The sequence below is a fragment of the Sceloporus undulatus genome, chromosome 2, assembly GCF_019175285.1.
Source record: "Sceloporus undulatus isolate JIND9_A2432 ecotype Alabama chromosome 2, SceUnd_v1.1, whole genome shotgun sequence".
Taxonomy (NCBI): domain Eukaryota; kingdom Metazoa; phylum Chordata; class Lepidosauria; order Squamata; family Phrynosomatidae; genus Sceloporus; species Sceloporus undulatus.
Window position 1 is genome coordinate 272,896,338 of NC_056523.1, and position 72,089 is coordinate 272,968,426.

Genomic DNA, 72,089 nt, shown 5'->3' on the forward strand with positions numbered 1-72,089 from the left:
TCCACACAGATGCCTAGTCTCACACTGAAGAAGAAAATATTATGTTGTTAGGTGACATTAGGTGAAGGATGGTGATAGAATACCCATGTAAATTCCACTGTTCCACTCTTGACCCAGTGATTGCCTTCTTGCATGTTGCAAAGAAGAAGAAAAAGATATGCATATTGTTTCTATGTTTTTGCTGATATTGGATGATAAAAAACCTTTTGAAAATTTTGCTTCACAGCAGTGCATTTACAACAATGTGTTGTTCTGATATTTGTTGCACAAGCAAATTAATCAGTTGACTTTAATACAGTTCATAGTGGCTTATTTACCTCTCTGTAGTTACCCTTACTAATGGCAAGATGACAATAATTAGATATTGATGGCAATCTTTGATATCAACAACAGAGAAACAAAGCTTTTTGATAATGAGATTCACAGCTGTAGGCTCAAACAGTGCAAGTGATATATCTAAAGAAAGAAAAGGAGAGAAGTTGAAATACAACAACACATCAGAAACAGGTTTTTACCTTTCAGAATAAGAATATTTTTTACCTTTCAGAATAACAAAAAATATATGTATTTACTTATCATAAAAACTAGATGACCAATACTTCCCTTACATTTTGCAATAATTTTGCTTATACCCATATTAAAAAACTAGAATAAATTGAAGCACAGGTCAGAAAACATTACTGAAGAAGTTGTTGCTATCAGACAAATAAAAGTAAAAGCTAAATTCTGCAAAAATTTGATGCTGTCACTCCTATCATAGCTTCCCTTCATTTAAAAGTAGAATGGTCCACTTATGTACCACTAAAATAGTTAAGTAAAAAATAAAAACAGAGCAGAAGAGAAAAGACCACATAGTGATTTAAAAAAAGGATTTTCAAAAGGATGTAGATCATTTGACAAATGACAAAGAAACCTGTTTCCCAGTCTAAAGAATTAAGGGTGAGGAACCACACCAGTTTCGCTTGGTGCTTAAGTGTATAAATATCCTGAAACATCATCTACCTGGGATACTGCCATGGATTCTTGCAATATATCCCTCTTTATCACCACTGACAATTCCAGATACCTTCCTCCCTAACAATACTGCTACCAATAGTCCTGTGGTCAAATAAATGTGTTAGGCAAGGCTCAGGAGCTTATAGGAATCCTGGGGAACTCACAAGCATGTTCAGAAGGACTGCTCTAGGGAAGGAAAGAATATTTGAAAACATTTGAAAAATGGTCAAAAATATGTTTTTTGAGTGTTGAGATACCCTGGTCAGAAGAATCCTGGACTGACAAGAATCTTCACCATTTGGGACTTATTGTGTACAAAATTACTGCATGCTTGTTTCTGCATGGAATATAATATTTCAATACAGAAACACTCATTCCTGCATTTAAAAAGCTGTGATTCGGAATTTGTTCTGTGTAAAATTGACACATGATTGATTTGCTTAGAAAACAGCATTTTCTGTATAGGACTTAATATTTATGCATTGAGATATTATTTTCCACACAGAAAATGTTGTTTCGTGTACAGAAGATGCTGTTCTTTGCACAAAACAACCACAAGCAACTATTGTTCAGAATGTGTCATGAATTACAAATAGCCTTGAAAAACTGTGTGGTTTTCAAAGATGTTCTTTCAGTGGGAAGAAAACTGTTCAAATACCTTTGAGAAGAAAATTAGTGAAGAATTGCATCTGCAAATTGTTGAGGCCCCTCCAAGCTTCTAATGAATGAAAAGGACCAAATTGATGGAATGGTCTTGGAAAGATTTCTCTCTCTCTTTCTCTTTCTTTCTGTCTCCTTTTTTGGAAAATAAATTGTGCTGACCGAACCTATTTTGAACCCAGGTAAGGAATGCACACGATTTTCTTGAGAAAAGTGATGAAAGCAGCAACACTGTTCTTATCTCCTTAGAGAAGAACCTGATTCAAGTGTTGTTAAGGACATAAAAAATGTCATTATATTGAGTTGAATCACTGGTTAATCCAGCTCAGCATTGCCTACAATGATTGCTAGTGACTTTCCAGGTTCCAGACAACATTTATTCTCAGTTCTACATAGAGATGCCAGGGGTGATGCATTCCAGACCCCATGCAAGCAATTTTACCTGTTTATTCATTTACACCATGTACTACTACCACTCTTCCTTATGAAGGATGGTTGACCTCATAGTTTTCATTCTCATAGTAATCATATTTTTATTATATCTTTATCCTCCTCTTCCTCCTTCTCCTCAGCAACAATAACAATGGAAAGGTTTGAAAAATAAAATAAATAAGTATAATAGATTAATAGATTATGATTAAATCGGTTTTGGGGAATATGTCCCTGTTTTTGGTGTTTAACTGCCAGAAGTAGGATTGTTAACAGGTCACGATAATTATTAACAGGGATTTTTATACCTTATGGATAAATGTAATGAGAGTTAAGAAGAGTTAGTCAGGATAAAATTATAAATAGAAACTTCATTTGTACAGTTTAGGAAGTTAAAGGTATGTTTGTAGGTAGATTTATGTAGATTTCTGTATGGTTTGTTATGTTATGGTCTGTCGTGTAATAATTGTTATTAATGTTTATATATATAATAAAAAAAGAAAAAAGAGAGGTTCACTAAAGATATAGATATATATATATTCAGTCTTAGGCAAAGGTTCTGAGTGCCACACTGTTGAGCTCTAAAACAGGACTACAGAAAATGTAGCCACAGCAGCAGTCATGATATACCTAATTATTTAAGTATGCTAAATACAGATGCTGGTAAAACATCAGAAATAAACTCTCCTTGAACACGGGTACAAAGCCTGAAAAACCCACAAAAAACTTTATTATTTATTTGATATTTCTGTCACTGACAGTATTCAGAGGACAAAGATAGTCTGCTCATTATCCCAAATGGATAACAAATGACTGTTCATAGTTTGGATTATTTCACTGACAGTTACAGTATGTGAAGAAACAAGTAACTTGAATAACAAAGTTTTAGGCCTGTTACAGACTGCCAAAATAAAGCTGCTTCGGGTCTCTTTGGAGGTATGCTGTTTAAATGATGCATGCATCCTAAGAATCCGGAAGCTGCACCAAAGCTGCACTCCAGTGCTTAGGAATGGAGTGTGGCTTTGGCATGACCTCCGGACACGTAGGACCTATGCATCTTTTAAACAGCATACCTTCAAAGAGACCCGAAGCAGCTTTATTTTGGCAGACTGTAACAGGCCGTAGGCTATTACTGCTAGACCACATTGCACACATTCTTTCAGATAAAAGCAGTTCTTACAATAGACCACACCTTTACCTTCACACCAATCATACTGTGTGTGTGCGTCTTTCTTTCTTGATATCTATCTCTATTATCTATCTGTCACTGTCCTATTGTTTTCAGTTCAGCCTTTCAAAGGAGATTAATATGCTTGTAATTTATTTTTCTAATTCATTTTCCAACAATATAGTATCTTAGAATAAATATTAAATCCTTTAACTTGCACTCATAATGAAGTTACTAAGGGGAGGGGGGAGTCTCAAGATACTCAACAGAAGCATCCATCAGCTCCACTGACATATATAAAAGCATTGTCAGAGGACTGAATCTGATTCAAAACAACAACAACAAAAGTTTCATATCCATCAGTGCCATTCACACTGTAGCAGCAAGTTGAGATAAATGGTAAATCTATAACTGGTGAGCTGTATTAAAAGTGATTTTTCATGTTTCAAGTGTCTTCCTAAAATGGCATTGGAACAAGAGACTAAATGCAATCACTAGTGCAGCCAGGGACAATCTGATATGGGAAAATTGTGTTCTTAAACTCCTCCACTGGAGAGTATGACAACTTTTTAGAACAATCAAAACAACTGAAGATATCTAGAGTTCTAGCAGACTTCATATTATCTGAACTAGTTCATCCTAGATATGTATGTGGAAATTTGTTGTAAGCACTCTCTCCTGTTAATGATCTCTCCATTTTATTTCAAAAGTCAATGCCTTGTGCTAATATGATCATTAAAAATGGGTCATGTAAATAAGCTTCTAATCTGCCAGACAAACATTTCTACAAATTGTCATGTTATAGACAAGAAATTGTAATTTTTGTTTAAAAATAATTTATATAGCTTGTATGTGGGACTTTGTGAAATGTTTATATAATGACTACAGTGTCTAGTCACTTTTTAATGGGAAGGAAATAAGAGGATGGAAATGTGAGTAAAGGAAGAGTGGAACTATATATTTTTCTTTACTTAACATGTATTTACAATATTTAGTTATTTCAGTTTGATGCCACTTGAACTATTAAGGTTCTGTCCAAGTGAATCTCTTTGTAGTTTGGTGGTGATTAATCTGTTTTGCTAAACTGGTCTAGTTCATTTCCCTGAACTAAAAGATAGAGTTCTCTGGCAGAGATTTCTAAGCATCTGACCAAAGTAGAGATCCCAGAATTTCATGGGATGAAGTCGTGATAGTTAAACACACATCAAACTGCTTGAGGGACTCACCCTTTTCATCATCATCCAACTACCTTTCTACACTACAGAGAAATGATGGGCTAAAACAATATTTATCTAATGTTGCGGTGGTAGTGATGGTGGGTCTTCAATGGGTTAGATTAGACCTATTAAATTACATGGGCCACAATAACAGAAGTCTCACTAATTCTGGTGGATCCTTTCTAGAAAGAACAAGCATTGGAATTGGACCTATTTGCTCAATGACACCTGCCATCAAGTCAACTTCAACTTATGACAAGCCTATAAATGACAAATTTCCAAGTCACCCTGTCATCAACAACCCTAAGGTTGCAAATTCAGGGCTATGAATTCCTTGATTGAGTCTATCCATCTGGAATGTGCTCTTCCTTTTTTCCTGCTGCCTTGTACCTGAACAAACATTATTGACTTTTCTAATGAGCTAAGGCTAAAGTACTGCAATCCCAGTTTAGTCATCTTGGCTTCTAAGGAGAGTTCATACTTTATTTCTTCTAGGATCCATTTATTTTACATATTTTTAGCAGTCCACAGTATCTATAGACCTCTTCTCTACCACATTTCAAAGGAGTTTATTTCCTTTCCATCAGAAATGTGATGGGAATGTTGTGGATATAGCATATCTCAATTTCAGTAAGGCCTTTGACAAGGTTTCCCATCACATTCTTGCACACAAGTTTGTCAAATGTGGGCTAGACAAGGCAACTGTTACATGAATTTGTAATTGGTTGACCAGCTGAACCAAAGAGTGCTCAACAATGGCTCTTTTTCATCCTGGAGGGAAGTGACCAGTGGGGTGCCACAGGGTTGTGTCTTGGGCCCAGTGCTATTCAACATCTTTACCAATGACATGGATGAAAGAAGAGGGGTATTCTTTGAAGGTGCCAGCTACAGATGCTGGCAAAACTTCAGAAAAAAAAAACACTTCTAGAACACAGCCTCATAGCCCAAAAAACAGACAAAAACAATAGGGGTCATACTTATCAAATTTGCAGATGACACCAAATTAGGAGTGGTTAATACCCCAGAGGACAGGATCAAAATTCAAAATGACTTCAGTAGATCAGAAAGGTGTGCCAAAGCTAATAATATAAAATTCAACATGGAGAAATGTAAGGTACTGCACTTAGGGCAATCAATCAATCAATCAATCAATGCATAGATATAGGATAACTGTGAAAAAGATCTAGGAGTCCTAGTAGACCACAAGTTGAACATGAGTCAACAGTGCAATGCAGTAGCTATAAAGGCCAATGCAATTTTAGGCTGCATCAATAGAAGCATAGTGTCTAGATCAAGGGAAGTAAAAGTGCCATTGTATTCTGTCTGGTCAGGCCCCAACTCAAATACTGTGTCCAGTTCTGGGCCCCAAAATTCAAAAAGGATATTGAGAAACTGGAGTATGTCCCAAGGAGCGCGACTAAAATGGTGAAGGATCTGGAAAACATACCCTATGATGAAGGACAGAGAACTGGGTATGTTTTAGCCTGGAGAAGAGATGAAGAGGTGATATGAAAGCCCTTTTTAAATATTTGAAGGATGTCAAACTGAGGAGGGAACAAGCTTGTTTTCCGCTGCTCCAAAGAACAGGACCCGGAACAATGGATGCAACCTACAGGAAAAGAGATTCCACCTCAACATTAGGAGGAACTTCCTGACAGTAAGGGCTGTTTGACAATGAAACACACTCCCTTGGAGTGTGGTGGAGTCTTCTTCTTTGGAGGTCTTTAAACCAAGGCTGGATGGCCATCTGTCAGGTATGCTTTGATTGAGAATTCCTGTATGGCAGGGGGTTGGACTGGACAGCCCTTGTGGTCTCTTCCAACTCTATGATTCTCTGGTTCAAAGAGCGGGCAGTGCAATCACTGTAGTCCCTGCCTGCCTGCGGCTGGAGTAGCCTCTGTCGCCTCTTTTTGGCCAGTCTGCTTGACACCCATGCAGGGTTTTAAAGGTAATAACCAACACTTTGTATCTTACCCAGAAACTAATTGGCAGTCAGTGGAGTGATTTTAATATTGGTGTAATGTGACCAATCCCAGATGTCCCAGTAATCAATCTAGCTGATGAGTTTTGAACTAACTGAAGTTTCCAAAATTGGTACAGAGGTATCCCAATAAAATCATGACATGCATCTTCATTCTGCAAAATTGTGTCATTTGGTGCTGCTATGGAGAGAGCAACATCTTCAGTTAGCCTCCAGTAGTGACAGGTTCCAGTCCATGTATATGCTAGCAGTCATCTGTTCTGAACATTTCTATGGAAGAGCTGTATCTATTAACATCAGGGAACAGAACCACAATGTATGGCCCTGCACCCCACTTGCAGATGGCAGTTCTTCAATACCTAAACATGACTTGCATGTAACTTATTTTCTGAACATCAGTATAGGTAAATGCATTAAATTATATTGTTGAAGTAAATGTCAAAAAGTATACCTGGAATGGAAGTTTTATTGGATCCATAAGAATCTGACTGGAATGTTTGGAAGAAATTGAAACTGTTCCTGTTATTTAATTGACTTGTTTTTGGTTCTTTCTATCAATCCAACTTTAACTTCTAGTGATCATATGGATAACGACCTCCAACAGCCCCAATTCTTAGCTGTTCGGCTCAGGTCTTGCAAATTCAGAGCTATGGCTTTTTTGTTTGAATAAACCCACCTATATTTTTGTCTTCCTCTTTTACTACTGCCTTCCGCATACCACTATCATCTTTTCCAAGGAACCCTGCTGTCTCATGATATGATCAAAGTATGACACTTTCAAGTTAGTCATTTTCACTTCTTCACCTCTAGTGCAGCTTTTACATTCACACAAAAATGGTGAAAATACTATAGCATGGATGATTTTGGTATTTAAACTTATATATTTAGACTTGGGACTCTTACTTAGTTCCTTCAGAGTTGCCCTGTCAAGTCTCAGTCTTCTGATTTCTTGACTATATTCTCCATTGTGACTGAGTCAAGGTATAGAAAATCTTTAACTATTTCAATATTTTTCATTACCAACTGTAAAGTTATGTAAATCATCTGTGATCATACATTTTGTTCACTTGTTTTAATATTAAACTGTAAACTTGCCTTTGAACTTTCTTCCTTAACTTTCATCAATACATTTTGCAAGACTTTGCTATTTTCCATAAGTAATATCACATTACATATATAGATGGACTCTATTAAGCAGGTCACAGGAATGAATTTGCAGGAACTAAGCAGAGCAGTTGAGAATTGGGAATTTTGGAGATGTCTTATGAGTCATGATCGACTTGAGGGCAGTTAATTGATGTTTCTTTCTCCACTTGTCACTGAATCTGAATCTAATGCTACTTTCCATATCATATATTCTGATAAAATACAATATAGAATACCATTATATCTCTCCTTTTTGTGTCCTGACAGTGACCACTAGTTCAGAATATAGATTATTTATGAGTAGAATCAGGTGTTGTGCTACACCTACTTATTTTAGAGTGAACCATACATTTTCGTGATTAATACAATTAAAGGTTTTCCTGTAATCTATATAAGATAGGTTGATTTTCTTATGAAATTCCTTGATGCAACTAGTGTATATTTACAATATGAACACTAGTGCTTCTTTCTTTTCTGAACCCATTTTGGGCATCTGTCATTCTTTTTTCTATACAGAGTAAAAGTCTTTCTTGTAAAATCTTGAATATTCCTTTGTTTGCATAGGAGATCAGTGGTTTCAACCTCCCAAAGAACTTTTACATCAGTGGCTCCTAAACTATGGAATAACCTTCTGGAAGAGATCTGTCTAATTACCTCCTTGGAGGCTTTCAAAAGGGCAGTTAAGACGGATCTCTTCCGGCAAGCCTAACCACCCAATCTTTTGTAAGGACTTCACCCCACTCTTCTATTTAGGATGATGTAATGTTTTTAAACTGTTTTTAACAATGAATATTATATGTTTTATTCTTGTATACTATTGTTGTTGCTCGACTATAATCCCACCGATTCATCTAGGAGAGGTGGGAAAATGCAAATAAAATTGTTATTATTTATTATTATTATTACTCTAATGTTTATTTCAATCTGTACTGTCCTCTTTCTTGATGATTGTAACATGTTTTGAGCATTTCCAGTCTGTACACCATACCTTTGTTCTCTTAATTTGTTAGCAGACTTTCTGTTAGAATCTGAATGGATTCCATCTCTATAGACTGAAACAGCTCTATTGGTATGGCATCTATTCCTGGTGATTTATTTCTCCCAAGTGCTTTGACAGCTTTTTTCTACTTCACTTTTTTAAAAGGTTCATCTTCCTTGAAAGAAGTGGTTGCATTGAAGCAATCATTTAATTGCTTTTATATTGTTCCTCTGGGTTAGCTCCATCATCTTTTTTATTTTCTCTGCTGTATTCAACTTTTGGTCATATAGCACCCCTACACTTAGATTAAATTTCTCTTTAATTCCTTACATCTTGATTTACTATAGGACTATATGATTTTATCAAAAGTATTTGACTGGGACCCAAAACATGACCCTACTTCCAAATTGACCACAGTATGTTATTCTTTAGCTCAGCATCCATGTTTGAGATGTCTGCAAAGGAGAAACCACATTATGAACTGGAAGGATAGGCTTCCTCTTTGCAGATGTTTGCATACTATTAAGAGAACATGAAGCAGTTCCATTTACCTAAAGCACATACGCATAGGTTTACAGTAACAGTGTTAGTGGCAACAAAAACATCAAAAATATAAATGGGGAATTATACATTGGCTTTTAATTGCATGTATTGGATTAATGTAACAGAGGAAGAAGAAAGAAAAAAGAGGTAATATATAGAGGGAAATTATATAGAAAAATAAACAATTTAATTTTTTAAAAATGATTTAAAATTAAAAAAGCACACACAAACAAAACAAAATCTTCAGTAGTGAAATGGCATGCCAAAATTGCATCTTCACTGTTCTAGAATGCACCCAAAGGATAGCATTTCATGTTTTATAGTCTAGAGGAAAAAGAAATCAATATAAGTTGTCACTTTTTTGGTGTGACAAAAAAGCAAGTGTGTGTCATACATTATACTTGAAGAACTGAGAAAAAGTCTGCTAGTGAAATGACTCCCACTCTCTAGGATGATGTACTACTGATGATCTACCAACCTCAGTCATCCTTGACACTTAGGTAGCATACACCCATCAAAAGGATTTATTTAAACTGACTCTAATAAGCCCCAGAGAAATAAAACTGGAATTAACAGCTTCTCTGGCTGTAAGGGGTACTCTTTAAAACCAGACATTCTCTATTACAAACTTTTGCAATATCCTTAGTGCTATGGTAGATATCCTACAACCTATCACCAAGAAAGCCACAGCCAAGAGTTTGCAAGATTTGAGCACGGCTAAAATTGTTTCTTTCTTTTCTGGAAACTCATGGCTGACCAGCAACTGACAGCTTGTGCACTGGCACCAATCCACAGACCACCAGGTTGAGTTACATTGTTTTAAAGTTCTCTCTTTCATGGAATCACCAGAAGGTGAAGCTAACTTGACAGCAGATAATACAAACAAAAGTCATAGAACAATTACAGGCTGCTGTAGTTGTTTCTAGATACTCCTTCTTTCCACCTTTTAGCAACTTTCAGAAGGGATACGTTTATTGTCTCCTGGTACAATATGTTTGATTTTGCTCCTGAGACGTTAATTAACAAAGCCAGCATGATGCATGGAGCATTGGACTATGACTTTGGACCCACTGGTGACCTTGAGTAAGGGCATATGTACACTGTAAAAATAATGCAATTTGACACCAATTTAAGTGCTGTAGCTTCATCCATGGAATCCTGGGACAGTTTATCTTACCAGTCTTTAGTGTTCTCTGCCAAAGAGTGCTGGTGTCTCACAGAACTATAAATTCAGGATGGAACCATGGCAGTTAAAGTGATGTCAAAGCTTCTCTGAACAAATCTTGCCAATAATACCCTCTGATAGATTCACTGTAGGGTTGTCATAACTCAGAAACAACATGAAGGCACACAACAACAAATAGCAAAGTTTAAGATTATCAAGTGATCTGAATAGATTCTATTCAGGATCTTGAATCAAAATGTTATACCATGGGATATACCCAACATGTATATAGGTTACACAGTTGCAATAACCTCTCCAGCATGAATTACAATTTATTTATTGAATTTTTATCCCACTTTCCCCCAATATCTGAGACCCAGAGAGCTCATAATATAGAACCAGCTCTGATAAGAACCTAGTCAGAATAAAATACCAGCCATGAACCAATTTTATTGCATTCTCTATTTGCTGAAATTGTTTTGGTTGGTTTCCTTTGTTAATCTGCAATAGGTAAGTGTAGGTCTTTCTCTGTAGCCACCTTTAAGCCTTGTGCAAACAATATTTCAATTGCTGAAAAATATTGTGTTTATTTAAGCTTCTTTTAAACCAGGACCAACATTAGCCACCTTGGATCCCAACCCAGGAGAAAAGTGGTTATAAATTCAATAAAATAAAGATAAATAAATAAATATTAATGGTTTGATTGACGTAAGAGGGCACATGATTTTTCTTGTTACTTCCACATTACTAAGGAAGTACACAATTTGGTACATTTATAGTCACAATTCTGGGTCATTTAGGTCATTGCATGTAATTTTTGTAGAATATATATATATATATATATATATATATATATATATATATATAATTACTTTAGAATAAAAAAAACCTTTAGTCTACTGAGCTACATTTCTTTCCAACATGCAAATTTGAGCAATCTTACCAGAGTATAAAATAGAGACCATGGGTTGGTATTTTCATTAATTCAAATAATAGGAAGTATCTCTGTTAGGAAGTCACAAAAGCCCTACTGGATCAGCCCAAAGTGCTGTCTAGTCTAGCATTCTCTTTACCACAGTGGCCAACCTAATCCTCTTGAGAAACCCATGGGGTGTGTAAGTTAAATAGTCTATTCCTAATCTTTTTTTTATCAGGAACTATTTCCTCTGATCATGGAGAGAAAATATAAGCACCATACATTAAAAAGTGATGTCTCCAACCAAGTGTCAAAATCTGGGATGAGAACCACATGGACCTCTAAATTATGTCAATCAACAATGCCCAGCAACCCTAGACAGCATGTCCAGTGGTGAAGAGTCCTGTAAGACCACATAATTTCCAATGCTGAACTGCATGTACACATTCTGAGATGCATAGTCACTTTGGACCCCAACTTTGGAGAAAGGCAGGACATCAATCAAACAAATACATTTAAAAATGCATGCACATCTCAAGGGATTTTAACTCTGGCAGTCACACACCTTAACAAACATGTTCCACCAACTGATAGCAGTTCTCTTATTCAAGGGAATTTTATTTGCTGCAGAAAAAACAACAACATAAGGATTACTCCCTAGGAATAGCATTATTTCAGGAGGCACTTAATTGGAAAATTATATAAATCCTAACAAGAGGTAACAGACAGAAACAAACAAATCCATGACTTATGAATAAAAGAAGCAAAGAATCAGATGAACAAAATATAAAGCTGCACATTAATCTTATCTGTGTGAGGCTATAGCTTGAATGGGTGTATCTGATATTTAAATTAAAGGTAGTTCAGCCAGAGAGCAAAGGACTGGCTGCGTAGAGATAATGTGAGCCATGGCTATAGCCTATCATGTACAATTTATTGATCTAGATGTTTGAAAGTATAGATATATATTTATTATTTTATTGTGTGTTTTTGTGGAGATAGTTAGCGATCCTATACTCTTATGTAGAAGTGTGAAGTGTAAATTAAATAAATAAGGAATAGTAATGATAACCAAGTAGCTAAAGCTAAAGAAAATGGGATCCTAAGAGGATGAAGGGGGGGAGAAAGGCCTTTGAGAAAAAAAGATTGCCCTCCCACAGCAGACACAGGAATTGGCAGATTAATGTCATAACTTTATCAAATACTGGGATCTGCAATGCAGCAGCCAGTGGCACTTGAGGGGACAGATTGCTTATGGGAGTCCAATTAAGCCAAGTGGCCCTAATTGATTGGCTTCTGGCCTCAGAACCCAGGGTATAAGACCCTACAATTCATCCCAACATGATCTATAACAGTGATGGCGAACCTTTTTGGTTCGCCATGCCGGGAGCAGAGATTCCATTGTCCAGGATGCATGCTAGGGGTGGTCTTCTGCCCTCCAGGGGCGGGGCTTCCACCCTCCAAGGGGTTGGGCTTCTGGGGCAGGACTTTTCCCCATGCCTTTTCCTCACTTCCAACTGTCTCTGAAAGAGAGCTAGAAGTTGGAGAAAATTGGGGGAGGGGTGATGGGCGCACTCCTCCTCCTCCTGCCCTTCCTTTGGCCTCCAGCTGTCTCCAGCTGGACACCTCAGGTCTGGCAAAGCCCCACAGGGAGGAGGAGGAAGCCCACGGCCCCTGCTCCTCTCCTCGAGGCTTTGCTAATCCCAAGGTGTTATTCGAAGGACACCTCAGGTTTGGCAAAGCCCCACAGAGAGGAGGAGGAGGAAGCCTACGGCCCCTGCTCCTCTCCTCGGGCTTTGCTAGTCCCAAGGTGTCCTTCGAAGGACACCTCAGGTCTGGCAAAGCCCCACAGGGGGGAGGAGGAGGAGAAAGCCCACAGCCCCTGCTGCTCTCCTCGGAGCTTTGCTAGTCCTGAGATGTCCTTTGAAGGGCACTTCAGGTCTGGCAAACCCCCGCAGGGAAAAGGACTAGGCACGCAACCCAGACCTCTCCTCCCCGAGCCTTTCCTCCACCCAAAAGGACTCCAGAGGGCCTGTTCGGGTGGAAGAAAAGGAAGCCAGAAGAAGAGGACTTGGCACACGACCCAGCCCTCTCCTCCCCGGCCCTTTCCTCTGCCCGAATGGGCTCCGAGGGGCCCATTTGGGTGGAGGAAAGGGAAGCTGGGGGGAAGAGGACTGGACATGCGACCCAGGCCTTTCCTCCCCTGCTTGCCTTTCCTCTGTTCGAATGGGCTCCGCAGGGCTCTTTCAGGCAGAGGAAAGGTAAGCCGGGGGAAGAGGACTGGGCACGCGACTCAGGCCTCTCCTCCCCGGGCCTTTCCTTCACCCGAATGGGCTCCAAGAGGCCCCTTCGGGTGGAGGAAAAGGAAGCTGAGGGGAAGAGGACTGGGCATGCGATCCATGCCTCTTCCCCACCAACCTGTCCCGGACCCCAGCTATCTCTCTGGAGATAGCTGGAACCCGGAAAAGGTCTCTGGGTAGGAGTCACTGGCATGGGCTTGTCGCTCCTCCTGCCTCCAGCTATCTCAGAGAGGCTGGGAGAGAGGTGGGAGGAGGAGCTAGATGAGCGCACCTCTGGCTCCTTCTCCTGAGGGCAGATATAAAAGACTCAAGATTTGATTCTGAGTCACCTAAATACTGTAGACAATGCAGAGAGCTCAAATGGGCATGAAGACTGAAGAAGAAACAATGAGGACTAGAAATGGGAGGCTAAGCATGGTCCTTTCTAGTGCAGTAAGAGGTGGTAATAAATGACTAGGATTTCAGTCATATAACTGATTAAAAGATAAAGCTAATCTCCTGCCAGTCACAAAACCACATAGCAGGTAAGTAAAAGACATGAAGACTATCACATGAATGGAAATGACAAGACAGATACGATGTTGAACAATACCTTTCCAAAGATCTGGCTGAATGCATTTTTGAAGATGAAGGTGTGGTGCAGGAAACATATAAGGGGAATGAAAGGACTTGTTAAGGGACTTCCGGGGTGGGGGGGGGGAGAGAAAACTTGCAAAAGAACAACAACTGTGGTATGGACTACTACTTTATCAGAAGAGAGGACTCAACTGGACATAACTAGATTTTCTTGGATGAAAGCCAATGAGGGTCTGGCAAAGCATCAGGTTCAAATGGCAAAGCTATGTCCGTCATCAGTAAGACATCACTGAGACTTTGTCAGCAAGAGATGTGTAGATTTTGAAAGCAATGGGGGGAAAAACATGAACACTGAAGCCAAGGATTTATATTTTGGGGTTAGGAATTAATCTCTTTTCAATTCACCCTGCCCATCGTAATTAAGAACACCACTAATATGTCTCCTCTGTTCCACCTTTTTTCTCAACTGAAAATAATCTTACATATTTCAATTCTATATTTTCACTGTAGAGAAACAGCAGTTTGAAGACTCAGGATCTATCACATAAATTTTATGGATTCATGCAGTGAACACATGCATTCCTAAACTAGACAAGCTCCATACGGACTGCACTATGGATGAAGACACTTCATGCATCATTACCCTGTCTTGTTCCTACGACTTCCACACTGGCTATCATCTAATGAGCAGCATGTTGCCCTAATGGTCAATCAACAATCTTCCCTGCTCCTAAATTATGTCAGGCCTTGATACATGTCTCAAATAAAAAGAAAGAAAGTAGAGAATTGAGTTATATCCCAACAAAACACAGACAAACAGGCCAATCAAGGATTGCATGGAAATATTTCTTTGGCTCTCTGAACTGTTAATAATAACCCTGCAGCTGTAGTTCTATTTTAACATTATAAATAGAGTTTTCCATGCTAGACACTAACAGGCTGGTGTTAAAAATACTAAAGCGGGGGGGGGGGGTGGGCTCTAAAAATTTGACACATGAATGTCTGTGATGTTTCTGCTTTCTCAAAACAGAGCAAGAGCAGAATCAATTAACTGTGGTCCAGTCTCACATGGGGGTAGAAAAAATTGCAGCATGAACAACTAAAAAAAAAAAAAAGAACAGAGACACAACACAAGTTCTGACTTCATGGTTCTATTCTTACCTTTGTCAATTAGATGCAGTTTCTCCTTCTTCCACACTTGATGAAGCATCATGGCAGACCACATGAGCTTTACCACTGGTCAATTCCTCTGAATAACATATATATTGTGGAGGGCTTATAATATAAACCCCATGACTATTCCTGGCTAGAGGGAATCAAATTCTCATATCATATGTTTTTAAAACAAAATCCTGTCAACATAGAGACTGTTAGAGGCAGCAACCTTAACATGCCTGTACTCAGTCATTGCAAATTTATATTTTCCCTAAGAGTTTAGGTATAGTTAGATCCTTTCTTTCCTGCATAACTTAGGGGTGAAACAGACTGCCCCTTTGTGCTGCCATATGGGCAGCTTTAGAGTGTGGCATTTTGACGTCGCATGCTCTGAAGCCTCCTGGAAGCCAACTATGTGGGCCAGCTTCCAGGCATCTTGGGGGCATTGCTGTTACACACTGTAAGCAGCTTTTCAACATTGGGGAGTTTATTGCACAGGGCTTGGAGGACACAATCGGAGAGGTGTGAAAGGGGGAGGGAATGGAACGGAACAGGGAAAGAATGCATATTATCACACAGGAGAATGCCGACGATGCTGCCAGAAGTCCCCAGTCCATTCCCATTCCTCTGATCTTCAAGAACTGAACAGTTCTTGAAGATCGGCTGCTGTGGGATGGATAGGGAATGGATTGGGGGCATCCGGTGGCACTGGCAGCATTTTCCTGTGCAGTAATATGCGTTCTTTCCCCATTCTGTTCCCTTTCTGCCCCCGTTAATTCTGCTCTGTTCATGTTCTACAAGCCCTGCACAATAAACTCTATTTTACACACTAAAGTTGGCTTTTCCACAGCTGAAAAAGGAGCAGTTGAAAATCCAATCTGTCTTTGGGTGGGGCAGCTTCATGCCACCCCATCCAGGCCATCTATTTTGGGCCATAGCCTGCAATTAGTCTGAGTCTTTCTATCCTCCATTTTGTAGTCTGTAGTACTTTCTTTCGTCATTGCTTGAAACGTTTACTGCAGAATCTATCACCATGAGATGCCATGAACATTTACTATTTATAAGTAAACATTATATGTTCCTTCAAAGAAGATTCTGTTTCTTTCCTCACTGCTTCTTTATCAGTGACTTGGAGGACAAAATTGGGGGCATACTTATCAAATTTGCAGATGACACCAAACTAGTGGGAGTAGCTAATACCCCAGAGGACAGGATCAAAATTCAAGATGACCTGAATAGACTAGAAAGCTGAGCCAAAGCTAACAAAATGAAATTCAACACGGAGAAATGTAAGGTACTGCACTCAGGGCAGAAAAATGAAATGCACAGATATTGGATGGGCGACACCTGGCTGAATGAAACTACGTGTGAAAGGGATCTGGGAGTCCAAGTAGACCACAAGTTGAACATGAGTCAACAGTGTAACGCAGCAGCTAAAAAGGCCAATGCAATTTTAGGCTGCATCAATAAAAGTATAGTGTCTAGATCAAGGGAAGTAATAGTGCCACTGTATTCTGCTCTGGTCAGGCCCCACCTGGAATATTGTGTCCAGTTCTGGGTGCCATAATTCAAAAAGGACATTGAAAAACTGGAGCGTGTCCAAAGGAGAGCGACTAAAATGGTGAAGGGTCTGGAAGCCATGCCCTACGAGGAACGCCTTAGGGAGCTGGGGATGTTTAGCCTGGAGAAGAGAAGGTTAAGAGGTGATATGATAGCCCTGTTTAAATAGTTGAAGGGATGTCATATTGAGGAGAGAGCTGACTTGTTTTCTGCTGCTCCAGAGACTAGGACCCAAAGCAATGGGTGCAAACTGCAGGAAAAGAGATTCCACCTCAACATTAGGAGGAACTTCCTGACAATAAGGGCTGTCCGACAGTGGAACACACTCTCTTGGAGTATAGTGGAGTCTCCTTCCTTAGAGGTCTTTAAGTAGAAGCTGGATGGCCATCTGTCAGGGATGCTTTGATTTGGATTTCCTGCATGGCAGGGGGTTGGACTGGATGGCCCTTGTGGTCTCTTCCAACTCTATTATTCTATGATTCTATGAGTCTAAGTTTGTATTTCGCTTCTAGAACTTGTAGGTGGGTGATGTTGGTATTGGACTGTTCACAAGCACCTTAAACTTGTGAATACTAATTACTGTGCTTATGAGATACTTTACCTCACCTTCCACAACAGAGACAAGAACAAGCTTGTCAATGATGAGGATAAGCTGCCACATACTCTTGTCAAATGCCCTACAGCTGTCTTAAAAGACAACTGTTTATGTTTGTGATTTACTTTTACTTCCTTGTTTTTCAAATTTCTAAAATAAATAAGTGGGTGAGCCTTTCATTTCAATACTTCATTTCATTTCATTTCAATACTTCTTTTTGGTAAGAAGTTTAAGAATTTGGTAAGAATTTCTGTATTCCAGAGAGAGAGAGAGAGAGAGAGAGAGAGAGAGAGAGAGAGAGAGAGAGAGAGAAACTAAACAGCTCTGTCTCTCACACGCACAGAATGATTTCTGCTATCCCATACATTCCTATGTGAAACTGAAGGAAAGTGTGGCCCTCCAGATGCTGGGGAGGGGAGGGGGGGAGGAAGGAAGGAAGGAACTATGTACTTTCATTGTTAATGGTTGATCACATCCCTGACAAATGCTTCAAAAAGTTATCTTTCCCCCAAAGCAAATAAATAAAATTCAGTGAAATAGTTCTGTTCAATGGATCTACTGCAATGTAAGCATGCACACACAGTTCTGTCTTTTATCTCATCTCAAACAGGAAAAACTGGGAGATCTTTGAAACGTTGTTAATTTGTTCTCACCAGGTTACATCTTTATTCCCAGCCTTTCTGGCTCTAAACTATTTTAAAACTGGGATAATCTAGGGTTGTTTTCAAGTTCAGGAAGTCTGAGTTCAAGCAGCCTTGCGTCCAATTTAATTTACCTAATTTCTATGCTTCTTGCCTTTCTGTCTTGCAGGCTTATTCACATAAAGAAGTGATACAAGGATAACTAGCATGGTGTGTGTTAGCAACAGAAAGCATTTGAAAGGAGACAAAATGATACATTGGTAGCAACAGAACTATTTGTCACGTGTAGAGAGTTCTGAAGAGGATGCAAAGAAGAGGCCATGGAAGTAGTAATCTGACAAATTGTCTAACGCATTTGTTACCTGCTGTTCCAATAGCTGCTTCCTGCCACCAGCATTAGTGTTAATGAACAGGGCTGGCCCTGTCATTAGGCAGAATGTAGCAGTTACTTTGGGCTACAGATTTAAGCATTTGAAAAAATAATGATGGTAAGAGATATTTGCATGGCATCTTCCTAATATGGGAAAGGTCTGAACAGATACTTATAGAATGTTTATTGGATTGGTAGTGTCATGAAAGGGCAGAAATGTCTTTTTTAAATATTTAATTTATTTTGTAGCTGTACAGTCATCCCTCCATATTTGCGGCTTTGATATTTGCGGATTTGATTATTCACGGATTTCATTAATATGTTCTCTCTAGCACTGTCTAGGTCCTCCAGTACAACTCTGTGGTCAATTTTAACTAAAAGTTGCACTGAAAGACCATTTGTAACTACTCCAGTGCCATTCTATGGTCAATTTATGTTGGATATTGACCACAGAGTTGCACTGGAGGACCTAGAGATTCCTAGAGAGGTGTCCTCTCAGGTAAAAACAGTGTTTTTGTTATTTGCGGTTTTTCCATATTCATGGGGGTCTTGTTCCCCTAACCCTAGCAAATATGGAGAAAGTTGCTTGCAAGATTTTTTGTTGTTGTTGTTCAAAATAGACTGGTGTGTTTTAAATGTTATGTACTTTTAATTGGATGAGAGGAGGGAAGAATTCTACCCCAGTCAGCAAAATAGTTTTGGTGGTAAGGGTCAAGAATAAAATTATCTCAATATACTTGAAAAATATATATTGTATTGGGCTCAAGAGCATAAATTTAGACAAAGCATCTATAATAGCCATCTACATGACCTGTGAACCCAGTACTGTACAGCTATATCAAGCCAGATATGGACTGCACCAACCAAGAAGATGCTCTATGAACTATTTGTTTCTCTTATTCTTTCACACCCATGATAACATCTCTCCAATTTGTGACATGTTGTCTTAATGGCCAGTCAATAAACTTTCTGGTTCCTAAATCTTCTGTTATCCCAAAAGGTGGGGGTACTCAAGGTTCCCATCAACTATGACAGCATCTCCTTGATAGTTGGGGGAACCTAATAGCTCAACAGTCCTGCAAAAGGTTAGGTAACTTTAAGGGTCTTTTACACTTATGAATACTGCAAAGACACTCCAGTTTCAATGAATAAAAGAGTTTTATTTAGAAATGTGCAAAGGTGAATGCAAATGCATAAATCTAATGCAACTTTGTGAATCATACAGAGCTAACATAAACAAAGATATGATAAGCTGGATAGCAAGAAATCAGGAGTCAGAGGGAGGTGATATTAATAGTCCTGAAGAAGGGGTTCCGAAGAAGATGACTGGGACTCAGTGTCTGGAGGAGACACAGTGAGTGAGAGAGGCCGTCTCTGCACACAGGGTCTCTCTGTATGAGAGCACACTGTATTTGAGGGGGCTATGTCTGGGGCTGATATTTGCATCTGGTTCTATAGCCTTAAGGGGTACTTGGTGTTTTCTTGTAGTATAACAAAAACTTGATGGTCTTCCTAGGGAATTGACAGTAGGATTCTATAACAACTAATGACTTTAACTTTGGAGTAAAAAAAACATTTATTGGATTTTAGAACCCCTCCCCCCTCCATGGTTGGATAGAAAAAGTGATAAAAGAAATATGGTGCTTTAGAATGTTACTGCTTTGCAATGTGACTCACTCAGTCCTATTGCAAGAAGATGTGCAGAAGCCTGGGTGAAGATGGAATTATCAGCAAAACCTATACTATGTTTATAACTATCTAGTTCCTCCACATGTCTTCGGGTCAGCATGCCTTTCCCTTAAGAAACTTCCTAGTTCAAAGGTCATTTTGACCTCTTAAAAACATGCCTGGCTCTAGATATCAATATGTCAGAATATGAAACCCTATATTCACTGTGGGGATTGTAGGACAGGCTAACAATTCCCAAGTCTTGATATGTACCTCAGATCAACAAGAAATGTAATGGTCTGTGTGTGTGTGTGTGTGTGAGAGAGAGAGATAAGCAAATAAACAGTCAACACATTTATAAAAAATCTATGAATTTCACCAAAATGGTAAGAAGTTTAGAAGTAACTCCATGAAAAAAGTGAAAAATGTTATGGAAAAATTCAAATCAGATTTAGGGAAAAACAAAGAAAGGAGATAAAATGGAAATGTAAAAATGGGAAAAGATACTGCTGACGGGGGGAAAAGATCAAAGTTATAGAATAATAGAGTGATAGACTTGTAAGAGACCACAAGGGCCATCCAGTGCAACTACCTGCCATTTGGAATACACAATCAAAGCACTCCAGACATTCCTGCATTCCCAGGAAAATGGCCTTGGATATTCTTAAATCAAGTACAACTTCCTTCTTTCTGCTCATTCACAACAAAGAAATGTGCTCAAAAACCTCTAGCAATAAATTTATCACTGAAAGTCCCATCATTTCTCCTCAGTATTGTATGGCGGGATACAAACCGCCGCTTTGTGGCGCTCCCCCGCTGGCGCCATTTGCTCCGCGCGGGAGCCGCAGCAGCCAAACCGCGCGACTCCCGCGCGGAGCAAAAAAGAAGCTCCATTTCGGAGCTTCTTTCTGCAGTGCCTCTATGACGTCGCGAGGCACCGCAGGCGCATTCGCGACGTCATAGGCGCTGCGACACGTCTGGACGCTATGCGTCCAGTACGTAAAGATGGCGGCGCCCATGTGGAAGGAGCGCCGCCATCTTGTACGTATTGTATATGTACTAGGGTTAGGGGGGTGCGGAAACACCGCCCCTTCCTAACCCTAGTACGTATACAATACGTACTATATGGCGGTGTGTATCCCACCTATAACACACTAATCTCATATAAGATCCAACATATGTAGGAATCCACTTCTAAGATGGCATTTCAAACCATTGTGTTAGCATATCCTATATCACTTTTGTCAGATATGGATTTTCACATTTAATATCTAGCATCAGGCATGTTTCAAAGAGTTTACAACGACCTATGGAACAGCAGAAAGTTGCACATGTTTCAAGGCATGCTGGCCCAAGGACATGTGGGAGACCTAGGTGGTAAAATAAAAGTTAAACAAATTTGCTGCTCACTCCATTCCTCCTCCAGCACTTCACATTTAGAGACAAACCCAGTTTCATTGCAAAAGCAGTTAAAGACCATCTCCTACCTGAGCCCATGCTGTGTTCCTAGTTACCCTTCTTGTTCAACTATGTCAGGGTTGTCCCAGATTCAATCACTGTTTTGTCACTCCAAAGTTGAAGCCATTACCTTATTCAGCCCCTTTTGTCAAGCAGCAAGTACTCTTCAAAGGTATGAAATAGGGTATGAATATGCAGCCCAGACAACCTCATGTGCACACAGTTGGTTCCCAGGCCAGGCCTCTATTAAACAAACCAAAAATCCTCTCTGTAGGTTTCAGATGCTGTCTTAGCCCCACTTCATTTTACATGGACCTATGTTCAAGACAGATAATTATCACCTTTTCTACTATCCAACATCTCACTATTCAGCCTTCCATTCCTTCCTTTCTATTAGCCTTGTATGGTTTTTAAAATTGCCATGGTTTTGTGTGTGCCTTTGTACATTTCTAAATAAAACTTTTATTCACTGAAACTGGAGTCTTTCTGCAGTTAGGACTGGTATACTCAGGGCTGGTACCGCTGGATATGAAAAGGGGGTATGGTGTATGCCTCCCAGCTGCCCACCCAGCAGCTGGCTTCTAGGTACTCAGGCAGTGAAGTGTTTAGATACTGCATGCCTCTGAAGCACCGTAAAGCTGTGGCAGGAAAAGCAGTCTTTTTTCTGGCACTTCTTTTTGGGTTGGCAAAAAGGCAAATTGGGGCTACATCATGCAGCTGCCATGGCCACAATCCAGCTTTCTCAGTGGCATCTTCAAGCCTCCTCTTCACAGTGGTATGTTCCACCCATTAGATCTCCGAAGTTACCCTTCTCTCACAGGCCTCTTCTTGAGCTAATAATTTCCCCTAGACATTAAGGAGATGCTGACACTGTTGGTGGGGACTCCAAATCCCCCCTCCCACCTTTTAGAGTATCAAGGGCAAGCAAGATACATGATGCAGCTCCTTGCAACGACACCATATTACATTAGAAAATTACATGAAATATTATTCTTACTCATTTTAAATGACCTTTTTCAAGAGCCCAAGTGGTACAGTGGTTAAATGCCTGTACTTCAGCCACTCACTCACAAACCATAAAGTTGCGAGTTCAGGACCTGCCAGGGGCTCAAGCTCGACTTAGGCTTGCATCCTTCTGAAGTCACTAAAATGAGTACCCAGATTGTTGGGGCAATTAGCTTACACTTTGTAAACTGCTTAGGGAGTGCTTAAGTGCACTGATAAGCGATATAGGCACGTTACAGACCACCCAAAAGAGCGGTCTGCTGCCGCCCTTGTTTGGTGCATGAAGGAGCCACAGCGGACAAACCGCGCGGCTCCCCCAAGCAGCAAAAAGAAGCCGCAAAAAGCGGCTTCTTTTTCCAGCGCGGTTGTGATGCTGCAAGGCACCAATGGCGCCCTTGTGGCATCACAAAGGCACCAAGACATGCGGATGCTAGGCGTATGTCATGTAAAAATGGCAGAGCCCATGTGTATAGGGCGCCGCCATTTTGACGCCCTCGTCACGTGCGAGGGGCATCTAAAAGCACCGTCCCTCGCACGTGACAATGGCACCTCTATGGGTCCATCTAGAACGTGCCACAGAAATGTACTTGCTATTGCTATATTGCTATTTTTGAAATTATCAAATGTACAAACAAAAGTGGGGGAAATTACAAAAAGAAGAAATTGCATGTAATAGTATAGTAGCCCCATTAGGTTTAATAGTCATGGGAAAACACAGTGCTGCATTAATCAGAAATTTGTGTCCTGAATAAATCATGCACGGAATCAGTACCTTTTGTGACATATATATGTTAGCATTCTTATGCCCCTTATAGGAAAGAAAATAGGATGCAGCACCACATCGGTGAATCCAGGATTTAATGCAGACTCAAGAACCTTAAACTATGAGAATGTGCCTCACATTGTCAGCTCTATAGCCACGGTAACTTTAATAATGTTTGGTGATATAGCAGTGCATCAGCTATTCAGTAAAAGCAGAAATAGCTGCCTAGTCTAATAAATGGGCAGCCCTTTTTTATTCCTTCCTTTAGGCTAAAAGAAGTGAATGGGAATGATCATTTTAATTACACAGAGCCTTGCAGGTCTCCAGTAAAGAATCCTGAATACATAAATAAAAAAATAGTTGATTTCAAAAGTATCTTTAGGGTCTACTTCCATCTTTGATATATGCATATTGGGAATTTTGGAGAAGAAACAAAAATCTGAACATTTTCTTTTCTTTTATAAACTGAACAAAAATAATGCTATATTTAACAGCCAAAGTGCTACTGTAAATTACTTCTGCAATAACTCTAGATTTATCTCTCTTTGTAAGCTCTTTGTAATTTGTACTTTGGCTGTTATCCACACAATATCCAGTCCTATTTTATGCATCTTTTTATGGCACACCATTATAATACACTTGACCTCCTAAACATCCGTCTACGAGTGTTGCCTTCTGTTCACTAAGCAGTTATTTCTGCCATCAGAATTTATTTCTAGCTTTCTACCTATTACTAAAAGAAAATTTATGCATAGATTCCAAGTGCAATGATCAATAAATGAATTGAAATAGAGAGAAAGTACTCGCACACCTATATTTTTGTGTGTATGTACATGTGTGTGTGCGCGCACACACACACACACACACACAGAGGTTTTCTATAAGACAGTGGATTTTATCCTATACAATTTAGCCAGGAACATTAAAAAATAGTTAAGGGTAATACAGCCAGATTGCTATATTAATGGAGACATTTTGAAATCAATGTTTAAAACCTTTGAAATGTTACCTCTTTAAAGGAATTTAGAATCATATTGATTGAAGAAGTATTTGTCTATGTATTGTTCCCTAAGCAGGTCTACTTTAAAAGAAAAAAAAATAAGATACCTATACAGTTATTTTCAAAACCACAAAAGCAAGCGAAGGCGAGCCGACTCAGTAAACAGTTTACTAATCCAGTTACTAATCATTGCTTGAAAATTTACACTGGATTTCTCTTAGTACAGAAACAAAGATATACCTCATGTATGTAAGATGGCAATGCTATAACTACATGTTGCAAAATCAGAAAACAATGGCAGTAAAACCTCAGAGAGGGCACATTGAAGTTCCTTGCACTCTTCAGTTTTGGCCTCCTGACAACTTTTATAAAAGAAAACATGGGAGTCCATGATGGCAGGTTGGTCAACACAACAACTTGCTTGAGATTTTTAAACAGTGTCTGACTTTGTAGCTCATGCATATATTTAATTTTGTTTTGCACTGTCATAATCCTTTTTTTTAATCAGTCCAACATTCTGTATTGTTTGGCCCTTCCTGACCAGTTAGCTCCTTCCTTTTCATGACCCCGCCTACCCCAGTCACTTACTTCCAAACTATTTTGTTCCAGTGCAGCAAACTTCATCCATCCTCCTCTGTATTATAAATAATGAAAAAAGATTTGTCAAATAAGTTGTAATTTATCTTGCCTTCCTTTGTGACTGCCACCCCCCCCTTGTTCTTTGTCCTTCTACTCATTTGAAGAAAAAGCTCATTGTTTCCCAAGATGAAACATAGCATTTATTTTGGAAAGAGAGGAGGTGCACTATAGATATTTTCTTTATCTCCTTTTCCTTTTATTTATAATTCATTAGGTAGAAGCATAATACTTACCTTGTGCTCATCCCTATCTATAAAGCAAAAACAAAAGGGTGTTTGTGCAGAATAGTTTCTTGAAAAATAATATTGCTCTATCAACACCCAGTGGGCAGACATATTTTTCGACATTCCTCTTTTAATTAACTTGTCTTACAAACAAAGGCTACCAGATGAACACAATTTATCCAGTGCATATATTTTCAGCCAGAAGGCAGATAATTATTACTCACTACAGAAATAATGTTCTTCAACTTGTTCATGTAAAACAAACTTTAAATGGCATTTTTATAGCAATAAAAATTGCAAAGTGAAGTGTCATCTTAAGACACAGCAATTACACGCAGGAACTTTTCATTAACCTGAAGGTCAAAGTTCAGGGACTATCACCAGTTCTTGGTAATACAAACCTAAATTGGTTTACACTAAGTGTAATGATCTAATAATCAGGGGAACATGTGAAATGTAGGGCCTCAGCATTCATTATGAGCTGCATTTCTAAGCAGATATTAGTTGTTAAATATAGTATAGATCATGACCACAATCCAAACAGAAGTACATGTTGTTCTCTAGGAACAATAGCTCTGTTCTTAGAAAACATGTTTGCCTTGGAACCCAATTCATTTACTAGGACGAAGGGTTTCATCTGCTTGTTAACTGACTTCATGTTTCACCTTGGATCTGTGGCAAAATATCATTCGGCCTCATGTTCTGAAACCTTCAGTATCTCTCCTCTATTGACTACAGTAAAGAAATTAACAAATACCAATGCTTTTATTTTCAATTTCCTGGAGGAACTGCATGCAGTTCAAAAGGCTATGAGTGCTTTTAGAGATACAGCCACAAAGGCTTTCAGAGATATAAGCTGAAATATTTTAAGAAAGATAAATGATCCAGGAAAATAAAAAGAAACAGTATTTGAGGCTTCAAAATATAATTCTGATGAATTTCCAAAGAAGCCATTAAAACTGCAAAGCTGATTAGAGCAGAGGTGATTTTTTTATGTCAGCTTCCAAACACAGACAAGAGCCGATGTGGTGTAGTGGTTTGAGCACTGGACTATTCCTTTGGGGACCAGGGTTGAAATCACTGCTGAACCATGAAAACCAATTGGGTGATCTTGAGAAAGTCACACACTCTCAACCTCAGAGAAAGGCAAGGCAATTCCCCTCTGAATGAATCTTGCCAAGAAAACCCTGTGATAGGTTCTCCTTAGGTTTACCATAAGTTGGAAATCACTTCAATGCACACAAAAACATCAACAATCCAAATAAATGCCAAGCCCTGCCACAACATCCCACCTAACAGACAGGCCGATAGAGGAAAGGTTGTACACTCTCCAGAACATCTAAGTTTTATGATTGCAGTGTCCCATACTTGAGAGCTCCTGAGCATAGATCCGAAGATCAACTTGTGCACCTAGAATTGGAAACTCAAATTCTGACTGGTTCCTTGTCAGCTAAGTGAGCTCCATGTCTGGTGTCACTGAAGGCCAAAGGAAAAACAACTGGGCCCAGGATGAGAAGAAATCTTATGACTGGCGATAAACTAATTGATACTGGCCACAGTGACATGGTGAGAAAGCATGTTGAGCTGTCTCTTTTGCTGAACCCAGGTTGTGGAGCTCCCTTTCTTGGAAGGTCTGACTGACTCACTCCCTAAGGTTTTTCCTGGCAGAGAAAGAGCTTTTTATTTAAGGAGGTTTTAGTATGTTGCAGTAGACCTAAATACCTTAAAAGCAACAGATCCTGACTGATCTTACTTGTCAGATAGATCTTTTGCAATGGTCTCGGGTGGCCAGACTTCATCCTCTGTTCCCCTATCTGTTGGAATTCCTCAGGGTTCTGTTTTGGGTCCCCTCTTGTTCTCTCTATACACACTGTCTCTTAGTAAACTTATCAGGTCTTTTGGTTTCTCTTATCATCTGTACGCCAATGATACCCAGCTGTACCTTTCCACCCCTGACCTTTTGCCAGGGCTTGAGCAGCAAGTTTCATCTTGTCTGACAGCTGTTTCCCACTGGATGCGCCATCATCACTTGAAGCTCAGCATGTCCAAGACGGAGCTTTTTGTCTTCCCTCCTAAGCCCACCCTTCAATATTCCTTTTATGTCTCTGTCAACAACATCTCTATTCAGCCAGTCCAGGAAGCCGCAGTCTTGGTTTCATTTTCGACTCCTCTCTGTCATTTATCCCTCAGATTCAGGCCACAGCCAAGGTCTGTAGATTTTTCCTCTATAATATTTCCAAAATCCATCCATACCTCTCTGCTTCTACTGCAAAGACTTTGGTCCATGCCCTAGTTGTCTCTCGACTTGACTACTGCAACCTTCTCTTGGCAGGGCTTCCTCTCTCTCACCTCCACCCATTGATTTCTGTTCAGCACTCAGCTGCTCGTATTATCTCACTCGCTCGCCAGTATGACCATGTCTCCCCCCTATTGTCATCCCTTCACTGGCTCCCCTTTTCCTTCTGCATTCAGTACAAGCTTCTCCTGCTCACTTTTAAAGCTCTGCTTTTAACTTGTGCTTTTTTTTAAAAAAAATAAGTTTAATTTTGTTTAACATTTGTTTTGTTTAACTTTTGTTTTGTTTTGTTTCAAATGCTGCCATTAACCCCATGCTGGAAACAGGCAGGATATAAATTAAATAAATTTAATTTAATTGATAATTAATTAAATTAATTATCCTACCCCTTTTAGAGCTCGATTCTGCCCAAAATTGAGATGCCACATGAGGTTTTTTGGCCACTGTGTTTTTTGCATGTTGACTTCATGTTTTGTGCAAAACCTTGTGCTAATGCCTTCACTCAAACTCTCACTTCGTTGCATTTCAAGCACAAATGCAAGTATACCTTTAAACATATTTATTTTATAGCATTTAAACAGTATACAGAAAAATATACAAAAGAAACTATTTGTTTGTTTCAAGCTCTAAATTGAATTGTGCTCTTCATGTAGGTTTCCAGGCTTTTTCTCAGTACTAACTAGATAATTAGATTTCTGAGCTAGTCACAACTCCCATTAAAGAGAGCTGCCACTTATTTCTATTTGGAAATGTGAATGATATATCTACATTATATAATAGAAAGGGGATGGATGACATGAACAAAATTATATTACAATGAAGAGAATATTGTTTTACCTGGGAAGTACAGTTTTATAAGTGAACTGTTAGATAATAATCAAAGCACATATAATAGCTTCTGATGGTTTGGTTCCCCCTCCCTTAGCACAGGGGTGGGGTGGAGTTATGAAAAGTCTGTGCCAGGTAGAAGAATCCAGAAAGATTTTCCATGGAGTGTTGGCAGAGGGGGTTTTCTACACTTTCTGCTCCATCTTTCTAGTGCAGATAAAAATTCAGTTAGGATGTACAATTTTGAGTCGGGAAATGGCTGGTTGAAAAGAAAGGTTCAGGGAAACTGCTACTCCACAGAAACATTCAAACTGGCACTTATCTTTAAAAAAAGTTGAAGTCAATTTTAGAAACATCTCACATGTAGGAGTTAGGGACACAAGAAGCTAATTTATTTTAAATTTTAAATTTAATCCTGGGGCCCGGGACATCTTGGCAAAATCGGGCAGGGACAATCCGAAGGCCCCAAAACTGGGATTGTCCTGGCTAAAAGCGAGATATGACAACCCTAGCCCTAAGTGCAGTACCTTACATTTCTCTGTGTTGAATTTCATTTTATTAGCTTTGGCCCAGCTTTCTAGTCTATTCAGGTCATTTTGAATTTTGATCTTGTCCTCTGGGGTATTTGCTATTCCTCCTAATTTGGTGTCATCTGCAAATTTGATAAGTATGCCCCCAATTCTGTCATCCAAGTCATTGATAAATATGTTGAATAGCCCTGGGCCCAGGACAAAACCTTGTGGAACCCCACTGGTCACTTCTCTCCAGGATGAAAAGGAGCCATTGTTGAGCACCCTTTGGGTTCGGCCAGTCAACCAATTACAAATCCATGTAACAGTTACCTTGTCTAGCCCACATTTTACAAGCTTGTTTGCAAGAATGTCATGGGAAACCTTGTCAAAGGCCTTACTGAAATAAAGATATACTATATCCACAGCATTCCCTTCATCTACCAAGCTGGTCATTTTATTAAAAAAAAGAGATTACTGTATATATTCATGTATAAGTCTAGAAATTTTAGTCAAAAAATTGACTAAAACCTGAGTCGATTTATCCATAAGTCAATGTAAGTACTGTACTTTAACTCTTATTTTAAAAAAAGGAACCATGCCCTGGTGAAAAGTAAGAGCATAATCTGTCATGGAAGCATTGACCCTTTCTCTGTTCTCTCATCCATCCAGCTTTTAGTACGATCACAAACAATTGTGCCTGTTGGAATTTTGTAAGATGTTTAGCATTGTTTTCTTTGCTTCATCCTTTGGATCCTTTGTCACATGCCCCTGTGTTTTACGCTCAACTTATACACAGGTCATATCAATATCCATAATTTTGGCCTCAAAACCTATAAACCTAATAAACCAAAACTTATATGTAAGGTCAACTTATAGTTGTGTATATACAGTAGATTTGTCTGGCATGACCTGTTTCTCTGAAACTCATGTTGGCTTTTTGTGATTATGGAATTGCCTTCTAGATGTTCACAAACTCTCTGTTTAATGATCTGCTCCAGAATCTTTCCTAGTATTGCTGTCAGACTAACTGAACAATAATTGTTTGGATCCTCTTTTTCCCCCCTTTTATAGCTGGGGACAATGTTTGCCCTTCTCCAGTCTGCTGGACGTCTTCTGTTCTCCAGGAATTCTCAAAAATTATTGTCAATTGTAACACACTAAGTTTTATTGATGACAACCCCCTGGGCCTTTTATCCCACCACTGTCACCAATTTATGTGACATCCATCCACAAGTCTCTCCTCTGATGGACAACACCACTGTGTCTACTGTTTGGTAGTGTAGTTTGATTTTAAAACACCAGCCACATATTTCTTAAGTAATAACAAAAGTTTATTGTAAGGCAAGAAAATAAACTTTAACTTGGTTTCAAAGTTGTTATTGTTGACTTCTTACTTTAGACTTGGTTATTTAGGTGGGGTACAAACCACCAGAAAGAGGCGTGTCCCCAGCACCTCTCTTTGCTCTGCAGGAGCACTGCAGCAACCAAATTGCACAGCACTCCTGTGGCGCAAAAAAGAAGCACCGGGAAGGGGCTCCTTTTTTGCAGCACAATTCCGTGCCATAAATTGCCAGCAACGCTGTGGTGACATCACAACTGCGCCACCCCGTTTGGAGGAGGTGCAGCTGCAATGTCACCAGTACACTCTGCATCCGCTGGGTCCTCTGCAGCTGCAGCACCCTTGTCACGTGCAAGGGCTGCCAGGTGTGTGGGCACTCCGCCCACCAGGCAGCCCTCACACATGACGAGGGCACCTCAAAGGCCTGTCTGTTCCAGGCCTTAGGTACAAGTTGTTATTTTACTCTTAATATTAACTCAGCCACAAAGACACTATTATCTTTCTGAATACAAACTGACAAAACTCCTGTTTCAGAGTCTGGCTTGTACCTAACACTGTCCCACTTTGGACTTATCAGACCCTTCCGTGGTCTATCAACAACTCTGTTCCCTCAAGAACTCCCGGAACACACACCCTCTCTCAGGCTTAACTGTTCCCCTACAACTGTCAGAATCTTCACCCTCAGAATTCTCAATCCTAACCAAACAAACCAACTGTCACATGGAATCTTTCAATTCTTCAGCCAGCCCCTGATTGGCTGAGCTCTAGCTGCCTTCTCATTGGTCAACTTGAGGTTCTATTCACCACACCAATGTGTCTGATATTACATTTGCCAATTATTTTAATACTTTTGGATGTAGGTCATACTCTTGGATGTAAGCTTCAACTTGTTTGCCCTCATCCAGTCCATTACAGACAGCAGACACTGGTTCAGTTTAGAGATAGCTTCCTTGGTATCAGATGGCGAGAGAGAGAGCTGAGTGTCATCCACATACTGGTGACACCACACCCCAAAACTCTGGATGATGATGATGATGATGATGATGATGATGATGGTGATGATACATTTTATTTATATCCCACTTCTCCCTATGGATTGAGGCAGGTTACAATGACACAAAATAACAATAAAACACATAGTACATATTAAACCAACACGACATATTCCTCTCCCCCCAACCTCCCTACCTAACTTAAAAACATAACAAAAACAAAACAACAACAATATAAAATACTGGTTAAAATTACTCAAAAGTAAGCATACTTGAGACGAGACATCTTCTTGGGACAGACAGAAGCTATCTATATCAGTGGAAGGGGAGGTTAGTCTGGAAAGGCCCTCAGGAAGAGATCCATCTTGATGGCCTTTTTAAAGGTTTCAAGAGTGGTAATATGATGGATCTCCTCCAGCAGTTCGTTCCATAGTTTAGAAGCAGCAGGTGGGAAGGCCCAGTGACCTAGCCAAGGGGAGGGGGGTCTGTGGGGTCCAGACCCCCTTCTGTTAATTAATGTTAAAAATAATATCAACCAAACCTAATCTAATTACAAAATATATGGTGGCACTTAGTCTGGACCTCCCTTTCCAAAATCCTTGCTATGTCCCTGGAAGGCCCTTTGGATAACTGCAACCAACCTAGTCCTCCTTGGCTGCAGTAGGTTCTTTGCAAAGGATCTGAGTGAGCGGGGTGGATTATACGGAGGAAGGCGCTCCCACAAGTAAAATGGACCCAGGATGACCTCTCCCAGAAGTTTCATGTAAATGTTAAATAACAAAGAGGACAGAACAGAACCCTTCAGGACCCCATAGGTCAATGGCCAAGGAGTCAAACAGGAGCCCCCAACCCCACCTTCTGTGTTTGTCCCTTCAAGCAAGACTGGAACCACTGCATAACAGTATCCCTAAGACCCATCTCAAAGAGACAGCCCAGAAGGGTACCATGACTGATGGTATTGAAAGTTGCTGGAAGATCCAGGAGAACCAACAGGAACACACTCCCCTGTCCAGTTCCCTTCGTAGGTCATCCACCAGGGCAACCAAGGCTGTCTCTGTCCCATAGCCAGGCCTGAAGCCAGATTGAAATGGATCCAAATAATCTGTTTCATCCAGAAACCCCTGGAGCTCAGAGGCCACAACCCACTCCAGAACCTTGCCCAAGAATGGAATGTTAGAGACTGGCCAATAGTTATCTAGAATGGTGGGATCCAGGGAAGCCTTTTTCAGTAACAGCCTAAACACAGCCTCCTTTAGACAGGATGGAAATCTGCCTTGCTGCAGCGAGGCATTTACCAGTCTCCTTACCCACTCAGCCAGTCCACCTCTAGCTGTTTCCAAGAGCCAAGAAGGGCAAGGAACCAATATGCATGTAGTGGCCCTTACTTCTCCAAAGATCCTGTCCACATCGTCAGGCTGTACAGACTGAAACCTATCCAATGAAACAGGACAAACAAGTGCCAAGATTACATCCACTTGACCTGTTTAGCATCCAAGTCAGAGTGGATCTGAGCTATTTTGTCTGCAAAGAGTCTTGCAAATTCTTCACAGCAAGCTGTTGAGTGGTTTTTATTTTTCTCTTGTGGGCCAGAGTGTAAATGACCCCTGACCATTCAGGACAGCTCTGCTGGGTGATACTGTGCAGATATTTCACACCAGGACGATTGGCAGAGCCTTGAGGGAGGGTGGAGCTTTGATACCCTCCATGATAGAGACCAGAATTTTTAAGATAAGCAAGGTCCAATGGACCAAGCTGAGGCATGTGATGGGGGGCGGAGTCAGTATATAAGGACAGTACACCCCCATCCTGCCTCTTTTCCACCCTTCCACCCTAAATGCAGTATGAACTTTGTTGGTCACTTCAGGACCGGGTAGAAATTTTCTCCCCTTTTCCCGGGGCTTTTTGCCTACCTCATACTGTATGCTGGGATTGGTAATTGGCTTTGGGTGGCTGTTAAATAAATTTCACTGGCCCATATGGGGTTAAAGAACTGTTTGGTACGCACCATTGGCACCCCTTTGTGGTGAAAGGTTAGGCTCTTGATCAGCTTTACACGTTAAGGGGCGTGGAGTTGTGAGAGAACCTGCCTTTGGGGTAGACATGGGGTTTTGCTCAACCTTACAAATTTGTGGGGGTTTGGGGGAGTGTGCCTTATGTTTACCTTCCTAGGACTGAGCTGAGGATGCAATCTGAATCATCGGATTTACCTCGGGGTTCGGTGTTTGTGCCCAAAGGGAATGCTGAAGAGGAAGTCTAGGACTGACACCTGGCTTCAGCTGGACCCGCACCAGGCTTTTCACTTCAATCAATTTGCTCAGAGTTTGAAGTTAAGGTTGAAGTTCACAAGTGCTTAGCTTTAAACAGATTATAGGTCAAATAAATGGCCCTTTATTCATTCAATTTATGTGTCTGGTCTCATTATTTCATGGTTGGGTATCAATATGGTGGCAGAGAATATAGTTTCTTCACTGCCACAGTTGCCATGGCATAGACCTTCCAATGGCCTCTAGCTCATGTTCGGTCGGACTTGCTCCAAGTCTTCTGCCATCATCGCTCTAGTCTACATCCCACTTGTTTCATTACCGCCTGCTCTCTAGTAAACCAGAGAGCTCGTTTGGCTCCACTTTGTGGGAGGGGATGCAATCGTCCCCCCCCCCTTTTTTATGAAAGAATTAAAGTATGGTACTTTACATTCACCTGTGGGTAAGTTGACCCAGCTTCTCGGCCTTTTTGGCTAAGATCAAGTGTAGTATCAGGGTTTTTGGTCAATTTTTTCACTAAAATTTCTAGACTTGTACATGAGTATCTACAGAATGTAACTTTATAGGGTTACACTTTGCCTTTAAGGCTACATTATTGTCTTAAACTATTTGGAGTGTCATCAGATACCACAGTTGTCCTGTCTCTGGCTTTACACACAGCTAGTCCGAAAATCAACAATATAACATAAATGACTGAGTGATTCCACCTCCTAATCAACAGGCCTAGGCTAGGATAAATTTACATCAAATTCAATGGCCAAAATGACATATCATGGTTTAGGTTGGGGTTCTTTTCTTAAATGCATACACATCACACAAAGATAACAATATAAAGCAGGCAAGACTCTCTTACTTAAGGGCTACAAACTTCAAGTATAAGAAAAATCAGGTCCAATATTTTTATTGTGGTCCTTGTAAACCTATCAGCTACATTTATAGAGGAAATATTAACTGACTAGAATTAATTGAACAAAATTATCTCTTAATGTAGCCATAAGGGTGAGATGAAAGCGAAAGTCATTGTAACATGTTTTGTAATTCTAGGGGCTAATCCGTTCAACCTAGTTTAAATGGCACAATAAGGATCTTGATAGTCTTTGGGAGAAATAACATTCTGTAACATTATGTTTCAACTCTTTTAAACATAGAAATAAATTCTGTTTATAGGTAGCAGACCAGCAGTTAGGATAGGAGTTCAATGTGGCATTAAGGAAGTTGTAGAATACTGTCTATCATTAGAACTCCAAGCTCTTCTATAAACTATTGTGAGGGTTTGATTGCATCTATGCTTTGTTTTGTCTGAAAATTAACTTTCCTCCTTTAAAGAAAAGGTATATATTGTGACTGTAAAAAAAAAAAAGGCAAATACTGGGCTGTGCAGACTGCCCCTAAGGGGCAGCCTGTAGCTGCCTTCAGGTGCATCAGATTGGGGCTGTGGCAACCTTATGCTGTAGCCCTCATCTGGCCTTTCGAGGGTGCAAAAAGTGGGTCCTTTTGGCAAACTGGAAAGGATGTGACAGCTGTGGAGCCATGGCTTTAAGGCACTCCTTTGGGGCTGCATCACGTGGACATAGTGCCAGAGGAGCTCTGTGATGCTATGCACCATGTGCAGCAGTGCATGGTGTCACGGTGCCCTGAGGGTGGAGTCGAGGCATGTGTTATGCTTCCAAGGCCACTGTGAGGTTTTACATTTGAAGAAAGAAAAGTTTATTGTTCAGACAATAAATCCTTGTTTTTCTTAAAATGTAAAATGTACATTAAATGTAAATTGTACATTAAAATGTTAAAATTCAGACTAAATCAAACTGTATTTAGACATGGTCTGAGTAAGCTGAATGGTTATATTATCTTGTTGTGAAGATTGAGTAACCAAGCTTCTTGAAAAGGATGTATGCAAGATACAATGAAGGGGTAAATGAAAGCCACATATTTTATTGGATACCTTTTCATAGGGATCAAAGAGGGATGAAATCATTCACTAACTTCATTATTTTAAGAGTAATTTTAACAATTTTAATACTGCTGTGGAAAAGTTTTGAAAATGTAGCAGTTCCATCCTATGGAATCTTACTATTTGTAGTTTTGCAAGGTTGTTAGTCTTCTCACACAGAGTGCTGTTACCTCACAAAACTACAAATCCCTGGAATCTGTAGGATGGAGCCATGGCAGTTAGACTGGTGTCTAACTGCATTATTTCTACAGTGCAGATACTCCCTCAGTCAGTGATACAGTTTTTTTGGAAAGATTCTGATCTCCAGGTGGGTTCTATATCATATATGCTGTTGTTATATGCCTTCACACTGTTTCTAACATATGGTGACCCTAAGGTGAAATTATTATGGGTTTTGCTTGGCATGTTCCTTCAGAGGAGGTTTGTTTCCTGATTCCTGATTGTTTAGGATACAAACACAGTAACCAATCCCTGATAAGGCAGTTAACTGGATGACACAACATCAGATAGTAGCACATCTATTTGCCCAACACACCCGGTTTAAAAAATTTTGAGTTGGTTCTTGATAAGAAAGAATAAAAAAGCAGAGAAAATTAGCTTTAAAAAATCAGATATGGAAGAACATGAAATTAAAAAAGCCGTATTTACAAAAAAAAAAAAAGATAAAAAGATAAACAGTATAAAATAAACAAGGGTAATGTCAAGAGTAAGATTTAAAATAAAACAAAACATTGAGTACATTTAATATCATTTAAAAGAAAACAAACCCAAATATTATGTATGCATCTGAGTCATAATTGTATGAGTCTTAGCAACAGAGAACAGTAATTTGCAACAGTTTCTGTTACACATTTTTGTATCTTCTAATAAATAAACCAAATACCATTCAGAGGGCCTTCCAGGGAATTTATTTAAGGGGGTGGGGGAGTGTATAATTTATCTTGATCTCTCATCTTTGTAAAAAATTACAAAACAACAAACAACAAAAATTACAAACATGTTTTTTGTAAGGGATTCCCTGAAAATGACCATGTAGCACAGCAGAAATTATGACATTAAGATGAGCTTTAGTAAAAACCATATGGCATTTAGAGATGGTCAAATTTTCAAAATAGTTAGCACCCTATCAATATTAAACGACAGCCCTAAATTAATTGAAGAGCAGGTGGTGCAAGAGAATATTGCATTTCTATGTCTGTAACCTGGTGAGCAAGAATAAATTTTGCCGTAGAAATGTCTTGTGTGGAAAGGAAGTTGTCAGAGAAAACTATTCTCTATAATTTGTCTCTGAAGAATTTATACCGCCTGCTAGTAAAGTTGTCTTTTTGACAAAGATGCATATAACCTGATTTGGATCTCACATAAAAAAGTTTTAGCCGGTATCTTAGTACCCAATATGAAACAGTACATTCCACTGAAGAACAGCCAGTTTCGGTCTGTAAGACTACTGACAGCACACTGTTTGGTACATAGAGCAATTGTCACAGAAGAGCAGAAAGTATTTGGTCCATGGCTGAAGAAAAACCCAGAATCCATAATGGGATGCCAAACAGCAGTTGTGACATATCCTGGCCTGGAATACCCTGGGTGCAGCAGAAACTGTCCCCCTCCCCCTTTAGTATTTTTTTTAAGGGGGGGACTATGGCTTCTTCTTTTTTACTATTAGATGCTGACTGAATAGCAAAAGTCTGATGGGTTATCAAAATGCCATAGGATTGAAAAACGAAACCTAAGCATGTAAACCATCTAAGCTGTTCAATGTTTTTTCCATTTATGACCCATTTAGTCAGGGAAGAACTCTTGGTAAAAAACATACTTTTGATTTTGCTGAAATTAATTGTTTGCAGGTTTTCTTTACAGTAATCAGCAAGCCATAAACTTTTAAGGGATTGCACTGTAAAATATGTGGTGCTGCTGCTGGTTGTGCTGTTGCTAGTGGTGCTTGGGAATTTACCCCAGTGAGTTGCTCAAAAGTATGTGTTGTGGGCAGGGCTCATTATATTGAGATGGCTCCTAATAGGTCATTCCAAACTAAAAGTTCTCAGAGGTGTAAGAGTCACTTGGGAATTTATAGGTGAATTCTAAGTTATAATTTTCTAGGTCAACTTTTCCAAATACTTGATACATCTGTCCAATAGTTGAGTGGCCAATAAGCTTCCCATTGCTAGAGATTTAAAAGCAAAAGTGTACATTATACTTGCCCTTTACAAGATATGACCAAGATATTATAGCTCTGTCTTAGTTAAAAATGCATAACTATTTTAACATGCCCTGACCACACCCTAATCTTCCTTAACAGCCAGCAGCCACTCTGAGCAATAGAAGTCTGTTCAGCTAGTGACTGGGGCATAGCAGGATGACATTTCCAGCCTCCTGCCACTAATGACCCACAGTGTCATGAGGACTTGCAACTTGTTTGTTGCACTAAAGATCTTTGGCAGATATCAACTTGCTGTGCCCCAGTCACTAGCAAAACAGACCTCTTTCACGCAGAGCAGCTCCCTGGAGTTTAAGATGGGATTTGAGGACATTCATGATTATAGCAATAATGTCATGATCTTAAACATGTAGTATAACTGAATATGAAGCAATTTGGATCTATAATTCTCCGTTACAAATCTGTAATTACAATACAGAATGCCAGCTTACACCTATTAACCCATCCACATCCGGTTGGGAAATTATTGTACACAGAAGCTCTGAAACAGAGTATGCAATTGTGGTCCTCCAGATGCTTTTGGGCTACAACTTCCATAATTCCTCACCTTTATTCTGTTATTTTTCTGTTAGGAGCTGTAAATCAACAACATGCTAGCATTTGTCTCCTACAGATACTGCTATTCCTTGATTTCATAAAACCTGAAGGGAACCATTTTTATGTGGCACTGTCCAGTACATATCTAGCAGACATGTTGCAAGTCATTCGTGGATATCAAGCTGGGTCAACCAGGTGCAGTGCTAGTATCTCACTCCATATCAATTTCTTCACTTTCTGCCCCACAGAACAGTGGGTTTATTTCAATATTCTCCTGGGCTGTTTGCTTCTTTAATATCAAAAATATAACTCTTTTTAAAACAATCTGTTTCCCCACTAAGCTTAGCATTTAACAGGCTTAATTTATAATGTTTTATTTCATTAAAGAATAAAAGACATCTTGACAATGGACTAGTGATATAGATCGTTTAATGCTCAGCTGTACCCATTATCATGAATTAAAAGAATTATATGTGGAATAGTAATCCCATCAGAACACAAGGCTTAATTGAATGGAAGTAGCCTGATAAATTGAGAACTCTGTATGAAGTGATCATTTCTTAGACTATAGCTCAGATGAATTATAGCAGGAAGCATGCATGAGTAATATTTATTATTTTATACTGGGTTATTTTAAGGTTTGTGATATGAAATGTAGGCACAGAGTCTTTAGAACAGCCAAGCCATATAACTCACATTCACACTGATGAGCCCATAGGCAATACATTGATTTATGTTTTCTTTTTGAAACAAGAGTCAAATACAAACCATGAGCATACAAGAAAGAGCAAGAGGGAATCTTCAGGCATACTATGAGATAAAAAGAACTTTTCTCTAGACATGTGCAAAACACTTTCTCAAAAGCCTTGGGGCTACAATAGCATGGTCCATGAATATATACGCTCTTTCAGTCCTGCATGTATTGTTAGCATGGTCAACCCATATTAAGACTGTACCCTATGTGCTACTGGTTGGTTTATTTGCATACATTTGTGGACTCAACTTTTTATAATATATATAATTTGTATCTTATCTTAAGGGTAAAGCATATTTTGAGTATAAAATGTCACTGGCTCATTTTGTTCGATGCCCAGGTAGAGCTGGGATAGATTGGTGCCTGAATAGGGTGTGAGGTTACTACTGATGTGTGAACACAGTTTTGAGCTATGTGGAACAATGGTCTTATTCAGTATTAGCAGGTTCTAGGAGGAGAAGGACCTCCATGGGGAATGATGAAGACATGAAAGAAGGAAATAGGGCATCCAGGTAACAGGAACCCAATAACAGGAAGGCAATAACTGTGGCTGAAGGAACGGTTCTAAATGGGAAACTTACTTGGGGGAAAAACGTGAAAAATATATACTCGACTATAAGTTGACCTCATGTATAAGTCAAGGGCAAGTTTTGCGGTCAGCATTATGGATTTTGCTATGACCCGTGGATAAGCTGAGGGTAAAATTTAGAGGCATATACCAAATGATCTCTAAAGGATGAAGCAAAGCAAAACAATGTCAAAAATCCAGCAGACATAACTCTTTGTATTCACTTTTAAGGCTGGATGGATGAGATACTAGTGGGGTTCAGTGCTTCTAGGACAGATTATACTCTTGCTTTTCACCAGAGGATGGTTCTTTTTTTAAAAAAAAATAAGAGTTAAATTACAGTATTTACACTGATCCATGGATAAGTTGACTCAGATTTTTGGGGGTTAATTTTTATATATGATTATATACATTACATGATAATAAAAGGTGAATGGGCAGAGTGTGTAGGAAACTGAATCAGAATTGTGCTATTGTGCTACTCTGGTTCTTATTTTTTTTAAAAAAATGGTTTTAAAAGCATGCAGGAAAACTGAGAATGCACGCACAGCAGTTTCCTTGGGAACTCTTGGCAATCCTGGTGTCCACCTAGTCCATCTGTTGGAAATAGTTTTGAGGTTTACCTGCTAGAAATCCTCAGAGCATACCCAAGAGAGCAGCAAGTAATGTGTATCCATAGTGTGCCCCCTGTCCTCTCAATATCACAGTGATGTGGAATGAGACATTCACATGCAGAATAGGCAGTTATTAACAGATTTCTTTCCAATAGGGAATGAATTGATTTACCTAACAGCAATACAGCATCATATAGTGTCAAAAGAGCCACAATGTCATGTGATAAACTCTAGGCAAAGACAGGTCTAATGCAGCAGTTGCAGTATAACATTATCATGTAATAAACTCCTGAGTAAGTGAGCAAACATTTATTTATTTATTTATTTCAATCAATCAGTAAATAAACCGCTGAGTGACCATAGAATAGTGAGACTAGACACAGAGAATTGGGTTGAAAAGTCCACTTTAATTAACCTAGAACCTATTGTTGAGACAACAGGCACGAGCCAATGGAATCAAAGCCAGAAAAAAGTGGGGCTGCTCCCAGGAGTGAGTATATAAGAGGGAGGAGCAGGTTTGAACATGGTTAATGTTTATTGTTCCCTGAAGGGTGAAGAGCCATTGAGGCTTCTGTGAGGGGCAATCAGAAAAGGTTTTAGGTACCCAAGAAAGGAATGAAATATCTTTAAATAAACTGATGTGGTGTCCTGCGGGAGACATACTATTTGGTGACTAGTGGAGTCACAGGTAACCAGAAGGGTTATAAGATACAAAAGTTTAATAAAGGTTCTGTGAGAACTTAGTCTGTATGGAAACATATATAAAGCTATAGAGAAACAATTACAAAAAGAAACTAAAAAAACTGTTAAATTATGTAATTAATAAAGTATTTATACACTGTATCCATTGCTGACCAACTCATTAATAATGAGACCAGACACAGAGAACTGGGTTATAAAATGGGCAACTTTATTTAACTCAACTTATTTAAACTTATTTCTTCGAGAACTGCAAAAAACCAGGGGGGAGAACCTTGTGTAGGAACAGCTGGTGGATGGTCTGCTCCAAGACCAATTCCTCAGCTTCCAAAGGGCAAAAACACCTGGGCCCCAAGGGCAATCCATAATTGGGTTGCTCCCCGGCCGGCCCGCATCCGGAAGGCCAACCCAAGACTCCACCACTTAACTCACCACACTTAAGTCAGGGTTTAAACCTCAAGCCAGCCCCAAGGCAAGTCTCTTTCCCTTCACGTTTACTCGCAAGAGCTAAACGTGATTTCCAGAGACCTAGCTTCACCCTTTAGGAGGGTGCCAAGGTGTTCACCGAAACATCTATCTCCCCCCGCCTATGCCACAGATAAGGGGCAAGCGTCAGCTTAGCCCCTATCCCTCACAAGGCTGGCCAAACAGCCAAAACCCCTGCTTGCAGATCTCGAAGAAAGAGCTGGTTCCCCACTTCAAAAACGTGGATGCCATCTGCTCAGTAGAGCTCAGGCTTAAGCAACACAATATCATTGTGAGCCAGGTAGAAACCCAATCCTCCGTTGATAGCCTTGCAGATCTTATTGTTGGCTCTTTTACAGGCCTTATTGTAAAGGCGTGGATCACCTCCACCGCCCCAAACTCGGTGTGGCAGCATAGCCAACCCTAACAGCATAACAAAATGCCATCTCTCATGAATGCACCACATGTCGTGAATGGCTTGACAAACAAGGGCCCTGCCCTTGAACAAAACCAAATCATTGCCTCCCAAATGTATCTCCAAAACAAGAGGGGGCAGAAACTGGCCTTTGCCAAAGACAGGAGCCCGTGCCACCACAGGACACGTTTTTCTTTCCATTCAACGATGGCCTTATCTGGTAGCCCCAGCTGGCTTCCAAAATGGCACCTCCTGGCTTGGCGAGCCACCCAGAACACCATGATGTGTCCACAGATCCACACACGGTGTCTCATCACAGGGTGTACTGCATCTGAAACAGATCATACAAAAACACCATAAATAAGTCAGAGGTTGCAAACATGACTCATAGACTTCAGATTTCATTGACTGATCCTCTGCATATCTAATTGACGTACGCCCAAGGCAGCCACTGTAGATGCAGCCCCTATACGAAAGGATCATGTGGCAAATACACCTCCGTTAAGGCATAAACAATTTAACATTCTTACTGGAACTGAACAAAAGTGGAACCTGGTGATTGCTAGCCCATCCAAATAGCATAACAAAGTGCCAGGGGTATGACCTTTAACTTGTAGAAATTTGTCTAAAGCTCTAACAGGACAGAGCAATTTATCACTAAATGATAGTAGTTGCAGCACCCTACCATTTTTTGCCTGGTCTGATTTGGAGGAATGGATAAAAAGGAGGAAAGACTGTTTGGATAGAGTAACATCTTGAAATAACAGGGCCTTATTGAAGAGATCTTGTCTTGAAGCTACCACTAGCTTGCTTATCCTCAGCACGCCAAAAAAGGCCTTTAGTGCAGCTGCACGGAAAAGCATCGTCTTATAACAGGAAGTTGATAGAGATGGCCAAATAGCACTGAGACCCTTTAAAATATTGGTTGACAGGCTTGTGTGGGTACTTAGTTCTTATAGCTTCCATGTATCATCATTCCAGTAGCTTATGTATCCTAAAATTACATGAAGTATCATGGCTATAGCAAAAGGCTATAGCCGAAAGCCTGTTCTGTCTAGACAAAACTGTTAAACCTTTATCATGTAAGGACACACAAAACTGTAAGAAATGTATAACACACACAGGGTACTGGTCAGCCAACCCTGAGCATCTTTGGACTGTCATAAATTCATTGGCCGCCCCAACATAGGTTTTCTTTGACGCAGGTGTCAATGACAATCCCAAAGCCAGAACTACTTTTCCCTGCCAAGACTCCATATGTCCGTTGACATCAGGAGTAGAGAATCTGCCACCTCTGGAGCTAGTTGCCTGAATCGCTCCATCTGCATACAGGAAATAGAATCAGGAATCTCACTGTCAATTCCAGGGAGGCTGCGAAGAGAATGTTACGTGACAAGCAATGCAATGTGAATGCACATTTTAATCTCATAACCTTATGTGATCTAGAGGTCAGTGAACTCACTACTTGTACAAACACCACGTTGTCACACCAGAGTTGGCCAACTCGCTTGTCCATAAATGTACAACAACTAAAATGGGGAACAATTGCAAGAATGTTAATTCTAAAGTAATATCTGATTCTAATTATTGCACAGGCCACCTGTGGGAATACCATCTTTCCCAAAAGTGGACTACAAAGCCTATTGAACCTGTATTATCAGAAAATATGTAGCTAGGCATCTAGCTTCTTAACCTCTCTCAAAATGGTTATACTATTGAACTTATCTTAGAATATAGATCAAATGGTAGATAGTTTGAATCAACCTTGTCCTATGGTAAAAGTGTGAAATCCTACCAATGACATCACAGAGACATTTTAAGAAGGCCCTACCTGGGGTCACAACCCTAAAGTTGAAATTAAAGTGGCCAATGAGCTCTTGAAATTCCCTTAGTGTTGCCTTCTAAGGGAAGCAAAGCAGTTGACCCTCTACCAGCATTGGTTAACAGTATCTATAATTTTACTTAAGAAGGTAAGCTATTGGCATGGCCTTCTGTATTCTCTGATGAATACACCAACTCTCCAGCTGGTGTTTCAAAACAATGTAGTAATTAGGGATACTGGCCAAAGCTAGATGCCACCATGAACAGGAAATCATCTAAATAATGTATAACCCCTTTTAAGCCCAGTTTGGTCTTAAACACCCATTCCAAAAATGTGCTAAACATTTGAAAAATTGAACAAGACATTCAGCACCCATAGGAAGTGTCAGATCCATATAAAATGTACCAACAAAACTAAAACCTAACAAATCAAATTTGCCTGGGTGAACCGGCAACAGGCGAAAAGCTGAATCTCACATTTTGCCAACTCTGCTTTCAATCCATATTTGCTGACTACCCTCATGGTGGTGCCAAAAGAGATATATTTAACAGTAGCCAATTGGTGTGGAATGGCATCATTAACACAGTCTCTCTTGGGAAAAGAAAGATGATGTCAAAGCTGGAATTTCCCCAGTGTCTTCTTAGGGACTATCCCCAATGGAGGGACCCTCCGGTTCAGAACAGGAGGTTCCTGGAAGAGTTGAATCAACCTATCTTTGGAAACTTACTTGATTGTCATTTATATACCAGGTCTCCCATTTGCCCAACTAATTTTAAGTTAGGAGCCAGAAAGGGGCATGAATTATCACAAAAAGGGATCTTCAAATCTTAAGTAAAACCTTTTAACAACAATGCAGCCTCTCCGATGGGATAACGTTTCAGCCAGATAGAGGGGGTATCAACATCTAATGAGCTAGGTCCCTTTTGTAGCAGGGGTGGCAGGGCCACCTATCTTTCTTGTATCCTGGTCCTTATGTCCCATTTGTCCCCTTATCAGGATGCAATTCTTAAAGAAGTCATTCCCTCCACACAATGAGCATTCATGCTTGAACCTACAGGGCTTTCGGTTACAGACACCCTGTGAGCCAGACTCCCAGCATAACAGTTTCTGTTGCTGGCTTGTTGGTCCTGAACCATGAAAGGAAGACAAAATAGGTGTTTTCTGGACCATATGTCCACTATGCGAGCGCTCTCCTTGTGTAGGCCTAGCAGAAGGGGAAGATGGCACCCCTGTAGCCATAGAAGTTCCAGGTATGGGGTTAGGCTGTGATACAGCCTGCAACTGGCCTGGACCCCATGGTCAAGTGACCAGTGATGAAAGAAACTGTTGCTCAAGTTCCTCACCTGGTGAAATGTCCAAAACATTACCATCCACTGTAGCTCGCTGACCCTCTGGAAGCCTCCTGACACATTGACTGTGAAAAACCCTCATCTTGGGCTTGTAACTGCTCAAGGGGAATAAGATGAGGCAAACTTTGTTAAATAATCTCTTTTGTTCCAACATCACAGCTGACATATACCCAGAAGATGCATTTGGAACATATCCCTCTCAGATTCCAAAGCCTGCAACCTGGATAGCACTGAATCCCAATGAATATCTTTATCACTATCCTCCTCTTTGGGGGTGGGGCCCTTGTCCCCCTATTCCTTTCTTTGGAGCTATTAGCAATTACTTTAACTGAGTAAATGATGGTTCCTATTATAAGGATGCGCTCCAAAAACCAAAGGCCTTATTGAACAGAACAAACTTGAATTGTATAATACATCACCCATCCCAACACTAATGAATGTATATGTTTGTGTCACCAGCCATCTTTGTATTTAATGGCGGACTCCCATCCAAATACCGTCCATACTGGACCCAGCTTAGCATTAAAATTAACTCGAAAATGGCTGATTAACACTTGATATGTGGAACTGGGGTCCCCTGAAATTGTATGACACCCCTTGTAGAAGCACAGACATCCCCTCAACAAGGCTGACAATGTGACAATAATAAATGGCTGGAAATAAATAAATAAATGGCTGCCACACTGATCAGTAATGGTGGGTAGCCAGCACAGAATGTTGTTATAAAGGGAATTAAGCACCAGCTGCCCTTGCGTTTATTGGCAGACTCCCTCCCAAAAAATGTCCAGGCCAACCTGGCTTAGCATGATTTTTTTTTAAATGACTGATTACAGATTGTTATGGCAATCTGGGGCCCTCTATAGTTGCTTCACACCCCCCAACTGATCCAGAGACCTACCCAAACAAGGCTGGGAATGCAGTTATATAAATTGGCTGCCAATACAAAATGGCTGCTGAGCCTCAACAAAGGAGGGCAGCCAGCACTGAATGCTGTTATAGAATGAATTAAACACCAGTTTAGCATGAAAATTTTTATTCCAAAATGACTGATCAGAGATTGTTATGCCAAGCTAGGACCCCCTGGAGATGCATAGCACCCTCACTGAGCCACAGGCCTCCCCAGAAGAAGGCTGCAAATGCAGCTATATAAAATGGCTGCCAATAGAAAATGGCTGCCACACTTATCAGCAGCAAGGGAGGCAGCCAGCATTAATAAAACACCAGCTGCTCTTGTGTTTATGGGCACACTCTCCTCCCAAAACCATCTGGGCAAACTCAGCTTAGCATGAAAAATTTTAGCCTAAAATAAGACTCAGAGGTGGTATTGCCACTTCTTTCCTCTGAAATATAGCCTGAAGCATCTGGTATTCACTGGCAGTCTCCCACCCAAATACTAACCAGGGCAGACACTGCTTAGCTCCCAACATCAGACAGGATCTGAGTCCTTTAAGGTATTAGTGGAATAGGTCTGATAGAAGAATGTTATGTAAAGTTGGGGCCCTCTGCAGTAGTATGACACTGCTCACGGAGCCCCAGGCCTTCTTCCCACAAAAGGCTGCAAGGCAGCTATATAAAATGGCTGCCAATGCAAAATGGCTGCCAAGCCTCAAACCAAAAGGCTACTGAAATTATTAACAGGGGGAGGAAGGTAGCAGGCACAGAACTTGAAGAGGATATTCACTTCCTCCCCCAGAAGCCCAACTGAGGGTTGCTGTGAAGAAGGACCCAAGCCCCCTTCCCAGCCCCATAACTTAGCCTCCAGAGATCTCTTGTCCTGCCAAGGGTTTCCCACAATCAGGCCAGCTGGCTTCCTGCTGGCTTATCCTGCATCAAGCCGGCTATGAGGCCCCTCTCCAAGGCCGGCCAAAGGAGTGCTGGGCAGGAACAGGCATCTGAGGCCTCCTTCCTGCTCCAGCGTTTGAAGCCAAGCAAGAGGAGTTTGGGCAGGGAAGCCCCAAGCAGGCTAAACCCCACCCCCTCCTCTGCCAACAGACAGCAGAGCATGCTGTTTTCCTTTAAAATGCTGGTCTCTCTAATGAGAGGCCAGCAAAATCTCCTCCCCATCCCAAATGGTCGGGGAGAAGCAATGTGAACATCATCCACTAAAAGAGATACTGTACTCAGCCTGATTTGTAAATAAATGCATTACATTGTTTCAACAAGCAGCTGTCTGAAGTGATTTCAGAAACACATTAAAAATGCTACCAACATTGAGAAAAGTCTTTTAGGTCTGGAACACAGTAGATAGTTGGTATGTGGCTGTCAAAGAATAATTGGTGCCAAGCTGGGGTGAAATTTGAAACCTAGAGTGCTCACATCTAAAGAGTTATAGTGCATGGGACACTTAAGAGAGTCCCGGGTTCAAGTGTCGCAGTGAAGAATTGGTGGGATATTGGCCAGCACCTTCACACCTATTTAGACTGCACTAAACCTGGAATGGAGCAAGAAGGTGATCAATCTAACCTGGGATCAGCTGGGGCCTGGCATAGGGTTGCCATAATTGTCCACTTTTACCAGGGACAAAATGTGGAACAAATTCAAGACCAAACTGTAGGACAACTGCAGGACAAAACTCAGCCCAAAATGTAGGACATTGAAGAAAAATGGTGGACCTTAAATGTCCTACATTTTGAGCTGAGTTTTGTCCTGCAGTTGCCCTACAGTTTGGTCTTGAATTTGTCCTACATTTAGTCCCTGGTAAAAGTGGACAATTATGGCAGCCCTAGCCTGGCATCATGTCATGGCCTCCTCATCAGCCCAAGTGAATCACCTGAGCCACAAGGACAACCCAGTAACTCTTATTATTTCTCTCCCCACTACCTGCTAAATGACCACATATCTAAAGATACTAAGGGTAAAGGTTGTCTAGTTGTGTCTGACTGCAAGGTGCTCATCTCCATTACTAAGCTGAGGGAGCCAGTGTTGTCAAAGATGACTCTGTGGTCATGCAGCCAACATGACTAAATGCCAAGGCACATGGACCACTGTTACCTTCCCACCAAAGTAGTACCTATTTCCCTACTTACACTTTTACATTCTTTCGAACTGCCAGGGACTAGTGATGGGCGTTCAGTCCATCACACGGCACTTGGGCCTCACACTGCTGATCTTCTGACCTTGTGGTCATTAGAGTTGGCATCTTAAACACTGAGCCACCACATTCCTAAAGATACTACCTCAAGCCAGTTGTCAGGGTCCTCAAGATACAGTGTGGGAAACAAACAAACAAAAAATTAAAAACAAAACCACCCACATAAAAGGGCAAAAATTCCTATTCAGTCCTGAAATGTCCAGCAAAGTTCAAATTGCAATTGAGATCTGAGGGTACATCAAGTTGTCATTCAAAAAAGGAAGCAACAAGGGGCAGGCATAGCTTATAAATACCTTAGACCTGCTCCCAGATAGGCCTCTCCTCCATTGCAGTCCAACAAAAGTGCACCTTATCCCACAGTGCCTCATACTCTTTGGGTCTGGATTCACAATATATGTTTATCAAGGACAATGTTTTAGCAACAGGAACAGCTCCACTGAAGAAGCAGAGCAAACTCTTCCTTCGATCCGGGAGTGTTATTGTCTAAGCTGCAGTGATCTCTGGTTACCTTTCAGGTGAGCATGAGGATTCTACCAACTAACAAGGTGATTAAATATAATCCACCAATCAGAATTCATGTCTCTAATAGCTGACAGAGTCATTGCCCCCTGGAGAATTCCTCCTGCTCTGTTGGCTTGACCTCAGCTAGCAGGAACAGTGGCTGTATTGAAGGGTCAAAAGGTGGCAAAAGAAGGAATGAGGCATTTACGTGGATACTGTAACACTTTCTGCCTCTACACAATTGTTAAAAAAATAAAGTGTTGAAAGTTGTCAATTGCCAATCTCAGTCTTTACTTCCTCTTAAATGTTGATCATAGCTGAAAACAAGTTTTGTAAAGGTTCTCAATGGGGAAAAAGAAAATGAGTTTTGGAAGAGTTAAATGGATTATTCTTATTTTACGGCATCGAGAATTACTGCAGGAAAATGGTAGAATGCAGGCAGAAAAGAAAAGCACAGGGCTGAATAAAAGAAACAGGGTGACTTTTTTTAACCACTGGCTTGCAAAACTGTGTACACATATTTGAATGTGTACAATTTTAGCTGGAAACAAAGGCTTGGCACATACACAGTTGAAGCAGATTTGAGGCCAGCTTGAGCTATAAGTGGAGAACTGAATCATTCACTGTATTAACTTTTGTGATAACAGAACTTTTATATGGTTGTTTATTCAATAGAAAGTCTTCTGATTTAAAATGTTTACTTTCTTCTTGGGAAGCCTGGACAAACTTTTTAGGAATAATAATTTATAATGATATTTTACAAAGCTTCCAGGTAAAGACATGATTAAAGTGTCTGCCTGGAAAAGAACATAGCAGAAGGATGTACTATGCTGAAGAAAGTGATTTAATGGAAATAAACAGAAACTCTTGAAAGGATATATAAAGCATAACTAGGTAACACCATCCAGTGGCCATCCGCTGAAGCTTATACACATTCTATGCTTTGGGTACTCTATACAACATAATTCAAGGTTCTTTGTTCTATTCACAGTGACGCTTCATCTTCAGCAGATCCAAATAAGTGGCAACTCAATGCTTGGTGGACAAAATCAGTATCCTATCTTCCTGTGCATCAAAGTTAGGACTTTCTTTAGTTAGGGAATAAGATAAAGTCATTACAGAACAACAAAAGAGACTGCAGAGCCATAGGTTATATCCACACAACTGCTTTGGAAAAATATTCTCTGTGTACAACATAGAAACAAAACAATGTCATTTCCATATTTTCAGAGGTGTGGAAAATAGCTTTTAAAAAATGACCCTCATGTTGTTAATGAGTGAAGCTCGTGCTGCTTCAGAAGAGCAATCTTTTGAGGCAAACAGCATTTCAAATTAGGACTACCAATCTGACAACTTTCTGACATGGAAAAGGACACAATAAATGCAAGATGAAATAAATAAATGAATTAAAGTGGCCAAGGTGAGGGGAAGGAGAAGGGTTTCTTCCTTTTAAAAAAGTAAAACACAATTTATTTGGAATATGTTCAGGGCATTTATAAAAAAATTTCCTCCTCCACTTTTCCTATTGTTGTAATTTAAGTCAATTACAACATGTGCAAAGCAGCTATAAGCCCACTGGGTGACACTGGGGCCAGTGGCATCCACTAGCCTAGTATCACCCAATGTCAGGGGGCTGCTGGGGGCTGCCAGGATGGAGGTGGCCAAAAGGGTGCACTGGGCCTGCTCCTTTGCTGTAGTGGTGGAGGTCTCCATGTGAGAAGGCCAGTGGCAGCATCAAAACAAGTCAGTCTTCTCCTTTCATGTGGTGAGGGAGGTCTCTTCACGAGGAGGCTACCACTGCTGCAGCAAGCTGACAGAAGGTCACTAAGCCCATTCCTTTGCTGTTGTGGTGGAGGTCTTCTCATGAGGAGGCCTCTGCCTTAGCAGCCACGAGGGATGCAAGAGGAGGAGGGCCCAACCGGGTGTCACCCAGTGTGGGCTACATCTCCTGCATCCCGTAATGATGCAACTGTTGGGGCCAGTCATTTGCTCTCACTATAACTGATACTGAACTGTTGTTCTGAGGATAAAATGGATTGGGAGAACTATGAATAGTTCATAGAAGAAAGGTGCCCTTAATAAATGAATTAATTTTCATATGTAGGTTTCAGAAAGGAGCATTTAAGCTATCTTACAACTTCTTTTTGGGGGGAGGGGAGCAACTGTAAGGCCTATGCTGAAGACATCTTCATTATATCTAATTTTCCTAGATAATTATATGTCAGATTCTAATTTCCCAATGTAGGAGGGCAATGTGGAAAAGCCTAGGGAGGCTCATTGATGGCTAGATCCATTGACAAACCTTGACATTCCCCCCATGATACCTGGAGGACTGAGAAAACTGAATGAGGATTTATCAAGAGCTATATGCTGTTCACACAGCATCCTTGTACCACCACCACTACTGTGATATCAAGAGGGTTGAGTAGATAGCTGAAGAATGATAGATAAATATAGCCATTTCTAATACTTTTTCAACCCCTCCCCCCACCAATGACTTTAGCAGGGCAAGGAGAGTAGAGTGAGGCTTGTCATAGCCATTGACACCCCACCTCTCTAGGAATGGTCATTTAGAGGCTGGTAGAAGGGCAGAGGGGGAATGGCAATAGTCATTGATAATCTTCTCTTAACTTTTGCCTTCTCAACATAGGCACATAATGGCTTGCATGAAGATAGGAGGAAAGCAAGGGAATATCATTCTTGCATAAGGATGGGAGAAAACTAAGGGGAAATTATCAATCACTGTAATTCTTGGCTGCCTCCACAAACCACTACATGCCAGAGGGGAAGGAAAAGAGTATGCCTGTGTTAAAGGGGCAGGAATAGTCCTTGACTCTATTCAAAGTCTCAGGGAGGAACATGGTGGTGGCATTTGTGGAAGGTCCCCATTTCACACATACGCACACAAGTCTTCAAATACTCTTTCCACTCATAGTCAACTTAAATAGTCATTAGTTTAGTCACAAAGTAGTTGGGTGTGTAGGAAAGGAGACACTGGCATTGGTGGCAACACCAAGAAACCTAAATGGTATTAGGAGATTACAGTACCTTGTCCCTCAGAACTATGGAGTATGGATTTCCTTTAGGTTCATCCACCTGAAGCTACTGGGAAATCCTGCACTGTCTACACATTAAAAAGAAATGTCTGCATTTGTTTGAAGTAAGAATGAAAGTCTGGTCATGCTGAACCAGCTAAGTCATGTCTACTTCACCTTTTTGTAACATGGATCAACAAGCAGGACACAAATGCAACAGCATCCTCCTGCTTCTGTTTCCCACAAGTGCCCTGCACATACATGACACCCTCTGATAATGGAGATGGCATAGCCACCATTAGTAGTAGCAATATCTTCCTGCTCCATTCCCCACTTCAAAACTGTCGAACATGGCAGCTATCTCTATATCCTGTGGTAGTAAAATCCTGAATTTATCTGTGTGTTGCTTGTCCTGAATCTCCCATATTTTGGTTTCAGGTAGATGAGTTCATGTCCTTTTGTGTTGAGAATGGATGAAAAACTTCTCTCCACATCAAGGTTAATTTTATACTTTTTCTCATGTCATATTTACCCATTTTTTCCCTATGATAAGCGGTGCCAAATTCTGACTTTGAAGAACAATGGCTCGAGTCCCTTCTGTCATAAGATTAATAACACTGTGAATCTTGTTTACTCAATGCTCCTGCTATCTCATCTCCTTTTTCTGGCATGTGCACCAATGAAAACACAACTGCCAATAAGGTCCAGCTGTAGGACTGTATAGTAAGCAGAGATCAGAAAAGATGAGAAAGGCACCTATTGGGAATATGCTGTTATAAAACAGCCTTCAGTAGTAAAGGGATCCAGACTACTATATGACCTGTTCTCATTTTCCAGCTTTTTATTTACACAGACCATGGCTATCCAAGAATGCTGGCAGGGTGAATTTAAATTTTCCTGCAAAACAAATTGCCAGTACAAGTTGCCTCTTCAATTTGTCACAATGATATTATTTCACACCAGTTGTGACTCATGCATTTTGGCATTCAAAAGAAGCCAGTAAAGTGGTTAGGAAAGCTGCCTTTTTTATAAAAGAGACAAGGTGATGATTTTCTTTGTGCCAGAAGACAATTCATTTCAAAAAATTCCAAGCAATTAATACTGTAAAAGAGCTCATATTAATTGCCTCTTATAAATTCTTTCACCTAGAAAGACCTTTAGAATCAGTAACTGAAAAATGAGATTAGCTTTTCCTTTACAAATTTTCATATTGTTGTAGCCATGGTAGTTTATAAAAAAAAAAAGCAAAAACAAAACAAAAATATCCTATTCTCTATAGGTAAAGCAAGGTCCCCCCCCCCCTCCTCAATGTATCAGCTTCCAGAGAAACTGAGTGAAACTGTGTGTTTTAGGATTATTATTTTTCTTACTTCAATAGTGGCTGCATATACTTCCAGAAAATGGTTCACATCAGCATTTAATATGGTACTGGGAACATGCTTTTCTATTGTCCTCCAGATTCCAGATTTTTTTTAACACCTTATCTCTCAAAACAGGGCATATTAGGAGAAAAATAATGGGAAATTGAGTGCCTTTAACTCATTCCCCCAATGGAGGATGGATCAAAGCATGGAAGTGTACAAGAACAAGAGGGATTAACATTTTTCCTCCTGCCAAAAATCACATCCCTGAAGCTGCTATTAGTACTGGATACAAAATTTTCATAGACATCACTAAGTACAGATGAAGTACTTCCATAATAAGCATATTCACTCAATAGTGACCCCCATCACTTTGTCATGAAATAACTTTTCTTTTGTCTTAGGTTTATGTCTAGACTATTTGGGAGACTGTATCCCCCCATACAAACCCACCAGAGCCTTAAGATCTTCAGAGGAAGAACTTCTCTTGGTCACATCACCATCACAGGCTTGTTTAGTGAGGACATGAGAGAGATATTTCTTGATGGCTTCTTCCACCTTCTGGAATGCCCTTCCACAGGAGGCTAGGCTGATTGCATACCTGCTTTCCTTTCATTGGCAAGCAAAAATGGTTTTATTCAGGAAGGATTTAACTATATAATCATAGGATGTCTTTTATATGGTGTGTTTGTTATATGGGAAAAGATACTGCACTTAGGGCGGAAAATGAAATGCATAGATATAGGATGGAGTACACTCTATTCTTGGTCAGGCCTCACCTGAAATACTGTGTTAAGGAGTTCTGGGCACCACAATTCAAAAAGGATGTTGACAAACTGGAGTGTTTCCAGAGGAGGGCGACCAAAATGGTGAATGGTCTGGAAGCCATGCCTTATGAGGAAAGACTTAGGGAGCTGGTATGTTTAGTCTAAAGAAAAGACAGTTAAGGGGTGATATGATAGTCCTGTTTAAGTATTTGAAGGGGCATCACATTGAAGATGGCTCAAGCTTGTCATACTGAGGAGGTAGCAAGCTTGTTTTCTGCTGCTCCAGAGTAGAGGACCCGAAACAATAGATGCAAGCAACAGGAATAGAGATTCCACCTAAACATTAGGAGAAACCTCTTGACAGTAAGAGCTGTTTGACAGTAGAAGACACTCCCTTGGAGAGTGGTGGAGTCTTCTTCCTTGAATAAAGACCTTCAAGGCTGGATGGCCATCTGTCAGGGATGCTTTGATTGCATGGCAGGGGGTTGGACTGGATGGCCCTTGTGGTCTCTTCCAGCTCTATGATTCTATGGGTGTGTACTGTAGTTTTTAATGTATGTAATTTTATACTTTTATTTTTTGGTTTTAATTGTTTTTAAATATTTTATTGTAAAGTCTTTTAAAGTATTTTTATGTGTGAGCCCCCTTGGCTCTCTTTTCTAGGAGAAAGGAAGCATAAAAATAAAATAAATAAATAAATAAATTGTCCTGAAAAGCCATTTCACTTTCAACATTGGCCAAGTCTGAACAGACCAAAAATCATATCCCCCCATCCCCAGTTACAGTGTCATCCTTTTCAAACAACACATGATCCAAACGCTGGTTCTGGAATGAACAATCTGGACCACATTCACCACCAGAACTGGAGTATAACACCCTTAGGTAAAGGTTTTCCCTTGACATAAATGTCTAGTCTTAACCAACTATAGTGGGCAGTGCTCATCTCCTAAACTGAAGAGCCAGTGCTGTCCAAAGACTAATCCAGTGGTCATATGGCCACCATGACTGCACCAAACACTGATACCTTCCCACTGAGAAGGGGTACCTATTTATCTAGTTGCATTTGTATGCTTTCGAAGTGCTAGGTTGGCAGAAGCTGGGACTAGTGATGGGAGCTCACCCCGTTGTGTGGCACTTGTGTCTCAGACTGCCAACCTTCTGACCTTACAGTTGTCAGAATTGGTGTCTCAAGCTCTAAGCCACCGCAACACCCTTGCACCTGTTTAAAATGATCTATATCTTACTCTGGATCTTCCAGGAATATATGGAGCTCTTCATTTCTGTGCTGGTGTGGTTGTCCGCATTGGTATCCTACTGAATCTTCCACTATTGCTGACAGTTCTGAGGCCAGGGTACAGTGGGCTGCCCAGGGAGTTTCTGGCCAGTGAAGACAAGGCCATTGTTAGATTCTATTTTTAAAAAGGTGCATATTCTAAATTTTAAAGGTGAGTGTTCTCGGTTGTTCATCCCCTATAGTTAAGGTTTCTTATGCAACAAAGGAATCTGGGCTTGTGGGCCTCCACATGTGCTGGCCTCCAACTTCCATCAACCTAGACAGCACAGTCTATGGAGTGGAATGGTGAGAGTTGTAATCCATCAACACCCGCAAATTGCCCACCTGAGCTGAACTGCTGTTCCATTAATAGTGTTTACGGTTTCTAAAACATTTATTAAGACCTTACTTTTCTGACCAATCATAATATATCTGGTAAAGACTTCCAAATGTCACATATAGTGAAATACTGTGGAACCCAAAATATCATTCATTCATAATTTAAAAGAAGTTTGATGACAACAACTGTGCCCTTCCCCAATAGCCTCCTAATGCATGCATTGCAATCTAACATAAGAATTTTCAAGTCAATGAAATTCAAATGAGCTTTATGGCTAAGATAATAGTTATATTGGAAGGAGGAAGATCGAGGTTTATGAAACATATATTAAGTTGTGATCTGTGAAAGCTAAGATGGGGGAAAGTTGTGTTAAAATCTACTTGTTTACTTCAAGTAAGTATGACTGGAATAGTATATCCTTCACACCTTGCCTTGTACCAGGAAAGACTGAAAATAAAGCTTTAGTTCTATAAGAATTTATTAAAATTTTCTAATTTCTTTATATTTAAAATAGAGATTTAAAATATCCTAATGCAGAAGAGATTAAAATTGACAGATTAACCCACCAAGTCTATGAGTTTTTAATATGTAATTCATTTAAAACTTGGGTCTGAATGCACTAGGGTTGCTACCTTTTCCCCCCTCAGAGGCTCCATCTTTAACATTTACATGGTGACCATGAAAAATCTGGCCTTCTTCATGCCTAAATAATCTAAAGGCACCAGATCCTTCTTAATATTGGAAGCTGAGCAGGGTCAGCTCTAGTTAGCACTTGGATGGGGGGACACCAACAAATACCACAGGCTGTAGGCTGTATTTCAGAGGAAGGAATTGTTAAAACCACCTCTGAGTATTCCTTGCCTAAGAAAACACTATGAAAATTATGGTGTCACCATAAGTCAACAGGTGACCAACAGGCAAACACTCTCTCACACACACAGACTCACTCGATGCTATATCTACTAGATTTGGTAAGCAAAGCTAAAGGAGAATTGCATTTCAATCCATTTTTGAAGCATTTACCACAATTTGCAAATTTCTGTAAATGCCAGATAGAAATAATGTGAAGGTTATTTTAAAAATGGAGGATAAAGCAGAACTGACAGTTTCCCCCATCTCTTAGAATCATAGAATCATTGAGCTGGAAGAGACCACAAGGGCCATCCAGGCCAACCTCCTGCCATGCAGGAAATCTCAATCAAAGCATCCTTGACAGTGTTGGAAAGAACAGTACTTAAATAAAAGTCTCCCACCATTTATTCTGAGCTTTCAGGCAGATCCATTTTGTATTTCACATACTCTATCCAACAAGGAAAACAAGGAATAACACATAACATTAATTAAATAAATAATCATAATAAAACATTAATTTCAAACAAATTGTATGTCCATTGAAAAAATCAGGTATGAAGTGCAATGAAAAAGAAGAGAGAATTTTTGGATAAATATCCCATTGAAAACAATACAGTGCAGCTAGGCTGCCTTGACACACACAGGTAAGCATTCTGGCATGCAACAAATATACATCCACAGTTCCTAATCTGGTGCATCTGTAGGTTTATTACAAATAAACCGCACTTTACAAAAACAGAATCTGGAAGGCTTCATTTGTACATATCTCTCCTTACCTATTCAACATGCCGAGTGGAATACATGGTATCATTGGTATAGTTTGCTTGAGACTCAATAGAATATTACCACTTGAGGTTTTTTTTAAGGAAATTAATCTTATCAGAACTGAAATTCAAAGCAACATGCTTGCAAAGAACAGTCACGTTCCTCTGGATCACAGAATTACATACATCTCTGAAAAGCTGATTCTTCCATTTGATGAATATTTCTGTGATGACACACAAATTAATAGCTTTGTGGCTGCATAACAGCTTTGACAAGAAAGTATTGAAAGCACATCAACCTACCACAAGTATTATGGCATTGGGTTGATGATTTTGAAAGGTAGAAATGCTGAAATTAACAAGATAGATGTCCTACAGACAATTCAGTAACATATAACTATTCATTCTATTTCTCCTGCATTTGAGATCCAAAGCAGTTGAAGGTAGATTAAAATATTCTTAATAAAATCTTTGAAAAGACTTTGAAACAACAGACAGACAAGCCTGAATATCTCAATAAACTACAAATCACAGGATTCCACAGGATGGAACCATGACAGTTTAAGTGGTGCCAAACTGCTTTAATTATACTCTGTGGATATATTCTTGAAGGCATACAATAACAAGAATAGTAGACTTTGTATTTATTGAGAATTTTTAAAAATCCTATTATTTCCAGTTGCCACTGATCTTCAAAAACTTTGAGAATCATTGGGGCTGTGCAGACTGCCCCTAAGGGACAGCCTGCAGCCTCCTTCAGCTGCGCCGGAGCCAGGCCATGGCAACTGCACACCACGGCCCTGATCTGGTCTTTTTAGGGCACAAAAAAGGAGCCACAAAAAGCGGTTCCTTTTTGTGCCCTGGAAAGGGTGCAATAGCTGCAAAGCCATGGCTTTAAGGTGCTCCTTTGGTTCTCATGTGGGTACAGCACCAGAGGGGCACCATGATGCTCTGTGGAGCAGTGTGCGGTGTCACACCACACTGGGAGTGGAGTCATGGCATGTGGCATGTGGCTGCCATGCCCTGACTCTGCCCCCAGGCTGGCTTTTCCTACTGGTTGCATGCAGATCCACTGTCCCTTATTTGGAACTCTATATTTTATTCAACAAGGCTCCAGAACAAACAAATTTTGAACTTCAATTATTGGAAAGAAAAGTTCAATTGAAATTTCTCAGCATAGTAAAGTTCCTGAATGTCATTTCAGGTGAGTAATTCTACTAACCATAGCAGAATTTCCTTATATATATCCTGGTTTGCTAACTGATCCTTCCTAAACTGGAAACCTTGAGGTTTGTGGCTCTATCTCTGATATTTTTATGTATCATTCTTGGCTCAGAAAAAGATCTGTTGAATATCCCAGTTTAAGAACACAGCAGATTTGTAGCCTTCCCCTTACTGCCAGTCTTTAAGTCACTAATACAACACTGACAGGCCAAACTCAAATCTTAGAATTTAATGTTATTTGGATATTTATTCATACAAATAAGTCACATACTAATTATTTTGCATGTATTATGAAACAGCCATACTTTTTCTAATCCTAGGGACAGGAGATTTTAAATAGCATGAGTTAACTAAGCTTCTCTGTTTTTCTAAATATACAGTACCACATATAATGTTTACATGCTTTCAAACTTCTAAACTAGTGTGTAGTATGTACTTAGGGAAAATAGAAGATCCTTTTCTGTCACCAACATAAGGCCAGTGAAAGGGACAACATATTGCCATAGTAAGTTGTATTTGCAGAAGATATGCAAGAAGGGTAGTAATTTGGTTTCTCAACCATCATGCACATATTTTATAATAATATATAACCAAATGCATATATGTTAACTTGCCTTAAAGCCCACTTCTAAACATACAACTCCCCAGTTCCAACAGCTCCGCTGGCTTGTTTCTGAACACTATTCAAAGTGCTGGTTATGGCCTATAAAGCCTATACTTGCTTATGTCCAGCCTATCTGATATATCATTTGAGCCCATCTCCCCATACAAGTTGGTTCACACTCTGAGATCCTCAGGAGAGGCCCTTCTTTCAGTCTTCCCACTTTCATAGGTACATGGCTTAGGGATACAAGACAGGGACTTCTCAGTGGCTGTCCCTAGGCTTCTAGAAAGCTTATCTCATTAAGGTATATAGCCCCTAGCTGGGAGGGACATCCTTGTCCACAAAAAAGGAAATAGCAGGACCATTCTGAAGCATTTGTAGGCCTATTTGGAGCTAAGCGAACTGAGGCCCCATTTGCACTCGCTCATTTGCCCTGGATAGAACTGGGCAGATCTGGTTGCCCTCATATTGAATCTGCACAGGAAGAAGTTCATACTACCCTTTACCTCGATCGTTGCAATTTGCCCCTCTGAAGTTCACATTTGCAGTACGACTTTAAAATGGAGCCTCCTCTGTTGTCAATCAAATTCACTTCTGCTTTCGTTTAATGTGACATATCCTACAGCTTTCCCTCCTCCTTTTTCTAAAAAAACTGGTGGCACTGTGCACATATTCTGTCAACTTGTCAAATTAAAAAACCTCCAGGTGTGTGTTTTGTGTGTATTTGGGTCATTACAGATTCTGGCAACCCTAAAATGACCCCATCCTGGGGTTTTCTTGGCAAGATTTGTTCTGAGGAGATTTGTCATTGCCTTTCCCCTGAGGCTGAGAGAGTGTGACTTCCCCAAAGTCATGGGTTTCCACAGCCTTCCCTCTGAATGCCAGCCTCTATCTTCCCCTTGATTCCAGCCCAGCATTTGCTCCTCTCTGGAACCTCTTCCCTTCCCTTCTCTTCAAGCCCAATGCCACCTTCGAAGCCCTTGCCTCCCCCCTCTTCCCCTCACAACAATAATAATAATACCTCACCTCAGAATGCCATCTCTGCATCCTCTTGCTTTCCCTCCGATTGCCACCCCAGAATGCCTTACATACACATATACATATGCAGCAAAAGCATTCACACATTGTATCAATTTTCCAAATTTAAAAAGAAACACATTCGCATATTCTGTCACACACACACAAAAATAATTTTTTTAAAAAATGCCACTTGCAAAGTGCTGTGCCATGCAAGCAGCAAGCAAACAAAAGAGAAATGTAACACAAGCAGACACATTCTATCAATATGTATCAACCTGTAGAACAAGCATTCGTATAATCTGTCATAATAATAATAATCCCTCAGAATGCCATCTCTTTATCTTCTTTCTTTGCTTGCCCTCCAATTGCCACCCCAGAATGCCATTACATACACATATGTAGCAAAAGCATTCACACATTGTATCAATTTGCCAAATTGAAATGGAAACATTTGTAACATTCGCATTGTAGCATTCGCATATTACACACAAAAATATTTTTAAAAAATTGCAAAGTGAGGTGCCGTGCCGTCAGCAAGCAAACGAAAGGGAAATGTAGCACAAACAGGCACATTCTATCAATATGTATCAACCTGTAGAACAAGGACTTGCATAATCTGTAATAAAATTACAAAAAGAGAGAGAGAGAGAGAGAAAGCTGCCTGCGAGAGGGGAGGCATGTTCTGCCCTCTGTCCTCCCTCTGACCTAAATCCCTACCCTGAACTTGACCCGATCATGACCAGGGCCAAGTTCACATTTGCCGGCACCCAGTTTTTCTCAAAAGATACAGGAAATACTCTGCTTTCAAAATACCCATGTCAAGGGGGATTTGCCCCTGAACGGGTGTGCAAAACTCAAATTTGAGTGTAAAAAAATCGGCGCCAGTATGAACTTCCTGCTTTTAATCCGGTTTCTGAACCGGGGTAAAAGGTAGTCTGAATGGCCCCAATGTATGTAAGCCCAGCAGTGTAGACCCAGACACCATCTGAACTTGAGGCTGATTCAATATTTGGCCAAACAGACATGAGAACACTGTATTTATTTATTTTGGCTTTTGTATTCTTTCCCCATCTGTTTTCCACCAATGATATTTATCCTCAAAGACTCAGAAGATTTCCAGACCAGCACCTAAGCACTGGTAAAATGCTGCTAAATCGTTTAGGAAATGCATATGTGAGAAAGCCTGACATGCTTCCTAAATGTCAGGGGATCCTCGGCTCCCCTCCAGTGTCCCTGAATTGTTCAGGGAAAGGCAAATTCCTATGAACAGAAACTTTGCAGCCATAGGAATTTTCCTCTCTCTGAATGATTCAGGGACACTGGAGGAGAGCTGACAATCTCCTGATGTTTAGGAAGCACATCCGGCTTTCACACACATGCACTTCCTAAATGATTTAGCAATGTTTTACCAGCACTTAAGTGCTGGTCTAAAAACTTCATCAGTTTTACTTGAGTGGGCTCATTGCATCTAAATGGGGACAGACAGAAATTTATACACTTGCCCTTTGCCACAGGCAGCCAATCTGTTGGATCAATCCTATGTATCATCACATATAAGGAGAATGTTGGTGAATGTGAAATTTCATTCTGCAATAAACAAGTTATTTTGCTATAAGAGCAAAAGTGGCACCTTAAAAATGATAAAAAAATTTCCATACTTCAAATTTGGGTGAAAGACATCAGGCACTTTTGCTTTCACATGAAAAGGGCATTCATAAGGATCTACTGTTTGCTCAGTTGTGGTTCTTTATTCATTTTGTGTCAAATATTCTCTTTTCTCTCAAATAAAGGCAGGAAAAGGTCAATACATGTTGACATTTGACATTCATGTGGTAATCTTTTACCTTCCTATAATGTCACGCTCCAACACTTTTTTTGTCCAACAAGAATATCCCAGACTTTTATGAATGGGTGTACTACAGCATTGGCCAAAGTATAGCTCTTCAGATGTTGTTGGGTTGCATCATGTTACATTCCTCAGTACTGGTAAACTGGATAAGATTGCTGCTAGTTGCAGTCTAGTCACCTCTGTCAAACTCTGATGTACCCTGCGCATAATCTGCCTATGCAACTCTTGGCATAGGATCAGCATTCACTACCCAAATAGGGATTTATTGTGATCATTAGTTTACAGGTCTTCATAAAGGCAGCATTGCTTGCCATTTATAAATATTTGTGGATACGTGGTATTGCAGTCTGTCACAAAGTGTATATGGGAATATAGAGTTTGTAGCTTTGGAACTCTTATTTCAAAGCTAAGGCACTGTTTTCTGAAGTACCATGAGTGTTTGAGCACTAAATTACTCTGCTGTAGTTTTGAAAAGTTTTGGGAAAAAGCACAAAATATGGTAGTTTCATAAGAATTTAACTTAGGAGTTTATTATGTGATTTAAGAAGCTCAGTTTGAACATTATTAAAATGTAATAAATAGATCTTGTGCCAGAAATGTCTTTACTGATCATGTTTTGAACCTTATTCCTGCTAAGCTTTATGCCTTCATAATCCTTTCTTTTAATTCTACTTGTTTTGCTAGGAATTTAGGAGCTTACCATATCAAAATAAATAGCCCGTAGAAATAAAAGGAACTGAGCAAAGGTTTTATCCAGTTAAGGGCAGACAGTGCCAAAGGATGGGATATGAGCCAATCCAATTCCCCTGTGAGCAAGAATAATTTGCTGTATTACAAATTTATGCTTGCAATTAAGGTTTTAGATGTCTCAGACAAAACCAAATCTTTTCTTCTTCTCGTCCTTTTTTTAAAAAATGGACCATTGCAGGGGTCACTAAGACATACTTCTAGGCTGAGTTCATTAGGGCATACTCCTTGGTTACTCTATAGCCTCATTTTTACTAATGTAGACAGTTGATGTGAATATCTATAAAAAACTATCCACTTACAGAAATATTTGTCAGCCTATTAATTGCAAAGAGGAACACCAGAGCTTGACAAAGCTTCTTTTTCTCTTCCTTCCTTCCTGGACTGCAGCTCTGACCTAGAATGTCCCAGCCAGCATGACCAGTGTAGGTATATGGCATTTGCCACCCCATTAGCCCCTAGGCCCAGAGGATTATGTTATGTTGGGATGAGAAAATCTGTTAGCTTCATTTTCTTGCATTTTCAAAATATTTTAAACCTCATCTTTTTTTTTCACTCCTGAAGATGTTTGTACATGGTAGTGAATTCTTGATTTATGCATGACAATGGATGTCTTACATAGTTACACTGACCAAATTTGTCAGTATTGGCAGAATATAGAACACCACCATACCTGCTTGTCACAGGGAGGGTAAAGATGAGGAGCCTTTCAAGAAAAAGAGCTGGTAACCCTAATTCAGCATTATTGTGGTGGAATAGACAGGAAATCAGTCCAGAACTTTAAGTCCAAATAGCACTCCCATCTGTCTATATTTCTGGTAGAAATTTTTTTTAGAGATATTTTAAAAATTCATTTGAAAAATAAAATAATGCCAAGACTCACGTACCCAGGATTCATCTAAAATCTGTGCCAAGTTTTAGACAGTTACATTTCATAATCCTCAAGCCATGCTGAAAATATACACAACCACACATCCATACCAGTTTCCTTACTATAGATACATGATGTAATGAGCTCTCTGAATTAAATAATGTTATCTAATGCAAATGTTAAAATGCAAATGTTAAAATAATTTAAACATATATGCAAACATTATACACACACACACACACACACACGTGAGCATACACATAAGTATGATGATATTTTGGTAGCAATTGAACAGTGTTTCCTAGTACTAAGACATTTCTCCAAATTAATGATGATCAAAGATGCCATGTCAATCTAGCTTTAGTTTAAATAAACAGCACAAAATTTACTATATTTTATAGAACATGCAGACACTGTAATTTAACTGCAATCAGTAGTCAAATACCAGTGACACCTGGAAAGATAAATGAGAAAGGAATAAATCTGTAGAAAAAGACTTAAAGTTCCATTGAATTAATGACATTTATAAAAATGTTGAGGATTAAGATTGAGGCTATAGAGTCAAAGTGTATGGGATTTATCAGATCATTATTTAATGATAGAGAACTATTTATATTCACCCTTAATTTAAGTAGGAGCAGCCATTACAAATTTACAGGCAAATGTGTCATTTTGTTGTTATTTTTTTAAAAACAACTTTGCTATTGTCAAAAGTGGTTGTAATCTCATGCAGATGAGATATTGATCTCTTGCTGATGTTCACCACACAGCCAAAGGGGAACCACATTGCCAGCTAGAAACTACATTAATCACAGCCTCCTTAATAACAGCACTTAAACGATCTCTCTAGCTATTAACTTATATTGCATCTCTGGCTAGGATCCAAGGTTTCATGGAAAAGGATCCCTTTGAAGGGGTAGTTTTGTGGCCACTGTAGATCATTTAAATAAAAAGACTCCTGCTTTCTCGAGTGCTTTGTCTATAGTAATTAGGCGGCATTAAACTCATTAGCTTGATTTAATCCAATTAGTTCAACTGGAATAAAGAAGAAAGTGAACTCTGTCATTTACTTATATCAAAGAAAATTAGCTTGACAGAAATAAAAATATGAATGAAAATCAGAAATGGAAATGTAGCTTGTTAAGGACCCTTATCAAAGTTAAGCATGACAGAAAGAAGGTTTGCATGCTATTTATTGTTGTATCAGTAGTCTTTGCTTTCCTCAAAGGGATGAGTTTTATTAGTATTGTGAGCCAAGTCCTGTCAGAATGAAACATACAACTTCCACTGATTATAACAAGTGTTGCTCATATATCAAGCTGATAAAGTTGGAATATATTTTAAAGGCCGTTGCTGTATGCCTGGGTCCACTTAAAGGTAATGAGATTTCTTGCAACTGACTTTGGAGGAGGCAACATTTGAGAGCACCAAAGCCTATACCCTTGATAATCACTTGGCAAATGCTATTCCTTTCTTCCATGCAACAGTGGGAAGCCGCAGATGCTATCCATATTAGAAACAACAACAACACAAAGGGCCTCTTGAAATCTTAAAGTGATGATTAATTTAAACTTCATCTGTGACCTGTGATCACTTTATTTGGGTGCACAACAAGTAATACTTGAATTATCTGAACAGAAAACCTCAAATTTTGCCACTCTTGTTTGAAAAGAAAAGGAAATTAAGATCATTTATAGGAAAAATGTCTATCTGCTCTGGCAGGTAATGGCTCTCCATGGTTTTGGGCAGAGATCCTTTACAGCACTATGATCTCAATGCTTTAAATGAAGATGTCAGGAATTATAGTTGAAATACAAGCAAAGCAAGTATTCTATCAGCTCAGCTATGGTTCTTTCCAGCTGCTCTTTTATAAGGCTTTTATAAAGCAATAAAATATGATCAGCACTCAGTTAGCCTTGACCACAGTGCTGGTAAATTTCCAAATGGACAGGGGACCAAATTACTTTAAAAGATAGCTTTCCCTGCAAATATCTACCCAAATCTTAAAGCCTAAATCCAATTACTACCTCCCAATAGAATAGACTCGTTTAATTATCAGGATTTACATAACTGTGGCTTACCATTCAGCAATTAATTCAGTGAGTCTACTGTGATTGGGACTAGGAATTGAATTTAACTAAATGGTGAACATTTGAGAACGTCATTTGGGTTCCTTTGCCAGCAAAGATAAATTAGCTGTACACAGGGGGCAGCATTTTTTTCAACTGTAGTGCCAAAATTTTAGATCCTTCTAAGGATGTTATCACACAGGAAGAATTTCTCTTAATTTTGAATGAAAAGAAAATGGGGTCAGAACACATTCACGTGAATCCTCTAGTTCAGCGAATTTACGTAAATTCGAATTGCATTCGAACTGACTTCCCATTGCCCAAAAATAGCTTGCTATTGCCTGAAATTGCATGTGATCACCTTTTATGCAATAGCATGAAACCCCATGATTGCATTTGCACTTTCTTCCCATTGCCCAAAATTGTGGGTGGTAGTCTATCACGCAATAATGTTAAACCCCATGATTGCATTCAGATTGCCATTGGATTATACTCCAATTTCCCTTGTCTGATAAACACCTAAGGCAGATCTGGCTTAAATACCCTAAAGACATCAGATCCCATCTGATCTTGGAAGCTAAGCAGGGAGAGCTCTGGTTAGTACTTGGATGTGAGACTGCGAATGAATACTATGTGGTGTAGCCTATAATTCAGTGGAAAGAATTGGGCAAACCACCTCTGCTTATTTCTTGCCTAAGAAATCCTCCAGAATTAATAGGGTAGTCATAAATTGGCATAAATTACACAGATGTAAGGAAAGCATGCAGATAGTGACAATACCTTTCTCTCAGTGGCATATTGATTCTGGTTATTAAAGTGATTTTTTAATGTACTATCAGCCCTCCATATCCATGGATTCTACATCTGTTAATTTAACCATCCATAGCTTCAAAATATTAAAAACAAGCCTAAATCCTTGATTTTGCTATTTTATGCAAAGTAATCTCATAGCACATTTGAGACTAGCTGACAAATAAAAAATGCTAAAACATATGCTTTTATAGGCTTGGTCTACTTTCTAAGACGCATAGGGTAAACATCTGAGGAAGGAGGCCAAGTCTAAGAAAGCTTATGCAACAACTGCTTTTAGTCAGTTAGTCTCAAAGGTGCTACAGGATACTTTGCATATTGATATTCCAGACAAACATAGCTAGATCTCCAAATTCTTTGTCATTTTATATAAGGGACACCATTTTATTATGCCATTGTGTACAATGGGACTTGCATCCTGGATGTTTGTATCCACGGGGGATTCAGCAGATACCAAGGGTTAACTGCACTATGAATTGTCTGTATTTATCAGATTTTTTTATAATTATGGGGGGATATCAAAATGGAAAGCTGTTTTAAATAGTTTATCGTTTTAAAAATTTATGGTGGGTTACAGACCACCTATTTGGGGCAGGCTGTACCCGCTCCTTTCCCCGGTGTATCGGGGCCTCAGCTGCCAGAACAGCAGCCGCTGAGGCCCCGATCCGCCGCTTTTCAGGCTGCGGGGAAGCGGCAAAACGCCACTTCCCCGCAGCCTGAAAAGGGGTGTCTTTGGGGCTTCAAGCCCCAAGGACACCCCGCGGCGATGGGGAGGAGGAGAAAGGGGCCGCTTGGCCCCTTTCTCCCTTGCTTCGCTGGGCACAACCATCTGAAGGCTGCGCCCAGCGAAGCAAAGCGGCACCGCAAACCAGGAAGGAGATCCTTCCTGGTTCGCACTAAGGCGGCGCGGCCGTGACGTCCTCATGGCGGCGGCCGTCTGGAATACACAATCAAAGCACTTCCAACAAATGGCCATTCAGCCTCTCCTTAAAAATCTCTAAAGAAGCAGACTCCACCAAAGAAGGATATACATGAATTCATAATAAATAAGTAAATAAATAAAACACTAACAAATAAATACAGGGATACTTATTGTTTCTACATTATGTAATGACACACTATTAAGAAAAAATAGAGTTAAGATGCTTTGTGTTATGTTAAAAAAAAGATGCAAAGTCAATAGAATAATGGAGTGCTGAGCTAGTATGTTTGCCTGGTTTACATAGGTTTATATGAGAGACAATTACACACACACACACCCCATGTGGGAATAATGCCCTCTGCCTTTCTGATGTTGTTGGATGCCACTGCCTAGAAGCCTTTGTCAGTATATCCAATGGTGAGAAATGCTTGGAACTACAGTTCAACCACTTCTGGGTAAGGCAAACAATTCCCACCCCAATATAAAGTACAATACAACATAGGACATATATATGTCTGTGAAACCTAACCTTTGTTCAACAGGATGGAGTATTAGAGAATCTCATATATACAGTTAGTTTCAAAATTTATACAAAAGTAGATCTACAAAGGCATTCTTTCTAGGACACTATCATTAATATACTGTAGTCATTTTTTAAAGAAAGCCCGGACATTTCATGCATTGACCATTTATACTTTTCTTTCAATGTGCAAAATCAAAATAAGTTACCATAAATCAGAAAAGACAACAACAACAACAGTGACACACAAAATTCCACATACTCTGGAGAAGAGCAATGTAATCTCTCTTTTAATAATTTTTAAAAATCCATGCTGTCCCTCTCTTTATAATACTTAACCCAAATGTTACAATTTATATCAATTTCTAGCTGAAACAAGGAATGACAATTGGCCATTTCAGTGTTCTCCTTGCAAAACAATTCACCTTTGCAACAGACTTTAATGTGACTTTTCCTGACATCATATTGGCAGATGCATAAATGCTATTAGTAAATTAACCTTGGGTCAGATTTTGAACTCTTGAAGCTCTCTGCCAAAAGAAAGAAAAGGAAAAAGTAACCAGCTGACAAATGTACCTCCTGATTCAGCAAAACAGTTTGCCAGATGTCTGCATGAAAAGTGTACATGCACATGCTTTCCTTCAATGGGAATTAAACATGAGTTTACCATTAATCATGTGCTGAATGGAAGCTGTAACCATTGTTAAATTTTACGTGGACTAGATCGACATCTCAGCAAAAAGTGGAAATCCTAGCCTCCCAGTTGACATAACATTTCATTGCTGAAAGAAAGCAATTGCATTTGGTGGACACATATTCGATCTCTAGGTCCAGAGAAAATGCAGGCTCCTATCCTGGCAAATAATGAATATCACTTGGGATATGACAGCTTCCAACTTCAACTGAAATCAAGCAGATTCTACTGGCATCTGCTACTGACTCCAAGATCCTGTCAAAATAATGTTTCTCTGCCATGCACAGAATCCTACCATCTCTCCAAAGTGTGCTTTTAGATAACAGAGGTAAATTTGAACCTCATACAAGCTCTTCCTTTTGTAGATTGTATGCCATTGGCAGGTTTTTTATTTTTATTGATTTGATTATTTGTGTGTAAACTGCTGTGTATATTTACAGCATTACAAAATAAATAAATAAATAATAATAATAATAATAATAATAATAATAATAACAACAACAACAAGTATTTGACTCCCATTAGAAAAACAAAATAAGAATGAAGACTTCATGATGACAAATTTACAATGCATATTAGTTGAGAAGGTGTGGTGCATTAACTGTAATGTAGATCTGGGCATTTTTTGCATCATCTTTATGAATTTGAGTCTAGGAATTGTTTGAATACACACTAACCTTCTGCTTTTACAGCTGAACATTGTAAGTACTATCTGCTATGACTGTTCTACAGCAGGAGGCTTAATAGGGATGCTGTTTCCATAACAACAAATAAGATTTGAGTAAGAACACAATACTCAGTGGTTACTGTTCTTCACAGCAGATAAAAGCAGTGATACGAAATTGCAAGGAGCAGTGTGGAAGGCTCTGTCCTACATTTAGCGAGTGTTTTAACTTGTAAATACTTAAGGGGCAGCTATAAGGTTGTGCAGATGAATATTGCAAGCAGCACACATTTGTAGTTTAAAGAAGAGTTTACCTGGATGGTTGTTTTCAGATTAGGAATCTGAATCAGAGGCACATTTAGAAATACCCCATTCTGTCCAATTTCAAATCTCTCATATAACCCTCCTCATTTCTCTCGGCTCCATGTTGCCTTTCATATTTTTCCCAACTATTTGAGATTTGCTTATCACTATGAGGGGTTGCCAGCCATCTCAGAAAACAAAAGAGGACAATTGTACAGATCCCAATTCTATTAGGGGAAACACACATTTTTTGTGGGTTTTTTGGGCTATGTAGCCATGTTCTAGAGGAGTTTATTCCTGATGTTTTGCCAGCATCTGTGGCTGGCATCTTCAGAGAAACACACCCATATGATTGGTCCCAATCAGGTGATTGGGTCATTTACTTGCTTTTCAGGTCAGAGGAACTGCTAAGGGATAAGCAAGTTTTCACTGAGATGAGAAAATATTTAATTGGCATTTATTTTCATGTGCAAGAAAAGTGCAGTCTGGTCTTTGGGATGAAAACCATCAAATCGCTGAGTTGATCCTATGTCTCCTTACAATTCCTACTTAACCTCATGCTTACAAGATGTAGTTCTTGAAGCTGGTTCCTCTGTGCTCTCAGATATCAACAGCAGAAAGACAAGAAACTAGTTAATCCACAACAGCACGAAATATGACTCTGCAAATGGAAGGGCATACATATCTTTAAAAGGCAACTAAAGTGGCATGCAAAATTCTCTTTCTTGCTCTCTCTCAATCTTTTTGTTTCTTTTTTCAAAATAGGCCTGATTGCCCAAGGACAAATGTATGCAGGAAGAGTTCATTATAACCAAGTCTGAGAAGGATGTCTATTTGTAAGAAAGAAAGAAAGAAAGAAAGGAAAAAAGATAAAAAGGACAACTTTGTAGACATTTAAATTTCCATTTGTAAGATAGACCATTGGAGTAGAGGATTGCTGTTGTTGTTATCTGCCCTCAAGTCAATCTCATCTCAAGACGACCCTCTGGATGAGATATCTCCATGCCTGTCCTGGACTGGATTCTGGGAATTTGATTCTGGGAATTCTGGAGCAGGACCAGCACCTGGTGTAGTCTCAATTACCTCTTGCTCTGGAGGAGCCCCATCCTCCTCCTCATCCTCTGAGACCTGATCTTGGCTGGCCATGACAATGCCCCCCCCCCCAATCCTCCAGTGATCTTCCTAATTGAATCTAGCCATCTAAAGTACAGTCTTCCTCTCTTTCTACTGCCTTCTGCATTTCCTAGCATTGTTGTGCTTTTTTCTAATGAGTCAGTCATGTCTTTTCATGATGTGGCCAATGTTCAACAATCTCATTTTGATCATCTTGGCTTCCAGGGTAAGTTCAGGCTTGGTCTGTTCAGGGACCCATTTGTTTCTTTTGGCTGCCCATGGTATTCTCAGCAGTCTTCTCCAGTCTTCACTGTCCAGCTCTCACATCTGCATATGGTGACAGGGAATGCAATGACTTGGACTATTCTAACTTGGATGCTCAGCTGAATATATCTTTATTCTTTAGCATTTTGTCTAGTTATTTCATTGCTGCCCTTCCCATCGCCAGTCTTCTGATTTCTTGACTGCAGCCTCCATTTTGATCAATGTTTGATCCAAGATGTAGAAAATCATTAACTATTTAAATTTCTTCATTATCTAGGTTGAATGTATGTAGATCCTCCATGGTCATTGTTTTTATTTTCTTTATGTTCAGCATCCTCTCTTTGCACTTTCTTTCTTGACCTTCCTTAGCAATTGTTCCAAGTCCGCTAGTAGTGTGATGTCATCAGCATCTCATAGATTGTTGATGCTCCTTCCTCTTACCTTTGCTCCTTCTTCTCTTGAGTCTAAACCTGCTCTTCGTCTATTTCCTATGATTTTCTTGTAAATCATTCAGTTGAATTACAGTTGGAATAACATGTCTTCACCTGTTGAAAAACATATAGCACAAAGGGAGCCAGGCAGGGAGTTCCACAGCCTAGGAGCAGCCAAGAAGGCTCTCTCTTTTGTTCCCACCAAATTTGACTGCCAGGGCAGTAGGATCAAGAGAAACAAAAATATTATTATTATTATTATTATTATTATTATTATTATTATTATTATTGCATGACTCTGGCTCTGGAGGAGCCCCATCCTCCTCCTCATCCTCCAAGACCTGATCTTGACTATTATTTGCTATTTGATGTTGGTGATGCTCGGGGAGAGTCGCTCTTCAAAAACAGAGCTTAATTGTGGTGTCCCTCAAGGAGCCAGCCTGTCCCCAATGCTATTTAACATCTATATGAAGCTGCTGGGAGAAATCATCCATGGATATGGGGCGGGTGTTATCAGTATGCTGATGACACCCAAATATATTTCTCCATGTCCTGGTCATCAGCGACAATGACAGATGGCATCTCTCCTCTCAACCAGTGTCTTCAGGAACTAATGAATTGGATGAGGGAAAACAAGCTCAAGTTGAATCCAGACAAAACGGAGGTAATTACAGTAGGGGCCTTCAAACCAGGTATTGGGCTGCAACCTCCAGTCCTAGAGGGGTTCACACTCTCCTCAAATGACTGTGTTTGCAGTCTGGGGGTGTTTCTTGACCCTTCGCTTCACATGAGAAATCAGGTGAATGCAACGGTCAAGAGTGCCTGTTATCAGCTCCGGCTGATATGCCAGCTGCGCCCTTTCCTGGAACGGGGTGACCTCGAAACTGTAGTACATGTGCTGGTAACATCAAGACTTGATTTTTGCAATGCACTCTACATGGAGCTACGTTTGTGCCTAGTCTGAAAACTCCAATTGGTACAGAATATGGCAGCCAGGCTGGTCAGAGGAACAGCAAGGAGTGACCATATAACACCAATACTGAAGTCACTCCACTGGCTGCCTATTAGTTTCCAGACACGGTACAAGGTGTTGGTTATCACCTTTAAAGCCCTACATGGCTTGGGCCAAAACCTATCTAAGGGATCGCCTGCTTCCATATAATCTGCCCTGTACACTCAGGTCCTCTGGGAGGAATTTACTACAGCCCTTAAAGACTAGGTGACCT

The 72,089-nt window shown here is 39.9% G+C and overlaps 1 pseudogene; it reads left to right on the forward strand.

The window, feature by feature from the left end:
- Window positions 1-33,834: 33,834 nt before the first annotated feature.
- Window positions 33,835-33,980, forward strand: LOC121924506 (annotated as a pseudogene).
- The last annotated feature ends 38,109 nt before the right edge of the window (window positions 33,981-72,089 follow it).